Source organism: Pongo abelii, chromosome 15 (assembly GCF_028885655.2).
Source record: "Pongo abelii isolate AG06213 chromosome 15, NHGRI_mPonAbe1-v2.0_pri, whole genome shotgun sequence".
Classification (NCBI taxonomy): Eukaryota; Metazoa; Chordata; class Mammalia; order Primates; family Hominidae; genus Pongo; species Pongo abelii.
Window position 1 is genome coordinate 48,455,859 of NC_072000.2, and position 72,089 is coordinate 48,527,947.

At 37.5% G+C, this 72,089-nt stretch overlaps 1 protein-coding gene, 1 long non-coding RNA gene and 1 other non-coding gene across 4 annotated transcripts; 1 reads left to right on the forward strand and 2 right to left on the reverse strand.

Annotated features, from left to right (window-relative positions):
- Window positions 1-910: 910 nt before the first annotated feature.
- FSCB (fibrous sheath CABYR binding protein) lies at window positions 911-3,846 on the reverse strand. 2 transcript variants are annotated; one of them, XM_054530064.2, is made up of 2 exons: window positions 3,687-3,840; window positions 911-3,586 (listed from the first exon to the last, which is right to left on the reverse strand). In XM_054530064.2, exon 2 carries the CDS (start codon window positions 3,540-3,542, stop codon window positions 1,080-1,082), a length of 2,463 nt encoding a protein of 820 aa, XP_054386039.2. In that variant the 5' UTR covers window positions 3,543-3,586; window positions 3,687-3,840; the 3' UTR covers window positions 911-1,079. The 2 variants fall into 2 exon arrangements, with proteins under 2 accessions (XP_054386039.2, XP_024087548.3); XM_024231780.3 differs by having other exon boundaries at window positions 911-3,846.
- Window positions 3,847-3,909: 63 nt separating this feature from the next.
- LOC129049760 (uncharacterized) lies at window positions 3,910-30,021 on the forward strand. Its single transcript, XR_008513068.1, has 4 exons — window positions 3,910-4,029; window positions 5,212-5,289; window positions 21,596-21,675; window positions 29,798-30,021. It is a non-coding gene; the product is annotated as an uncharacterized LOC129049760 (long non-coding RNA).
- A 22,929-nt stretch (window positions 30,022-52,950) lies between these two features.
- Window positions 52,951-53,057, reverse strand: LOC112128955 (small nucleolar RNA U13). The gene has a single exon (XR_002911395.2). It is a non-coding gene; the product is annotated as a small nucleolar RNA U13 (small nucleolar RNA).
- Window positions 53,058-72,089: the final 19,032 nt, after the last annotated feature.

The following is a 72,089-nucleotide window of genomic DNA, read 5'->3' on the forward strand; positions in this document are numbered from 1 at the left end:
ACATCAAAGCTTAATGAGGTTTGAAATCATCAACCTAGAGTTCTCACTAAATAGAGAAATACACTGACAAAATTTTAAAATTTTTGAGAAAATTATCTCAACATTTCAGCACATTGTAATTAATTTGTAGCTAGAGAAAATATTTTCCCAAAGTTGTTATAACCATGGAAAACTAGATACCCTTTAATAACAGACATCTTAGAATACATATTGTTAAGGCTTGATGTCCTTTAAAAACTTCAATAGCTTTTACTACAGTAATTTGATTTTATTCTAAGTCGCTCTTCATTACCAGTTCATAGAGCAAAAAGCATAAGCCAAATTTTCCAAGGATTCATCACATTCTCAGTTGAAATCAAATTAAAAACTAAACACAGGGATGTGCCCTCAAGGCCATCTAGGTATATTTTTCTTTATTTGCACACCTTTTTTAGTACTTTATCTATGACCATCTTCATTTCATTGAACTGAAGATTTTTACAAAAGAAACAAGGTTTTCTATCCAGACATTGAAATGTAAAACGTGCAAGAAGATAAAGAGGAACACTTAGGCTAAAACCAGGAAAGTAATGCTTGTCTCAGAAGGAATTGAATGAAAAGAGAATAAGAGATACAATGAATTATAATAAGGAGAAAGAGAACATCACATAACTTTAGATGTGTGACTAAGACTCAAGGAATTTAAAGTAGATGACAGATATGCAGAAAAGACACTGGCTTTTCCACTAGAAACTATATTTACTTATAAAGGGAAGGCAAAGACAAGAAAAGATGGCTGCAGATTAAACTTTACTTGTGTCAATAAGTTTACTGTAGGAAGGATATTTTAAGTAATATTTTTCAATTATAAACTTACTTTCAAAATAGGTATTTTTCATGCCATAAATTTGAATGAAAGTAACACAAGTAATTTTATGCTGCTACAGTTTTTATTGTTCATTTTCCAACCTGTATTCCAAGTCTTGGGGTCCCCTTTAATTTGCCTTATTGACAAAGCTACTTCCCGCTGCCCACCCTTTTCTAAAGTATGTTCTTCCAAAACCATGTAGTTTCTGATTGCTAGCTTAGGTACAACCTGACTACAGTTCAGGAGGATGTTGTTTTAATTCTATATGAAAAACACCTTCTATTTCAAGAGTGGGAGCCTGTCCATCATTGGTATTAGACAAATCTTTAAGGACAGAATTCATTTTTGAAACGTCTTCAAATTTTGCTTCACCTTCCAAAACAACCGATCCTAATTTTACTGCTGGAATTCCTGCCACCTGTGGTGACTGAAATTCAGTAGACACATTCTCTACTAGAGCCTCATCTTCAGGGGTTTGTTCAGATGGTGGAGGTGAAACTTCAGCAGAGGCCTCTTGTATAGCAAACTCCTCAGTCAGAAGCAAATCAGCTGGTGGGGAATGTTTGTCAACGGGGGCCTCTTCTGCAGGGACATCATCAGCTGGGGGAGAGTGTACTGCAGCAAGGGTCTCTTCTATAGAAGTCTCCTCAGCTGGTAGAGACTGAACTTCAGCAGGGGCCTCCTCAGCTGGTAGAGACTGAACTTCAGCAGGGGCCTCCTCAGCTGGTGGAGGCTGAACTTCAGCGAGGGCCTCCTCAGCTGGTGGAGGCTGAACTTCAGCGGGTGCCTCCTCAGCTGGTGGAGGCTGAACTTCAGCGGGGGCCTCCTCAGCTGGTGGAGGCTGAACTTCAGCGGGGACCTCCTCAGCTGGTGGAGGCTGAACTTCAGCGGGGGCCTCCTCAGCTGGTGGAGGCTGAACTTCAGTGGGGGCCTCTTCTGCAGAAGCCTCTGTAGCTGCTAGAAGCTGAATTGCAGCAGAGGCCTCTTCTGCAGTGGTCTCTTCACCTGATGGAGGCTGAAGCTCAAGAGGGGCCTCTTCTATAGAAACTCCCTTAGCTGATGGAGACTGAACTTCAGCAGGAGCCTGTTCTGCAGAAGTCTCCTCAGATAGTGGAGACTGAGCTTCAGCAGGAGTTTCATCTGCAGGAGCCTCTGTAGCTGCTAGAAGCTGAATTCCAGCAGAGGCCTCTTCTGCAGTGGTCTCTTCAGCTAATGGAGACTGAACTTCAGCATGAGCCCCTTCTGCAGAAGTTTCCTCAGATAGTGGAGACCGAGCTTTGGCAGGAGTTTCATCTGCAGGAGCCTCTGTAGCTGCTAGAAGCTGAATTTCAGCACAGGCCTCTTCTGCAGTGGTCTCTTTAGCTAATGGAGACTGAAATTCAGTAGGAGCCTCTTCTGCAGGGGTCTCCATAGCTGTTGAAAGCTGAAGTTCTCGAGCCTCTTCTGTAGAAGCCTCTTCAGGTAATAGAGGCTGAACTTCAGCAAGGGTCTCTTCAACAGTGGGAGGCTCTACTTCAGCTAAGGCCTCTTCAAGGGCACCCTCAGCTGCTAAAGGCTGTACTTCAATGGGAGCCTTTTCTGCTGAGGGAGACCGAATTTCACCAGGAAGCTCTACTGAAGGAGACTTTTCAGCTGGTGGAGGCAGAATTTCAGCAGGAGGCTCTTCTGAAGGGGACTCTTCAGCTGATGGAGGCAGAATTTCAGCAAGAAGCTCTACAGAAGGAGACTCTTCAGCAGGTGGAGGCTGAACTTTAACAGAATTCTCTGCAACTGTAGTGGCTGCCTCAGCAGCAGGAGTCTCTTCAGTTGATGGCTGTACTTGAACATGGGTCTGTTCAGCAGGTCTGGGCTCCGCCTTAGCAGTGGCCTCTTCAACTAATGGAGGCTGTATTTCAGCTGGGAATTTTTCTGTTGGTGGAGTCTCTATTTCAGCAGAAGCCACTTTTTTAACAGCAGAACCTTCTTGTACAACAGATATAGTTACTTCTTCCCTAAGCTCATCTTCTAAAAGTACTGGGGGACCATTTTTAGTCTCCTGAATAAACGACGTTCTGTTGATACTTTTCTGCCCAATTTCTTCATTGCTGCTTGTTGCTGGTTGAAATTCAGGGTGTTCACTAGCAAAAATCTTTCCCGACGATTTATGTTTCAGGGCACCTTCCTTTGACTTTGTAGAAGAACTATCTGGCCTGGAAATAACCACTATTTCTGATTCACTAAAGTATGTCTGTTGTTCCTTGTCCACCTTTTCTACAGGGGGGATGTTCATCATGGTCCAATATCCTGTACGGCTGGTCTGCTGAGATCTGTCCATTTTTAGTTGAACTGAAGGTATGTTTGGTGGAATTTCTACATCCTGAACACTCTCTGGCAATTCAATAGCAGCTTCTCTAACATCAGCTGACTTTTCTTCAGGTACCACGGTTTTCTCAACTAACTTGACTTCTTTTTTCTCTTCTACAATGATGTCTGTCTGGAGAGACTTACTAGTCATTTCCTGTCCACGCTTTCTCTTTGTCCAAGTTTGCTGAAGTTCAGAAGATATTCTAATAGACTCATAGGCTTTGGCAGAGTAGCTGCCTTTGCTTCCAGAAGTATTACCAATACGATGGGTAGCTTTGGGGCTAGATGAATTTGGTATGGCCGTGTGTTTCTTTTTCTCTATTACATGAGTTTGCTGGGATTTGTCTACCATTGGTTGGCTGGGTCGTCTTCTCTTTCGAATTTCTTGCCTACAAGCTGAGATAGGCTGATTAGAGTCATCACTTTCTTCCATTTCTAAGACTAGTGATTTCAAATTTATTAATTTTCAAGTAATGACCAAAAATCACAAACGTACCAAGTGTTGAAGACTTTGCCTTTCTTAGGTGTCATTCTGTTGAGCTCCCTCAGAAAAAAAGTAATTCATAAGTTATTGCATTCCATACTACACTCTTGTTGGATCCCACCTTATTCAGTAAGCGTCTTTCTTGTTTAGTCTCTGTTATAACTAAATATCACTTTTAGAAGTTTCCTTCAAGGGTCTATGACATCATAGCCAATTCTGCCTTCAGGATTCCATCAGTGGTATTCCTAGGACTTTTAAACTTAGTATACATTCATAGGTAATGGCTGCAAGTGAGAATCTACTTTTTGAAACAAGTCAAGTTAAAAAAAAGCATTTGTCTACAAAAGAACATCAGGTAAATTCCAGTAATGCCACTTTCTAATTGCTGAAATTGATGCTTTTTTGAACTTTCAATTCTGTTCTTTTCATCCTATTATCAAAGACAGTAATGCAGAACTCAGAATGCTGCAGCCTATTTTCAGTTATACAAAACAACCCATAACATGTGTGAGGATGTTCTATCAATGTATTTTATATGACTTGAAAGGAAGTTACTACTGTTTGAAAAACTTGAATTCTGAAGTTCATCTTCATATAAGCTTCTTTTCTACATCCTTAGCCTTCAGTAACACAACAGCCTATTATCAAAATATAGAAGGCAGGTTTATCTTCTAAAACATCCTGAGATATTTTAATTTTTATTTAACTATTTTAGAGTGTAGTTGCACTGAAAATTTGCCAACTAAAAGAATGAGTCTAAATACATGCCAAGTGAGATAAAATGCACCTTTTGAAGTAGTCACATTCGACTCTGCTGAGTACCTACATAGGAATGAATGCCCCAATGTAGATAAAAACTTTATTTTTATCTTTGTCTTGTTTTTTGAGATAGGATCTCACTCTGTCACCCAGGCTGGAGTGCAGTGGTGCAATCACAGCTCACTGCAGCCTCAATCTTCTGGGCTTAAGCAACACTCCTACCCCTGTGTCCCCAGTAGCTGAGATTACAGGCATGAGCCACTGCACCAGCTGAAGATAAAAACATTCAATTGAAGCTATGAAAAGGAGGAATTCCAGTCAAGCAGATTGTAGATGACATTGTATTAGATTTGGAATACAGATAAAATTTTAACTCATATCACTCAAGAATTTTACTAGAAAAGATGAATATTGATCAAACAGTATGCAAAAACGTTGTGCATTAGTCTGAGGAAAATTAAGAAGAGAAAATAGACTTTTAAAATACAGTTATAGGAGACAATGTAATAACCATGGCCAAATAATAATTATGACGGCATTAATCTGGGAATATTTTTAAATTTCTTTATGCCATATTGCCCCTAGAAAACATAGTGAATTGAATAATTCCCCTTTTTTTCACAAGCGTTGGTGTTATGAGCTGAATGTTTGTGGCCCTGTCTCCTTACCCACAAATTCATATGTTGGAACCCCCAAAGTTACAGTATTTAAAGATGGGATCTTTGGGAGTTACAGGCATACCTCATTTTATTACACTTCGCTTTTTTGTGTTTTACAGATACTGCACTTTTTACAAATTGAAAGTTTGTGGCAAGCCTGCATCAAGAAAGTCCATTGATGTCATTTTTTTCAAACAGTATGTGCTCATTTCATTTCTTTGTGTCACATTTTGGTAATTCTTGCAATATTTCAAACTTTTTCGTTATTATACTATCTGCTGTGGTGATCTATGATCAGTGATCTTTAATGTTACTACTGTAAATATTTTGCAGCATCATACCCTATATATAACAAATTTAATAGATAAATGTTGTATGTGTTCTGACTAATCCACCAGCCAGCTGTTCCCCCATCTGTCTCTCTCTCTCCTCACGCCTTTCTATTGCTTGAGACACAACAATATTGAAATTAGGCAAATTGATAGTCCTACAATGGCCTCTAAGTGTTCACGTGAAAAGAAGAGCCACAGACCTCTAATTTGAAATTCATGTTGTTTTCATGCCTGCTAACACAACATCCATTCTGCAGTTCATGGATCAAGGGGTAATTCTGATTTATAATTTTATTTTTTAAATATATTTCATAATGCTATGGCTGCCATAGACAGTGATTCCATTAATGGATCTGAAATTGAACGTAAATTTAAACCCTCTGGAAAGGATTTACCACTTTAGATGCCATTAAGAATATTTATGAATAATGGTAATGGGTCTAAATATCAACATTAGCAGGAGTCTGGAAGAAGCTGATTCCAACCCTCACAGATGACTTTGAGGGCTTCAAGATTTCAGTGGAGAGAGTAACTGCAGATGTGGTAGAAATAGCAAGAAAATTTAAATTATATGTAGAGCCTGAAGACATGACTGAATTGCTGCAATCTAATGGTAAAACTTCAATGGATGAAGGGCTGCTGCTTATGGATAAGCAAAGAAAGTAGTTTCTTGAGATGGAATCTACTCCTAGTGAGGTGCTGTGAACATTGTTGCAATAACAACAAAGGATTTAGACTATTCCACAAACTTCACTGATAAAGCAATGGTACGGTTTGAGAGGATTGACTCCGATTTTGAAAAAAAGTTATGACGCTATAAAATAGTACTGCATGCTACAGAGAAACATTTCATAAAAGGGTCAATTGGTGGGGCAATCTCCATTGGCTTGTTTATCAACATCTTTGTGGTCGCAAAGAGAGAGCCTGGTGTTTCTCTCAATTATATCTGACAAATATTGCAGGTGTGTTTTGTAATCAAGTTTCTGAAATTTCATGTAATATCTTCAAAGTCTATTTCGGGTCAATTCACAACAAGAAATAAATGTCAAAGCCAACATTGCACTAATTGGGTTAATATAAGATTATATGTATTGGATTAGTTTTGCTTCTTTAACTTAAATAAGACTTTTCCAAATTTCCTTAAACTGAATTGTCCATTTCAATTAAATTGAATTCTCAATTTCCAGTCCTTAGATCTTTATGTTTTCCTCTTGTCTGTCTTTTTCATACAAGCCATTTTGACAGGGGTGAGATGATATCTCATTGTGATTTTGATTTGCATTTCTCTGATTAGCGATGTTGAGCATTTTCTCATATCACTGTTTACCATTTCTATGCCATCTTTTAAGCAATGTCTATTCAGATATTTTGCCCATTTTTTGTATAAATTTATGTGGTACAAGTATAATTTTATTACATAGATATATTGCATGTGGTGGAGTCAGAGATTTTAGTGTTACAATTACCTGAATAATATAAATTGTACCCATTAGGTAATTTCTTATCATCCCCCACTTCCATCTCCCACACTTCTGAGCCTCCATTGTTATATCATTCAACACTCTGCATCCATGTGGATGCTTTACTTAGCTCCCACTTATAAGTGAGAAGATGCATTGCCTTTCTGTTTCTGAGTTGTTTCTCTTAAAATAATGGCCTCCAGGTCCATTCATGCTGCAGCAAAAGACATGATTTTATTTTTTTAAATTTTTTACCAGGTTAAGCTTTATTATTTTTTAACTTTAATTATACTTTAGGTTCTAGGATACATGTGCACAACGTGCAAGTTTGTTATATAGGCATACATGTGCCATGTTGGTTTGCTGCACCCATTAACTCGTCATTTACATTAGGTATTTCTCCTAATGCTATCCCTCCCCCTTTTCCACACCGCATGACAGGACCTGGGGTGGGATATTCCCCGCACTGTGTCCAAGTGTTCTATTTTGTTCAATGCTCACCTATGAGTGAGAACATGCCGTGTTTGCTTTTCTGTCCTTGTAATAGTTTGCTCAGAATGATGGTTTCCAGCTTCATCCATATCCCTGCAAAGGACATGAACTCATCCTTTTTTATGACTGCATAGTATTCCACGGTGCCTATGTGCCACATTTTCTTAATCCAGTCTATCATTGTTGGATATTTGGGTTGGTTCCAAGTCTTTGCTATTGTGAATAGTGCCACAATAAACATATGTGTGCATGTGTCTTTATAGCAGCATGATTTATGATCCTTTGGGTATTTACCCAGTAATGGGATTGATGGGTCAAATGATATTTCTAGTTCTAGATCATTGAGGAATTGCCACACTGTCTTCCACAATGGTTGAACTAGTTTACACTCCCACCAACAGTGTAAAAGCATTCCTATTTCTCCACATCCTCTCCAGCATCTGTTGTTTCCTGACTTTTTAATGATCGCCATTCTAACTGCCGTGAGATGGTATCTCATTGTGGTTTTGATTTGCATTTCTCTGATGACCAGTGATAATGAGCCTTTCTTCATGTGTCTATTGTCTGCATAAATGTCTTCTTTTGAGAAGTGTCTGTTCAATCCTTTGCCCACTATTTCATGGGGTTGTTTTTTTCTTGTAAATTTGTTTAAGTTCTTTGTAAAAGATCAGATGGTTATAGATGTGTGGTGCTATTTCTGAGGCCTCTGTTCTGTTGCATTGTTCTATACATATGTTTTGGTACCAGTACCTTGCTGTTTTGGTTACTGTAACCTTGTAGTATAGTTTGAAGTCAGGTAGCATGATGCCTCCAGCTTAGTTCTTTTGGCTTAGGATTGACTTGGCAATGTGGGCTCTTTTTTGGTTCCACATGAACTTTAATGTAGTTTTTTCCAATTCTGTGAAGAAAGTCATTGGTAGCTTGATGGGGATGGCATTGAATCTATAAATTACCTTTGGCAGTATGGCCATTTTCACAATATTGATTCTTCCTATCTATAAGCATGGAATGTTCTTCCATTTGTTTGTGTCCTCTTTTATTTCGTTGAGCAGTGGTTTGTAGTTCTCCTTGAAGAGGTCCTTCACATCCCTTGTAAGTTGGATTCCTAGGAATTTTATTGTCTTTGTAGCAATTGTGAATGGGAGTTCACTGATGATTTGGCTCTCAATTTGTCTGTTATTGGTGTACAGGAATGCTTGTGATTTTTGCATATTGGTTTTGTATCCTGAGACTTTGCTGAAGTTGCTTATCAGCTTAAGGAGACTTTGGGCTGAGACAATGGGGTCTTCTAAATACACAATCATGTCATCTGCAAACAGAGACAATTTGACTTCCTCTTTTCCTAATTGAATACCGTTATTTCTTTCTCTTGCCTGATTGCCCTGGCCAGAACTTCCAACACTATGTTGAATAGGAGTGGTGAGAGAGGGCATCCCTGTCTTGTGCCAGTTTTCAAAGGGAATGCTTTCAGTTTTTCCCATTCACAATAATATTGGCTGTGGGTTTGTCATAGATAGCTCTTATTATTTTGAGATACATTCCATCAATACCTAGTTTATTGAGAGATTTTAGTATGAAGGCTGTTGAATTTTGTCGAAGGCCTTTTCTGCTTCTATTGAGATAATCATGTGGTTTTTGTCATTGCTTCTGTTTATGTAATAAATTACGTTTATTGATTTGCATATGTTGAACCAACCTCACATCCCAGGAATGAAGCCAACTTGATTGTGGTGGATAAGCTTTTTGATGTGCTGCTGGATTTGGTTTGCCAGTATTTTATTGAGGATTTTCACATCGATGTTCATCAAGGATATTGGTGTAAAATTCTCTTTTTTTGTTGTGTCTCTGCCAGGCTTTGGTATCAGGATGATGCTGGCCTCATAAAATGAGTTAGGGAGGATTCCCTCTTTTTCTATTGATTGGAATAGTTTCAGAAGGAGTGGTACCAGCTCCTCTTTGTACCTCTGGTAGAATTTGGCTGTGAATCTGTCTGGTCCTGGACTTTTTTGGTTGGTAGGCTCTTAATTATTGCCTCAATTTCAGAGCCTGTTATTGGTCTATTCAGAGATTCGACTTCTTCCTGGTTTAGTCTTGGGAGGGTGTATGTCTCCAGGAATTTATCCATTTCTTCTAGATTTTATAGTTTATTTGCGTAGGGATGTTTGTAGTATTCTCTGATGGTAGTTTGTATTTCTGTGGGATCAGTGGTTATATCCCCTTTATCATTTTTTATTGTGACTATTTGATTCTTCTCTCTTTTCTTCTTTATTAGTCTTGCTAGCGGTCTATCAATTTTGTTATCTTTTCAAAAAACAAGCTCCTGGATTCATTGACATTTTGAAGGTTTTTTTGTGTCTCTATCTCCTTCAGTTCTGCTCTGATCGTAGTTATTTCTTGCCTTCTGCTAGCTTTTGAATTTGTTTACTCTTGCTTCTCTAGTTCTTTTAATTGTGATGTTAGGGTGTCAATTTTAGATCTTTCCTCCTTTCTCCTGTGGCATTTAGTGCTATAAATTTCCCTCTACAAACTGCTTTAAATGTGTCCCAGAGATTCTGGTACGTTGTGTCTTTGTTCTCATTGGTTTCAAAGAACATCTTTATTTCTGCCTTCATTTCTTTATTTACCCGGTAGTCATTCAGGAACAGGTTGTTCAGCTTCCATGTAGTTATGTGGTTTTGAGTGAGTTTCTTAATCCTGAGTTCTAGTTTGATTGCACTGTGGACTGAGAGACAGTTTGTTGTGGTTTCTGTTCTTTTACATTTGCTGAGGAGTGCTTTACTTTCAACTATGTAGTAAATTTTGGAATAAGTGTGATGTGGTGCTGAGAAGAATGTATATTCTGTTGATTTGGGGTGGAGAGTTCTGTAGATGTCTTTTAGGTCTGCTTGGTGCAGAGCTGAGTTCAAGTCCTGGATACTTGTTAATCTTCTGTCTCATTGATCTCATATTGATACTGGGGTGTTTAAGTCTCCCATTATTATTGTGTGGGAGTCTAAGTCTCTTTGTAGGTCTCTAAGGACTTGCTTTATGAATCTGGGTGCTCCTGTATTGGGTGCATATATATTTAGGATAGTTAGATCTTCTTGCTGAATTGATCCTTTTACCATTATGTAACGGCCCTCTTTGTCTCTTTTGATCTTTGTTGGTTTAAAGTCTTTTTTATCAGAGACTAGGATTGCAACCTCTGCTTTTTTTTTTTTTTTTTTTTGCTTTCCATTTGCTTGGTAGATTTTCCTGCATCCTTTTATTTGTGTGTCTCTGCATGTGAGATGGGTCTCCTGAATAAAACACACTGATGGGTCTTGACTCTTCATCCAATTTGCCAGTCTGTGCCTTTTAACTGGGGCATTTAGCCCATTTACATTTAAGGTTAATATTGTTATGTGTAAATTTGGTCCCATCATTATGATGTTAGCTGGTTATTTTGCCCATTAGTTGATGCAGTTTCTTCCTAGTATTGATGGTCTTTACAATTTGGCATGTTTTTGCAGTGGCTGGTACCAGTTGTTCCTTTCCATGTGCTTCCCTCAGGAGCTCTTGTAAGGCAGGCCTCGTGGGACAAAATCTCTCAGCATTTGCTTGTTTATAAAGGATTTTATTTCTCCTTCACTTATGAAGCTTAGTTTGGCTGGGTGTGAAATTCTGGGTTGAAAATTCTTTTCTTTAAGAATGTTGAATATTTGCACCCCACTCTCTTCTGGCTTGTAGAGTTTCTGCTGAGAGATCCACTGTTAGTCTGATGTGCTTCTCTTTGTGGGTAACCTGACCTTTCTCTCTGGCTGCCCTTAACATTTTTTCCTTAATTTCAACCTTGGTGAATCTGACAATTATGTGTCTTGGGATTGCTCTTCTCAAGAAGTATCTTTGTGGTATTCTCTGTATTTCTTGAATTTGAATGTTGGCCAGCCTTCCTAGGTTGGGGAAGTTCTCCTGGATAATATCCTGAGGAGTGTTTTCCAACTTGGTTCCATTCTCCCTGTCACTTTCAGGTACACCAATCAAAAGTAGATTTGGTCTTTTCACATAGTCCCATATTTCTTAGAGGCTTTGTTTGTTTATTTTTACTCTTTTTTCTCTAAACTTCTCTTCTCCCTTTGTTTCATTTATTTCATCTTCAATCACTGATACCCCTTCTTCCACTTGATTGAATCAGCTATTAAAGCTTGTGCATGTGTCACGTAGTTCTTGTACCATGGTTTTCAGCTCCATCAGGTCATTTAAGGTCTTCTCTACACTGTTTATTCTAGTTAGCCATTCATCTAATCTTTTTTCAAGGTTTTTAGCATCCTTGTAATTGGTTCAAACATCTTCCTTTAGCTCAGAGAAGTTTGTTATTATCAACCTTCTGAAGCCTGCTTCTGTCAGCTCATCAAAGTCATTCTCCGTCCAGCTTTGTTCTGTTGCTGGCGAAGAGCTGCAATCCTTTGAAGGAGTAGAGGTGCTCTGGTTTTTAGAATTTTCAGCTTTTCTGCTCTCATTTCTCCCCATCTTTGTGGTTTTATCTACCTTTGGTCTTTGACGTTGGTGACCTACAGATGGGGTTTGGTGTGGATGTCCTTTTAGTTGATGTTGATGCTATTCCTTTTCGTTTGTTGGTTTTCCTTCTAACAGTCAGGTCCCTCAGCTGCAGATCTGTTGGAGTTTGCTAGAGTCTACTACAGACTCTTTTTGCTTGGGTATCACCAGCAGAGGCTGCAGAACAGCAAATATTGCAGAACAGCAAATATTGCTGCCTGATCCTTCCTCTGGAAGCTTCGTCCCAGAGGGTCACCCGCCTGTATGAGATGTCAGTCGGCCCCTACTGGAAGGTCTCTCACAGTTAGGCTACACGGGGGTCAGGGACCCACTTGAGGAGGCAGTCTGTCCATTCTCAGATCTCAAACACCATGCTGGGAGAACCGCTGCTCTCTTCAGAGCTGTCAGACAGGGATGTTTAAGTCTGCAGAAGTTTCTGCTGCCTTTTATTCAGAGGCAGCAGGCCTTGCTGAGCTGCGGTGGGCTCTGCCCAGTTTGAGCTTCCCAGGCTGCTTTGTTTACCTACTCAAGCCTCAGCAATGGCACATACCCCTCCCCTGCCAGGCTGCCGCCTCGCAGGTCAATCTCAGAATGCTGCACTAGCGGTGAGCAAGGCTCCGTGGGCATGGGACCTGCCAAGCCAGGTGTGAGATATAATCTCCTGGTGTGCCATTTGCTAAGACCATTGGAAAAGTGCAGTATTTGGGCAGGAGTGTCCCGTTTTTTTCCAGGTGCAGCCTGTCACGGCTTCCCTTGGCTAGGAAAGGGAAATCCCCCAACCCCATGTGCTTCCTGGGTGAGGCAATGCCCCGCCCTGCTTCAACTGACCCTCCATGGACTGCACCCACTGTCCAACCAGTCCCAGTGAGATGAACCAGGTACCTCAGTTGGAAATGCAGAAATCACCCATCTTCTGCATTGATCACACTGAGAGCTGCAGACTGGAGCTGTTCCTATTCTGCCATTTTGAAACACCTAGCAATTTTATTCTTTTTTATGGCTGAAAAGCATTCCATCATGTATATACACTACATTGGCTTTATCCAGTCATCCATTGACGGACACTTAAGCTGATTCCTTATCTTTTCTACTGTGAATATTGTTGTGGTAAACATACTAGTATAGGTATCTTTTTGGTATAATGATTGCCCATTCTTTAATTTGATTATTTGGGTTTTTTTTTTCTAGTGAGTTGTTTGAGCTCCTTGTATATTCTGGTTATCAATCTCTTGTCAGATGATTAGTTTGCAAATGATTTCTCCAATGCTATGGTTGTCTTTTCACTTTGTTGGCTGTTTCCTTTGCTGTGCAGAAGATTTTTAGCTTGATGTGATCCCATTTGTCTGTTTTTGCTTTGGTTGCCTGTGCTTGCCCAGACCAATGTCCTGGAGTATTTTTTACTAGTTTCATAGTGTTATATCTTAGATTTAAGTCTTTAATCCATTTTAATTTGATTCTTGTGTATGGTGAGAGATAGGAGTCTAGTTTCATTCTTTTGCATATAGTGATCCAGTTTTCCCAACACCATTCATTGAAAAGACTATCTTTTCCCCCATTGTGTGTTCCTGTTGTCTTTCTCAAAAATGATTTGATTGTATGTAAATTCTTGGATTTATATCAAAGTTCTCTATTCTGTTTTATTGATCTAGGTGTCTGTTTTTATGCCAGTACTGTGTTATTTGGTTACCATACTTTGTGATAAATTTTGAAGTCAGGTAGTATGATGCCTCCTGTTTTGTTCTTTTTGCTCAGGACTGCTTTAACTATTCAGGATCTTTTGTGGTTTCATACAAATTTTAGAATTTTTTTCTATTTCTGTAAAGAATATCATTGGTATTTTGTTAGGGATAGCATTGAATCTATAAATTGCTGAGTAGAATTGTAATTTTAATAATGTTAATTATTCCAATCCATGAGCATGGAATATCTTTCCATTTTTTGTACTATATTCTATTTCTTTTATTAAAGTTGTATAGTTTTCCTTGTCTAGATCTTACACTTCATTGTCTACATTGACTCCAGGGTATTTTATATTTTTGCAGCTAATGTAAATGGGATTGCTTTCTTGATTTCTTTTTCAGATTGTCCACTATTGGCATACAAAAATGTGGCTGATTTTTATATATTTATTTTGTTTCTGCAACTTTACTGAATTTATCAGTTTAAACAGTTTTTTGGTGGAGTCTTTAGGTTTTTTTACGTATAAGATCATGTTATCTGTGAACAAGGCTAATTTGACTTCTTCCAAGTCTGTGCCCCTGCTCTCCAGCTTGGGTGATGGAATATGTCCCTTAAAAAGAGAGAGAGAGAGAGAGAAATTTGGACACGGACATAGAAGGAAGATGGGCATGGAAAGACTGAGAGATTAGAGTTATGCAGCCACACAGCAAGGAATATCTGGGACTACAAGAAGCTTCCGAGGGACCACGGTCCTGCTGCCACCTTAATTTGGGATTTCTAGCCTCCAGACTTTGAGGGAATAAATTTGTTATCATAACTCAATTTGTGGTACTTTCTTGTTGCAGCCCTAGGAAACTATTACAACATCATTTTGTAGCCCCATGTTTCTGACTCTTGCCTGACACACTGTACTTCTGACTCTCACTCTCTGGTGTTTGTTTCTTTATTTTTTATTCAGGCTTGTCATTACCATGTTCGACCCGTTTCTATAATCATAAAACCAGAGAGATTTGCTGAAAGGCCTCCTCCTGATGATTTAATTTTATCAAAACAAGTTCGCTGAGTAGCATTTAATTTTACTTATAATTCTAATGACTTTGAAAGCTATGATTTAGTGATGGCAGAGATGCTACGAATTAATATAGGGCAAATATCTAAACTGTGACCTATATTGCCTTGTTTTTAACTGAATAGAACAAGTAAGATGAAGCCTGAAAAAATGCCCATTTGATATAACAATGAAGAGGTTATTGGTAATTTTACTAATAGTAAGAGCAACTTCAGTAGAAGGGTGAGGACAGAAGTCATAAAATTTTAAAATCTCTGTACATTAAAAATAAAATGTAATATGAGAAACTAAGAAAAATAAGTGTGAAATTTCACATATTTAGCCTTAATATCCAAAATCAATATAAAAATAACACAATAGAAAAATTAACAAAAGGCATAAATAGAAAACTTGAAGAAGAAAAATAAGATCAATAAATACATGAAAGAGATCAAATTCACTTCTGAAATAAAAATTAAAATAATTCCAATGTAAAAGTAGCAAAGATTTATTTTAAAGATACCCAAAAAATAAAGTGCTAGTAAATGGATAATCTCCCACATTTCTGGCTAGAGTTTGAATCGATATAATCTTTATTCTGGATAATTTGAAAATACATATCAAGTTTCTAAATTCTGTAGATTTAATGTACAAGGTAACGATAATTAATAATGTATTATATACTTGAAATTGCTAAGGGAGTAGATTTTAAATGCATTTACCACAAAAAAATAGTAACTATATGAGGTGATGAATATGTTAATTGTGATAATCACTTCATAATACATATACCAAAACATTACATTGGGCTGGACACAATGGCTCATGCCTGTAATCCCAGCACTTTGGGCAACTGAGGCAAGTGGATGGCTTGAGCTCAGGAGTTTGAGACCAGCCTGGGCAACATGGTGAAACCCTTCTCTACAAAAAAATTAAAAAATAAGCCAGGCATGGTGGCTATGCCTGTAGTCTCAGCTACACGGGAGGCTGAGATGGGAGGATCGCTTGAGTTCAGGAGGCAGAGATCAAGTGAGTCAAGATTGCGCCACTGCACACCAGCCTGGGTGACAGAGGGAGACCCTGTCTCAAAAACAAAACCTAAAAAACAAAAAACACATCACACTGTGCAACTTACATGTATACAATTTTTATGCGTAGAATATATAAAGTTTCTAAAATATGCACACAACTTACCAACAATTCTACTTCCAAGAAACTTGAATTTTTGAAATAATTATTTCCTGAAGAAATATTTTTGAGCACCTATATATTCTAATGACTGTTGCCAGGTATTAGGGAAACAAAAAAACTAGACATTGCTTCTTGCCTTCATGTACCTTACAGTTTCGTGGGAGAAACTGAATATATAAACAAGTTTAAAATCAAGTTTAAAAATTATATTAAGTAGTGAAGACAGCATATACTTTACCTAGGTTAATAGGAGCTGAAGGGGTTTGTAAGAGAGAGCTTCTAATAGAGAAAGCAAAAAAGAGGCACATTAGGAGGCAAATGCCATGTTCTAGAAACTGTAAGAAAACTGCTGTGGCTGGAGGGAAGGCCAAGTAAGGAAAGCATGCATGAGATATGCTTGAAGAAGCAGACAGGAGCCTGATGATGTAGCGACTTACACATTCTACCAAGAATTGTTATTTTGTTTTAAATGCCACATAAAAACATTGAAGAGTTTTAAGTTTCCTCTGTCCTCTGTGTTTACAATGATTGTAGGAACAAGGAGGAAGTGTATTAATGCCTATGCTGTAAAGCAAATGAACACAAACAGAGCATCTTAAAACAACCCAATTTTATTCTGTTTCTGTGGGTCAAGGATCATGGTACTGGTGAAATGGGTCTTCTGATCTGGATCTCACCAGGCTGGAATCAATGTCAGCCGCACCTTCAACTAAAGCAGAGATGGATGTAGCAGGCCATCGGTATATTGACAATGTCTGAAATCTTTTGTGAGGGTTAGGGAAATGCCCAAAGTAAAAGGATTGAATTGGATGGGATCAATGAAAGATTAGAAAAGGAATCAAATGAGTATAAGAGTTGACCAAGATGGCCTATGTCGCCCTCAGCTTGACTAAATTTCAGATAGGCTTCTTCTCTGGGACCTGTTTTCTTAGAGCATTTATTTAAAAAAATAAACTCGCAATTGTAAATTCTTTCCCTGCTCCTCCAAGATATAAATCTTTCTTTCTAAAAGCAAATCTTTCTAAAAGCGTCCTGCCAGTTTTACAATCCAGGACTGCTTTCTCAAGGACCTGGGAGCCATCCTTCTGAAATGCAATCACCTAAGAAGATAGTGCCCCTATCTTCCAGTCTCTGTGGGAGGATAGAAGACTACATTCAGCTCCAAGCTGTAAAACTACCTTCTGTCATGAAGACCTGAGAAAATTTACTTTTCCTTTCGGTAAGGCCAATTAGCAAGCACAGATGACCTAAGCTTTGCCCCACCCCAGGTCTTTGTCTCTCAAAAATCCTCCCATCTTTTGTTTTAGTGAAGTTGAGTTCAGAGAATGTGTTCATCTCTCTTTTATTACAGTAGCATTGAACAAAGTCTTCCTTGCTGGTTTAGCTTGCTTTGATGCAATTTTTTGCTTTGACAGAACAAAAGAATAGATTTTTTTTCAGGCAAAGTTTAGCATGTGTAGTAGCCAAAGGAACAAAGACATGAAGCATCCTGAGATAGTGTAGTCTCCATGTTCCCAAATATCTCAGACTAAAAAGTGTTTTATTGTAAGTGAAGGCTGCAATGTCTTATTCTGGTAACCCCTGTTTAATCACAGGCTACAGAACTATTTTTGTCCCACTCTTCTTTCTATTATTGTTTATGGCAAAAGATACATATATATACACATATATACGTATATATATATGTGTATATATACGTATATATGTATATATGTGTGTATATATATGTATATATGTATATATGTGTGTATATATATATGGCAGAGTTTTTTTTAGATATTGTTTTGGTCTTTTTTTTTTTTACTAAAAGAAACATCTAGAGAACGCAAATAAGTCTGGGATAGAAGGATATTGGTTTTTTTGTGTGTGGATGATTTTACAATTCTTCACTTAACCTCTATAACAAGATGCCAAGGGTGTCTGTATGTGTGTGTGTTTATTAATTCAATAAAGTTAGTTCCAGAATACATCAGTAAGTTAGTACATACTCAGAATAATTTCAAAAAAGTATACAATTCAAATCAATAATCATATGATTATTCACAAACATTCAGAAATATTTGAGTGCCTCTGAATCTTCAAGTTTTAAATTAAATATTATTCTGTCTTCTATTTATTATTATAGATCTTTTCTTCACTCTTTTCCCTACATTTTACCCCAGGAGTATGGGCCAAATGGACCTCAACAATGAGTGGCATTGATCTCTGACTTTGATTGGATTCAGCAAATGAGGTGCGCTTAGCAGAGATCTGATGGAGGCAGAATAGTGAAGTTCTCCCAGCTCCTTTACTGAAGAGTTGCTTCAAGCTGGCTGAGTCTCTCAGACAAACATCACAGCTTTTATAAGATCCCTCTCACTTAGCTTTCTCCACACAGCACTCCCACTTTTTCTTGCCTCCAAACCAATATTCTCCTTCCCCTTTCAGCCTAGGGATAATGATGTTACTAGCCTCAAGGTAACCTTTGTGATTTCCCTATACTCTGCTCAGACATCTATAAGTAGCTCTCTTATTAAACTCTTCTTAAATTACACAAATAGAGCATTTTCCTGCAAAGCCAGTGAATGATGCACTTATCATATTTAGGGATCTGAGGATGTTATTATGTCATAAACTTTGAAGTCATTGGTATATGATTTAAATTATAACTCCCAGATAAGAACGTACAGTTACCAATACACTTTGTCTAAGTGTTTTAGATTAATAGTATTTCTTTCAGATTAAATCAGAATTTAGCTAGAGAAATAAAGGAGGTGAAAAGGAAGTTTATGTCAGTTCTTTTTAATGCACCATATGGGAAAATCAAATTGAGTATTAGTTCTATTACATCAATGTAATAGATGTAGCCTTTTATTAGGCTACATTACAGGAGTCAGACGGCGGGAGCTTAGTGACAACAGTCAATCATCTCCCTTTCCTAACCTAATCCTGCTTCAACAATCCAGGAAGTCTCTTTTAGGATGGATATTGCTTAGCAATGGAGACAAATGTAGTACATTCATTTGGGCCATGCCATAGTTGCCACTGGGCCCTCAGGTTAGTCTTTTTTACAAAGAATATGAGTTATGTGAACAAAGAAGGATACACACCAAGTAGTCCTGGATTGTGACCAGAATTCAACTGCTTACAGAGTAATTTTTTTTTTTTTTTGAAACAGAGTTTTGCTGTGTTGCCCAGGCTGGATTGCAGTGGGATGATCTCAGCTCACTGCAACTTCTGCTTCCCAGGTTCAAGAGATTCTCCTGCCTCAGCTCCCAAGTAACTGGGATTACAGGTGCAAGCCACCACTCCCAGCTAATTTTTAGTAGGGACAGGGTTTCACTATGTTGGCCAGGCTGGTCACGAACTCCTAACCACAAGTAATCCACCCACCTCAGCCTCCCAAACTGCTGGAATTACAGGCGTGAGCCACCACGCCTGGCCACAGAGTAGTTTTTTTACCTAGGTAGGTTCTGCTCCTCCTCAGTTCAAACCACCAAGTTATGACATTAGAATCAGAACCTACTTCTAATCCAAAAAAAAAAGACCAACACAAAGGACTAAAACATTCTTGTATGCAGCAACTAATAATCAATATAAGGTCTTAACATTTCTATTTTTATCTAAAGACTTACAATCCCTATACAGATTTAACATTTTTTCTCTTTTCCATTTCTCCTGAGAAAATTAAAGAGAATTTAACAAAATCCCATATGTAGATTTAAAGCTCAACATATATAAAACCACTCAAGTGGTTTTGTCAACAAAACGGACATATAATAAAACATTAAATTACTCCTCCAGATTATCTCTAAATCTAAAACATTATCTCTCCTGGTTGAGAGACTATCAGACTTAATCAAACCTATTAACGAAAATTTTCATACCTGTTTGGGTAACTTATTGAACTCCTCCTAACTTCAGTTTCTCCTTAGACAAATGATATATGGACAGGCTCAAATATTTCATGTATAGCAATTTGAAAGAACCCTTTGGATGAAAATTTCTGTTTAGTCCAACACTACTTTTTAAAACTTTTTATTTAACATTATATAGTTTTAAATAGAACATCGTTTTGACAGAAATTTGAAAAGTATAAGCTCTACTTTGAATTTTTCTAATTATATAGAAGCAGAAATGCTCAAGCAGAAAACTATTGAAAATGCAAATTCAGCAATTTGAAAGGATATTAAAAATTCTTTATTAAAAAAGAAGACCAAAGTTTTTAAACATGCTCAGAAAAAAAAAATGCTTAGAAAAAATCCCCCAGGGACAAATTATGAACTTGCTGAGAAAGAACTTTAAAAGTATATAGTTATCCCTTCTATTAATTCTGCTTTAGATTGTGGATGACTACAGATCATTTTCATAAATATATCTACCAGAAGTTTCTATAAAAACAATATTAGAGTTAGATTAGACTTATGAAAAATCCACTGCCCCATCCAGAATAAACCCACCTTCTGACTCCTCTGCCCTGCATAAGTCTTCACTAAAGAGAAGGCTAAAGGAGCCAGTCTTGGACTAGAATTTTTGCAATAGGATGGTAAAATCTGAGGTACAGCTGTGTTTTATGCAAATTACATGTGACCCCAAAACTTGAGTACCCTTTGACTATTTGCCCACAGAAACAGCACCCCTCAATTAACTTCCAGCATTTGCTTGCTTTAAATAGCCCCAACGTGTTAAGTAGGTTAAAAAATATCCACATCAACTCTTAGTGAAAATACACAGCCTCACATACACATAACAAAGGTAGCATTAGAGCAATTGGGAAAAAAATATACTCCTACCAAATGAAGGCATTTGAAATAATCCTTTGTTTAAGGGATTGAATGTACAATGGATTAAAGTTCTAGCTCAGCTGAACAACATAAGTCCTTATGTTGGGCATGCTCAGCTCTTGCTGAAAGGTCAAAGCTCTCCATGGACAATAGAGGCTACTGCACACACAAATGGAGCATAGCACATGACTCTGGAGATTCATTCTAAAAGTATGACTTGTCAGCTCTAGCATTACAAAGCATTAAAACCCAAACACTGTTCTCTGATGATAACATTGTTCCTAACTACTTGGCACCAGGAGTCACAATGAAAACCACTGACAGCAATAAAAGGCAGACTAAGGAAATAGGATCCCCACTTCTCTGAATTTCAACATGACATTACACTATATTGCATTCAGTGCACGGCTAGATCTTTTTAAGTGTGAAGCCCACAGGACTTGAGAGAAAATTTTGATGATGCATTTGGAAAAACTGGAAAGCATCCTCACCTCAACTCTACATATAAGCTTTCTGCTTCAATCATACAAATAAGCAACTATACCACCACCCTTCTGGTTTGTGTTCTGTTGTTTTAAAAGAGTTATGTAAAACAAATTTTTCCAATGCCAGCCTCAGAATGAATGCCAAATCAATTAACAGAGATCAAATCACAACAAGCTCAACTCGCAGAGATTTCAAGTAGGCATTACTTGAAATCAAGTATTTTGATGCAGACTGAATATTAATGTTGCATCAAATAAGATAGAAAAGAAATTTCTAAGTTTCCAAAAATGGGATTGAATCCAGATTGTGAAAATCAGAGAGTGTACACAGATCTGTATGGTGGATTAGTTCTACACATATATTTATGTGACTCTAAACATAAAAGCCTTCTCCTAATTCTGATGCTGAAAGTTTCTTTAATAAGAAGCAAAGGCATTACATAAGAGATGCAGTCTAACATGCAAATATCCTTCAGAGAAGAAAAACATTTGTAATAAGCTTATAAATGACATTTCTGTGGATTTTCCTTTTTTCAGAGCAGACTTTGATACTGAAAAGAAGGAAGAAAACATGCAGGCCCTAAAGATCCTTAAAAGAGGGAAAGAGGTGACACAAGGTAAAAAGGGGTAGAAGATCCTGCAAATAAACATAGCCTCATAGCTTACTGCACAATTTTTTCAAGGTTTTATTATACCATAGAAAATTACCCCAAAACATACTAACATACTGAGACCTCTAATATTTTATATATGTATATATATATTTTAAAATATTAAACCAACATACAAGTTTCCAGTATGTAACAATAAGAAACATAGATAATAAGGAAAACATAATTTTGCCAGACCAACTTAAGTTTTTTTTTAGAGAGCAATTTCTCAGTTTAAGCAGATCAGATATCTGCAAGAATATTAAGAGGCAGGATTAGCAATAACAAATAAATGCTTAACATATATATTCAACCAGACAAATATCAAATGATGTATACGTCATTTGATGTATACAAATACCAAAATGATGTATACCTGGTGGAACTTTAAAAAATGACAACATACTTACTGATTTTGTTAAAAAGTAGGCTTCTTTTTGTTAAAAAGAAGGCTCAAAGGATAGGGGCTCTCCCATGTGAGATAATTCAGATAAAGCTTGGAAAAGGAGAGAGTCCAAGATGAGCCTCAGGGACAATCCGTAGGTGACCAATGCTCTCCTCATCCGGTAATAAATGGATTCATCCATACACTAGTCATCATCTGCATAAATCTCCCAGATTGCTCATGTTCTTTTTTCCAATTATCTAAAGAAATATTTTAGAACTTTGGACAGTACTAAAAAAATAAATATCTATTAATGACCTACTATGTGTCAGGAACAGTACTAAGCACATCATATAAATTATTTAACAAATATTTGAGTGTGGTGGACAGAATAATGACCCTCCCAAAGAAGTCCATGTCCTAATACTCAGAATCTGTGAATATGTTAGTGTATATGGCAAAGGAGTATTAGGGCTGCTAATCAGATAACCTTGATATGAGGGAATTATCCTCAATTATCCGGCTGGGCCAAATGTCCTTATAAGTAGGAAAGGGAGGCACAAGAGTGAGAGATTTGAAGATGCTATGGTGTTGGCTATTCTGTTGGCCTTGAAGGTGGATGAAGGAGCCATAAGCCAAGGAAAATACAGGTGGCCTCTAGAATCTAGAAAAGTAAATGAATTCTCCCATAGAACCTCCAGAAGCAATGCAGCCCTGCTGATACCTTGATTTTAGCCAAGATCCATTTCAGACCTCTGACCTTCAGAACTGTCACCTTCAGAACACAGCTGTGCTGTTTTAAGCCATGAAATTTGTGGTAATTTGGTAAAGCAGCAATAGGAAACCACACATGGACTCTTCCATTATTTCATTTAATCCTTATGAAATTCTATAAATGTATTATTATTGCTATTTTACAGATGAAGAAGCTGAGTTAGAGAGTTTAGTTAACTTGCCCAAATTTACCCAGCTAGTGGGTACCTAAGCCAGGTTTCGAAACTATTCTAATTCCAAGGTCTACCCATTTAATTACTATAATTCTTCTCTCATGGGTTGATATTACCATATACTTAACATTACAACTCCCCACCATGTATTTATTCCAAGAAACATCACTGGGGCCTTATTCTGTACCTGCACATGAAGCAGCTGGTGCAGACTGTGGCTCTTCCAACTCAGAATGAATGAGAATGTGGTATAAAACAGTAAAACGGTGATTTATCGGAGGAGCAAAACTAGGAGTTTTACACATATAGATATGAGCAATGAAGCAGGGAGGCATTTTGACGCTGCTGATGACAAGCAGATAGGCTGCTATATAGCACATCAGATGCCATGAATCACAAGAGAGCTTTCAGTAATGGTTCCCGCCAGTACAGCCCACCGACACCATTTTTCAGTGTTGACAGACTCAAATAAACATTCCCATTTCCAGTGACTCATTGGGCAGAGACAATTTGACATATGGACTGACAACTCCTGGATAGAGATCCCTCTACTAAAGAACATTAATGTATATTGCAGTTTTACTATTAACCATTTAAAGTACTATTGTTTTTCCTTCTGATTTATATTAGTTTTCATGGAAATAGCCATTGACTAAATCTCATGCTAAGTATGAATCCAAGATGTCCCTACTCCAAGTCTCAAGGTTTCACTATTTTCCAATCAATTCTCTATCACATAAGAGATTTGGCAAGATTCCAACTTATGTTGTAATTCTGCAACCTGCACAATTAAATTTTGTGCCTGATTTTCAGTAAGCTATAAGAAACAAGAAATTTTTTAAGCAGCTCTCTGGTTCTCTGATAATGACTTTGGCTGGGAGCTTAAAGACCTGGGTTTGAATTTCTTCTGAGTGCTCCAGTGCGTTCAAAGAAAAGCATTCCATACCACAGTGCTTGTAGTCATCATCACTTCCATAATGGTCAGCACTACCAATGCACTTGATTATTAGGCACTTCCACACAATTAACAGCAGATGAAAATTTTATTAATCCTGATGACACTATATACCATATATTACTAATATCTCACTACACATTTGCACAAAACTCAGTACTGTATTCACGCTCAAGCATACAACCAATGCAATCCCCAAATCTCATCTTTGAAGGTCTGTTTCCTGAGACTACTCCTAATACCAGCTTTGTATTGGTTGGGAGACAGGAGAGAAAACCCATACCAGTTATTAACACAGAGAATATAACATAAAAAATTATTAAGGGTGTATTGGAAAACTGAAAAGACAAAAAGGAATATTAAGAAATCATTGAGATAGTCATACAAAGAGCAGCCATCACCTCCAGTAGCTGGGAATAAAAAGGGGGAAAGGTTGTAATGATAAAACTTAGATGCTTAGAGAAGGGACCCATGGAACTGAACTCAGATCTCTGAGGAAGGGGCAGTGTTCAGCTAGCTCTGGTGTCCCTGAGCAGTCATAATAAGGCTGATTACATGAGTGTTAGAAAAACTGCAGTCTGATATCCACAGCAGCTATGGAAGGAACTGACACTGCTTCTGAGATAAAGAAGCTTTGCTGGGGAAATGCTGGAGGGAGCAGGCATGAGTACCCCTACCTCCTCTATCTTTGCAAACTTCTAGTTGCCCCTATTGGCAAACCCTAACAGAGAACCAGCCTGCCTGCAAAGCAGAAAGGTGGGTTTGCAGTGTCTCAGCTCAAGCAAAGAAACACATGGTATACTGTTTAGCTCATTCATTCACTCACCAAACATTTTTAAATGCCTACTATATTCTGGGCACTGGTGACCACTGAACAAAATAACAAAGTCTCTGTTTTTGTGGTTGACAGTTTGGTAGGGTGAGGCCAATAATACATAAATAGACAAATATTTAATATTTGAGGTGGTAAAAAAATGCTTTGAAGGAAAACAAATCAGTGATGGGGTGGAGAGAAATGGGTGCAGAAGCAGTAGAGATGGAGGCTGTGTAGATAAAGCATGAGCAGTGGAGCCACACTGCCAGCACCTGAATCCTATCTCTGCTTCTTACTAAACCTATGATCTCAGGCAAGTTACTTAGCCTCTCTGTACCTCAGTTACTTTATGTGTCAGATGGAGATAATGGTGACAAAAATATCAACTTCATGGAATTGCTGTAAAGATTAAATAAACATATCTATAAAGTGCTTAGAATAATATGTGGTGTATAATAAGTTCCATATTGTTAGAGTGATATCATATAATGACAAAGACTACAATGAGCCTAGATTGGGAGGAGGGAGAGTGTGGTTATGGTAAAAGAAGACATAAAAGTTATGGAAACGGTAATGAGGAACAAAGAAGACCTGAACTCCAGGCAAGTGATATGAGGGATATAAAAGAGAAACCAGCTAACCGTGAGAAGTCTGAGAGGGAGGCAAAGTCTTCAAAGGAGAGTCAGGTTTAAGCCACATTCAGAAAAGAGGCTGAGAATACTGCACTGTAGATGATAATGGATGCAATTTAGAGAAAGACATAGAAGTGTGAAAGAAGTATTTGCCACTTATTACCTTACTTTTACTAAAAGTAAAAATGCTATGATTAGAATGATAAGGCCGGGCACAGTGGCTCACACCTGTAATGCCACCACTTTGGGGGGCCGAGGCGGGCAGATCACCTGAGGTCGGGAGTTCGAGATCAGCCTGACCAACATGGAGAAACCCCGTCTCTACTGAAAATACAAAATTAGCTAGGCATGATGGCACATGCCTGTAATCCCAGCTACTCAGGAGGCTGAGGCAGGAGAATTGCTTGAACCTGGAAGGTGGAGGTTGCTGTGAGCCGAGATCACGCCACTGCACTCTAGCCTGGGCAACAAGAGCGAAACTCCATCTCAAAAAACAAACAAACAAACAAAAAAGAATGATAATAGTTTTCTGACGGTAAAAACACCAAAACATTTATTATGAGCAATAATATAATTTCTATAACACTGCCTAGTTTACAAAACGTTTTCACATCTACTGTGTTATTGCTCATAATAAAATTGTGAAACCGAGACAATATACATTCACAATGAGAGTGAAGACATGGGCAAACCTAGTATTAGTCCAATAATTCTCAAACATTTGACAGTTGCTAGGAGGGTGAACATATCTACTGAAAACTAAAATAAGGCTTTAGGGAAAATATGTTGTAGACACTAAGATGTTTTCACATTGTATATGTAAAACAGTAGATGGATTCTGAGCTTCTGGTGTTTCCAAATAAAAAAAGGCTTTTTGGTAGAGCAATATACTAGTTAAACCACAAAGTACCTAGATAGTGGATCCCTAATGGCCCAATCACAAGGCCACTTTTCAGAGGTCCTACCATATTGGAAAACAGCCCTTAAAATGTGGCCATTCTGCATACTTGTCAACACACTGAAACCTCAAGGTAACCAACACTAAAAGGTCTGTCTACTGCTCTCTTACTCAGCTGTCATTCCCAGCATAATTTCAAGGGACTTCAGGGACTTCCAACATGTACTTTATATAGATCATGTAGAAGTCCAAAATGCCACAATAGTATCAAAAAATATATTTTTAGGATAACAGAATCAAAATTAGTTTCCTAGTATGACACAAGATCTTAAAGAACCCTCATCTAATCTCTCACGTTATTGAACAATGAAGTAGAGTGAAAGAAAGTGACTTACTCAAGGGCACACAGATTCACAGCTACATAGTGACAGCAGTAGGGCTAAATTTCTGGTTTCCTAGATACTGAGTCCAACATTCTCATTCAGCTCTACATGCTGCCTTAATATTATTGGGAGAATGATACAGGAAAGGGAAGCAACCTGGAATTAAAACCGATATAAGAAAAGAAATATTGGTGGGGAGGACATGTCTTACAGATGCATATGACTAACCTTACAGAAGAGAAAAAAGTGGCTCATCAGTGTATTTAATCACTGTGTAACATGCACACATATTCTGCAGATGTCTCAAGTGACAGGACTTAAAAATTTAATTTCTACAGCTAATTATTTCTACATTTGAACTGATTTGTAAAAGCCTTGAAGACAACTCCATTTTCCAAGTCTTGGTATTCACTCAAGCCCATCACAAACTGGGCCCACAATAGTTACTCAGTAACTGCTTCCTATATATGTAGCTGATTATAATACTTGCCAAAATATTCACCCTTTGGTTATGAAAATTATTTTTAATTTTTTCTTCTTTGTTTAGCAAAGCAACATTTAGAGTTATTCTAAAACTGTCTACTGATATATAGATTTTATTTAGAAAACATTTGTTTTATTCAGTTAGTCATTTTTTAGCAAAATTCACAAATCAAAATTATGATTTAGATTAATATAAAGTAACACATTTGAAGTTATGAAGCTTTGCTTCATGAAAGATTTAAGAAAATAATGATTATTCTACATGAAATGCCACATAAAGCAATTTAGCAGACTTGAAAAACAAGAAAGGGGAGGGAATATGTGCAAAGAACTACATAGGAATGGAGCACTTTTAGTTTCTATAGTAACCAACATAAATGAATACTGTTTTGGAAAATGTACTAGCAAAGTCAGTGAGATGTAAATTTATGAACACAAAAACCAAAGACCCAATTCAATCCTATGGTATAAATCCATACTTTTCCTCTAAATGGAACTGAAAATTTTTCAAAAGCCCTATTGCTAACTGGTCTGTTCAAAGGATTTTTTTCTTAATTTGCTATTCTGCCTTCTGGGTATTTGTCTACTACACAAACATTTATCAATAACTAGAAATGACTTTTTTATTGCCTGCTGGATCATTGATTAAAACTCTAGTGGAGAAGCCAATGAGAACATGATTGTCTAACAATCCCTTCTTCCCAACTGCGTGTGGTAAATTGACTCCAGAGACCAGGACACACAACATGATAACTTTTTCAAAATTAATTGAAATATTAATAATAAAACAAAAAAGAGAAATATGTATATATTATTTACTTTTATCTAAGCAAGTAAATCTCCTTTGTTGTAAAAACTATACTAAATGTATGTTTTCAGTTTTTTAGATAAAGAGAGAGGCCTATGTGAAGTTATTTTCAGAGACAGAGCAAAATCCATTGCCCAGGCGCCCTGTTGTTCTTCTGACTTGTGTATGCTTAGCCTACTCAGTATAATAAAGATGGTCAAAGATTATACAATTTACCCATTTAAACATACATACTTTTCTCCTAAAGTAAATGACTAAAATAAGACATTTATCTGAAGAAGAAACTTCCTGTAATCACATAAGTGTTACAGTGATGAAGAGAGCTGAACAGTTATTTCAACATTTCATGTAAAATTGTCATGAAAAGGAAAAAATTTCACAATGTACAATGCAAAACACTTTCATTTAATACTTGTTTTATTAATATCATTGAGTTGTGTAGAAATCAGTGTCTTTAAGCATATTGAGTTTGATTTTCAACATGCCAATTATCTTACTCCAAGTGTTTATTCCAATGCTTTAAAAAGAAGGAATTACATCTAAATGCCTTGTGTCTGTATATTGACCTAGCTTGATGAACTGGTGATGCTGCTTCCTTCAGCCTCATATTGTAAAGTGTTATTCCTACATCCTTCACAGTTATAACGTAATCAGATTTTCTAAATATCTAATTGTTAATATTCATCTTATTCCATAATGATGCTACTGATAGAGACTATGTGAAGACTAATAAGATCAAAGTCAAAATGACTGATCTTGCCAAAAGATTTTTTTATTTTCTATTATGTATTAAGAAACACTATAGGAGGTGCTGGAAATGTAAGAATGAGTAAGATGCCCTGCTGTCCAGGATATCACAAGCTAGCCAGAAAAAGAAACAAAAAAAAATGGCTATCAAAATATTGTGGTTGCATAAGAATTCAGTAATTCAAAGGAAAAATTCAAATTAAAACAAGTTTCCAAAATTTGTTATAATGCCTACTACTTTGTTTTGAAATATTTCTAGACTTGAAATTCCTAATTTTCCAAAATTGATATTTGTGAGAAAGTAATCACTAATACTCTGAAATTTTAATATGATCTATATTTAGAAAGAAAACCTTCAGACAAATTAAATTTAGCAGAGTTTATTTAAGCAAAGCTCATGAATCAAGCAGCACATTGAACAAGTTGAAGATCATTTAGCTCCACCCATCAGTGTAGGCAGGCAATATTTGTAGACAGAAAAAGGAAGTAATGTACATAAAGAGCTTAGTTGATTATAGCTCCACATTTGGGCCTGGTGTGATGAGGCATTTGCTTTATATGGACATGGTCTGATCAGTTGGCAGTCTGTGATTGGCTGAAGCTCAGCTGCTATGATTGGCTAAGACTCACCTACTTGTTACAAGAATATATCCTTAAGTTAGGTTGCAGTTTGTTCACGTACTAAGATAGGTTGCTTTTTGCTGCTTAGAGAGGCAGCTCTAAGCCAAATTTAATTTAATAGGACAGTTTCAAATACATGTGAGGCAATATATGTGTAATTGCTTTCCATGAAGTATTTTGAATGAGCCTTTTTCAAGTGTCTGAAGAACTTTATACCATGTTAGTATACATTTTATACAACTGAAAATTTTTATATAAAAAATAAATACTAATTATTCATATATGTTAAGATTTAGAAAGCGTATCCTTTTCTTCAATACAACATTAACTTTACTGTAAAGAAAATTTGTTGCCTTACATGATCATCTATAATTTTAGTATTTCAAAGATGACATTATTTATTTTGTTATATTAAGGAAAAGTAAAGATGTTTCTGGAAGGCACCAGGAGTCCTGTCCGCACTGAGGACCATGAAGTTCACCTGCATTGAGTTCTTTCCCCTTGTACAACACTTACTCCCAGACCAAAAAATAACTTCTTCTCTCCAATCTGTGTTCCAGGCAAACCAATAGACTCCAATTGTCTCCCGAAATGCTTAAAGTGCTTTTCCAATATCCACTATGTTTGGGCAACATATTAAAAATATACAACAAAAAATTTTTGCTGTGTTTTCCTTCTTAAGCATGTAGGACACAGGGCTGAAAAGTAATGAATATTTCAATGTTACCAAATTCTTCAACTTCAATTTTCATTATTGTTGATCTTGTCCTTCTGGGTGGGCATGGATAGTATTAAAACACTTTGTAGCTATGAAGATTGGTTTGAGAATTTTGGCTACTTTAGTGCAATGCAATCTGTCAGTTTTCCTAAAGACTTGTTAGGCATGATCTAACATCACACCTAGAGGAAATGGAGTAACAAGAATAAACTAATCCCAAAGCTAGCAGAAGAAAGTAAATAACGAAAATCAGAACAGAACTGAATGAAATTGAGACCCAAAAAATTGATACAAGAATCAACAAAACCAAAAGTGGAAAGGATAAACAAGATGAATAGACCACTTGCTAGATTAACAAAGAAAAAAAGAGAGACTAGATCCAAATAAGCACCATCAGAAATAACAAACGTGACACTGCAACTGATCCCACAAAAATACAAAAGATTTGCAGAAACTATTACGAACACCTCTATGCACACAAACTAAAAAATCTAGAGGAAATGAAAAAATACCTGGAAACACAGTCTCCCAAGATTGAATCAGGAAGAAATTGAAATGCTGAACAGACCAATATCAAGTTCCAAAATTGAATCAGTAATTTAAAAACCTATCAATGAAAACAAGCCCTGGACCAGATGGATTCACAGCTGAATTCTACCAGACATACAAAAAAGAGCTAGTACTGATTCTACTGAAACTATTTAAAAAAAAATTGAGGAGGAGAGACTCCTCCCTAACTCATTCTACAAAGTCAGCATCACCAGGATAACAAAACCTGGAAAAAACACAACAAAAAAGGAAAACTACAGGTCAATATCCTTGATAAACACAGACACAAAAATCCTCAACAAAATAATAGCAAACTGAATTCAATAGCACATCAAAAAGTTAATTCAGCATGACAAAGCAGGCATCATTCCTGAAATGCAAAGTTGGTTCAACATATGCAAATCAATAAATATAATTCACCACATGAATAAAAATAAAAACAAAACCCATATGATTATCTCAATAGACACAGAAAATCCTTTCAAAAAGATCCAACATCGTTAATGATAAAAACCCCTGAGGAACTAGGCATCAAAGAAACGTACCTCAAAATATCCTTAATGATAAAAACCCCTAAGGAACTAGAAATCAAAGAAACGTACCTCAAAATAATAAGAGCCATCTATGACAAACCCACAGGCAACATCATACTGACTGAACCAAAAGTAGAAGCATTCTCCTAGAGAACTAGAAATAAGACAAGGGTGTCCACTCTCACCACTCCTAATCAACATAGTACTGGAAGTGCTAGCAAGACAATCAGTCAAGAGGAAGAAATAAAAGGCATCCAAATAGAAAAAGAAGTCAAACTATCTCTCTTCACTGATGATATAATTCTATACAGAGAAAACCCAAAGGACTCTGACAAAAGGCTATTATAACTGATAAATGATTTTATGAAGAGTTCAGATGCAAAATCAATGTACAAAAAGCTGTAGCATTTCTATACACCAATATAGTTCAAGCTGAGAGCCAAATCAAGAATGCCATTTCATTTAAAATAGACAGAAAAAAATAAAATAAAATACCTAGGAATACATCTAACCTAGGAGGTGAAAGATCTTTATAAAGGGAACTACAGAACACTGCTAAAAGAAATTGTAGAAAACACAAACAAATGGAAAAACATCCCATGTGCATGGATTAAAATAATCAATATCATTAAAATACCCATACTGCCCAAATCAATATACAGATTCAATGTTATTCCTATCGAACTACCAATGTCATTTTTCACAGAACTGCTAAAAACTATGCTAAAATGTATATGGAATCAAAAGAAAAAAGAAGAACCTGAAAAGCCAAAGCAATCCTAATCAAAAAGAACAAACCCAGAGGCATCACACTTGACTTCACACTACTCCATAACCCAAACAGCATGGTACTGGTACAAAAACAGACACATAGACCAATGGAACAGAATGCGGAACCCAGAAATAAAGCCATACACCTACAGTCATCTGATCTTTGACGAAGTTACAAAAATAAGTAATGGGGAAAGAATTCCCTATTCAATAAATGGTGCTGGGATAGCTGGCAAGCCATATATAGAATGAAACTAAAGCCCTACATTTTACCGTATACAAAAATTAACTCAAGATGGATTAAAGACTTAAAATGTAAGATATCAAATCATAAGAATACTAGAAGAAAAACCTAAGAAACACCATTCTGGACATCGGCCTTGGGAAAGAATTTATGACTAAGTCCTCAAAAGCAATTGCAACAGAAACAAAAATTGACAAGTGGGACCTAATTAAACTAAAGAGCTTCTGCACAGAAAAAGAAATTATCAACAGAGTGAACAGACAACTTACAGAATGGGAGAAAATATTCACAAACTATGCATCTGACAAAGATCTAATATCCAGAATGCATAAGAAACTTAAATAATTGAACAAGCACAAAACAAATAACCCCATTAAAAATGGGCAAAAGACACGAACAGACGCTTCTCAAAATAAGAAATACAAGCAGCGAACAAACATAAAAGAAAAAGTTTTCAACATAACTATCAGAGAAATGTGAATCAAAACCATAATGATACACTATCTCGTACCATTCAGAATGGCTATTAATAAAAAGTCGAAAACAATAGATGTTGACGAGGCTGCAGAGAAAAAGGAAGACTTATATACTGTCAGTGGGAAGATAAATTAGTTCAGCCAGTGTTGAAAGAAGTTTGGAGATTTCTCACAGAACTACCATTCAACCCAGCAATCCTATTACTAGGTATACATCCAAAAGAAAACAAATCGTTCGACCAAAAAGACACATGTACTCTCACATCCATTGCAGTACTATTCACAATACCAAAGACATGGAATCAACCTAGGTGCCCATCAGTGGTGGACTGGATAAAAAAATGTGGTACAGATGGATTAAAGACTTTAAATTTTAGACCTAAAACCATAAAAACCCTAGAAGAAAACCTAGACAATACCATTCAGGACATAGGCATGGGCAAGGACTTCATGACTAAAACAACAAAAGCAATGGCAACAAAAGCCAAAATTGACAAATGGGATCTAATTAAACTAAAGAGCTTCTGCGCAGCAAAAGAAACTACCATCAGAGTGAACAGGCAACCTACAGAATGGCAGAAAATTTTTGCAATCTACTCATCTGACAAAGGGCTAATATCCAGAAACTACAAAGAACTTCAACAAATTTACAAGAAAAAAACAAACAACCTTGTCAAAAAGTGGGCAAAGGATACGAACGGACAATTCTCAAAAGAAGACATTTATGCAGCCAACAGACACATGAAAAAATGCTCATCATCACTGGCCATCAGAGAAATGCAAATCAAAACCACAATGAGATTCCATCTCACAACAGTAAGAATGGCCATCATTAAAAAGTCAGGAAACAACAGATGCTGGAGAGGATGTGGAGAAATACGAACACTTTTACACTGTTGGTGGGACTGTAAACTAGTTCAACCATTGTGGAAGACAGTGTGGTGATTTCTCAAGGATCTAGAACTAGAAATACTATTTGACCCAGCAATCCCATTACTGGGTATATAACCAAAGGATTATAAATCATGCTACTATAAAGACACACGCACATGTATGTTTATTGTGGCACTATTCACAATAGCAAAAACTTGGAACCATCCCACATGTCCATCAATGATAGACTGGATTAAGAAAATGTGGCACATATATACCATGGAATACTATGCAGCCATAAAAAAGGATGAGTCCATGTCCTTTGCAGGGACATGGATGAAGCTGGAAACCGTCATTCTGAGCAAACTATCACAAGGACAGAAAACCAAACACCACATGTCCTCACTCAGAGGTGGGAATTGAACAATGAGAACACTTGGACAGAGGGTGGGGAACATCACACACCGGGGCCTGTCATGGGGCGGGGGCAGGGGAGGGATAGCATTAGGAGAAATACCTAATGTAAATGATGAGTTAATAGGTGCCACAAACCAACAGGACACATGTATACCTATGTAACAAACCTGCACGTTATGCACATGTACCCTAGAACTTAAACTATAATTAAAAAAAAAATGTGGTACATATACACCATGGAATAATATGCATCCATAGTATTTGCAGCAACATGGACGCAGCTGGAGACCATTATCCTAAGTGAATTAATGCATGAACAGAAAACCAAATACCACATGTTCTCACTTATAAGTGGTAGCTAAACAGTGGGTACTCATGAACATAAGGATGGCAACAATAAACACTGGGGAGGTCTAGAGGTGAGAGAGAAGGAAGGGGGCAAGGATTGAAAAACTAACTGTTGGGTATTATGCTCAGTACCTGGATGACACAATTATTCCTGACCCAAACTTCGGCATCACACTATATGCCCAGGTAACAAACCTGCACGTGTACCCCCTGAATCTAAAATAAAAGTTGAAAGAAAGGAAAAAACAAAAACAACAAAAAACAGTTTTTAGCATGGTTCCTTCCTTCTTTGTTAATCACTGTATCCCTATGTACTGGGCTTAAGTGAAGAGTTCGGGGATAGCTTTCAACTCTGCTATGCTTGCCCATATATTCACAATTTCTGCTGCTCTTTATTCCTCTCTTTAGATCTATATTTTCATATGATATCATTGTACTTCTTCCTGAAGACTTCCTTCAACATGTCTTATAATGCTCATGTGTTCATGATTAATTTTTTCAGCTTTTGCTATAGCCTGGAAACTCAAGATAATATACTGAGGCATGGAGTTCAGCTTTTCACTTCTCACCATTTGTTTCCCTTTTCTCAGGAGTTTCTGTCCTATGTTGCTTATTGTTAAAGGTCTGGAAACAGTTGTTTGATGTATTTTGTCTGTTTTTGTTTTTGTTATTCAAGGCAGGAGGGTAAATCTGGTCCCTGTTACTCTATCGTGGCTAGAAGCAGAAATCTTACCCTTTCATAAGCAAAAAATGGATCTGACTCTTTTTTTCCAGCTTTATTGAGGTGTAATTTAAAAATAACAATTGTATATATTAAAGATGTACGATGTCATGTTTTAACATACATACGCATTGTATAATGATTACTATAATCAGATTAAGACATCCTCACCACACAGTTACCCTTTTTTGTGTGGCAGGGGGGTGGAGTATGAAGACACTTCAGATCTACTCTCTTCACAAATTTCAAGTAAACAGTACAGTAGTATTAACTACAGTCACCATGTTTCGACCCTAGCAACTACCATTCTACTCTCTGCTTCAATGAGTTCAACTCTTCTAGATTCCACATATAAGTGAGATCATACAGTATTTGTCTTTCTATGTCTGGTGTATTTCACTTAAAATAATTGCCTCCAGTTACATCAATGTTGTCAAAAATGGCAGGATTTCCTTCTTTTATATGAATAATATTTTATATTATTCTTTTATATGACTATTTCATTATATATGTATATTATATGTACATATATGTATGTGTATATATTATATATGTATATATTATATATTATATGTATATATGTGTGTTTATATACATACACATACAAATATATGTATATACACACACACATACACATATACACACACAAACACACGACTGTCTTTATCCATTCATCTATTGATGGATACACAGGTTATTTTCGTATCTTGGCTATTGTGAACTTGGGGGTACAGATATCCTTTAGAGACACTAATTTCATTTCTTTTGGATATATACCCTGAAATAGGATTGCTGGATCATATGGTAGTTCTATTTTTAATTTTTTGGAGGAACTTCCATACTTTTTTCCAAAACAGTTGTAACAATTTACCTTCCCACCAACAGTATTAAAGGTCATTTCTCCACATTCTTGCCATCACTTGTTATCTCGTCTTTTTTGTAGCAATCATCATAATGGGTGTGAGGTGAGATCTCACTGTGGCTTTGATTTATATTTATATTTCTCTGATTTATATTTATATTTCTCTGATGATCCATGATTTTGAACATTTCTTCCTATACTTTTTGGCCATTTGTAAGACTTTTTAGAAAAAATATATCTATTCAGGTTCTTTGCCCATTTTTAATAGGATTATTTGGTTTTATTGCTACCGAGTTGCATGAGTTCTTTATATATTTGGACATTAACCTTTTACTCAGTACATGGTTTTGCAAATATTTCCCCCTATTCTGTTTTCTTTTTATTGATTGTTTCTTTTTCTGTACAGAAACTGTTTAGCTTGTTATAGTCCCACAAACTTTCGATAAAACCTATGTCATAGAATATGTTGTTTTCATCTTTGTGTTAAGTGCCTTTTATGATTTATTAAGAATGTTTTAAAAATAAGTATAACAGGATGCAAAGAAAAGAATTTTTGGCTGTACAAAAGACCACAGGTACATCCCAAAGGGTATGCTAGAACATATGCATGATTTACAAAGAATTTCACAGTTCAAACCTCTCATTCATATTGAAGTTACAAAAGGATTTGAGTTTGAAGGATATGAAAGAAAGCATTTCTCTAAAGAGAACTGAAGCTCTACTGCTCTGGGGAGAAAATGGGCTTTCATCTTAGGCAGAAGGATTTCAGTGAGGTACCTCAGAGTACTTAACGTGTCATTTGCAATTGGAGGACCTAGTAGGTCTGTCGTCTATTCATACCTGTGCAATCTACATCATGATTTACTCTTGCTAGCTGTTCTAATGGCAAAGCAAGGAAGAATTTCCTGAGTTGCACATGGCTTGTACCCTCAGAGAATGCATGAATTTCCCTTCAAAAACCAGGAGGAAAAAGCTGGCTTTATTGATCTTAGGCCCTGTCCAAAAAACTAACTAGAGGTACAAAATAGATCTCAGCAAAAACAATCTGAAGGTACTGCTGGGTTACACGGTGCTAAAAAAAGAAGTAAATGACTTTGTATAAATTAGATATGCTGTCCTCTATAAGGAAATTTGTCTTAGGTGAAACATCACCAGCATTTACAAGAAATAGACTTGTTTTTAAACACCTATTGAACCCAGAAGACAGCACAGGTGCCATACAAGGATGACAATGCCAATTGAAAGAGAACTCTTTTCCTGCCTCCTCTCTACCTGAAGGGCCACAAAAAGGGTTTATGAGATGAGAAAGAAAAGGATTTAGAAACGCTAATTAGAAGCCTCGATTTTAAAGCAAGTTTGGATATTTGATAATTACAAAGAACAGATCATATCAATTGCTATATTGAGATGCTATTTGTGATCTCTAGTGACTATTGAAACTTTTATGTTACCTAAAAGAGACCAGAGATGTTATGGGGTCTGCCCAAGTTTTCATTCAGGGGCAGGGGAGGAACTAACTCCATAGTTTAGATTTAGAGGACAGTCAATATGAGAGGAGTCAAAAATAGGGTGGCCTGGTGTTACATCCCATAGATTGTTCTTGTTCAGTATAAAGGTTTTGTATATTTTTGTATACAAAATACACAACTTCTACTTCTTCACTGAAGTTAATATTAGATATGGAAAGCTAAATCATAATTCTGCTGTATAAGAAATATACCATAATGATTAAGGAAATAATAATGTTTATTTACAATCTTATATAAATATGTAGAATAGCTTTTTAGTTATGTAAATTTACCCAAGAAGGTAGTTGAAATGAAAGTAAGAGAAAAGCCTATTATGAGCTCTTTTTTTAAACCTCTTCATGGTGTCCTTTTAAGTTGTTTAATTTTAACCACTCTATTCCCTTCGGTGTAAATATTTTGATTTCAGCAACATTTCATAATTTATCCAACATGTGAAATCACATTAATGCAATGCTTGACTGAATTTGATTTTTTTTTAAAAAGTGTTCATTTTAGACAAGAAAATGCACTTCAAAGAAATCAGAAATTATTATCACATTATGTATTACAGCCATTTATTTGTGGAAATGGAGCATGAAATAAACTATTTAGTTCATTAGCTCGAGTAGGAGAGCACTGTTCAAGCATGTCGTCCATTAATCATTGATAACCAGTGAGTGTTTAGTGTGCAGACATGCAAGACTGCTAATCTGGCTAAATAATGTAGAATCCTCTTTATAAACATCATAGTATATGCAACTTTTATGTGTGATTTATCACAGTCCCCTTGGCAGAGCCCATGGAAAAAAAGCTTTATATTGAGATTAATTAAATAGTAAAGCTTTATGTGTTTTCAGAAAACAGATTTTGAAATTTTCAAATATTTTCTTTGTTCTTTTTTTTCTTACGATATCTCAAATGAAATTTGGCAAGACATCTGTGTGACCAGTTCAATCTCTAACTCCCTTTTGAAATCATGGTCTATCCTGTGCTTATAACAAATTATTGATGTCCTGTCAATAATCATCTCCTGATGAATGCTGCTGAATAATCCTCAGTAATATTGAATGGGAGGAAATCCAAATGAAATCTTGTACACACTGTATTCAAATAATCATTTTCCTCAGCATCAAAATACTAGAGGTAGATTGATTATACTTTAGAGATAGAGCAGTGGATATTTTCTTTCCAAGGTTATCAATAAAATCACTTATAAAATTAACTCTGCCACTTCCCAAATATACTGCCCACCCTTAATAGCAAAAACTTTAAATTCTCTTTAAAACAAAATAGCAGCACTATTCAAAATTGTGATACTATGGAAATGTCAAAGTTCCTATGACAGCTTAATAATAAGCTGGTATAGTCACATAATGGAGCACATAGAGCAATGAGAATAAACACCCTGCAACTCAACAATATAGATGAATCTCACAAACACGTTAAGCAAAAGAAGCAAGACCTCAAAGCTATATACTGTATGATTACACTAGTATAAAGTACAAAAAAGCAACAAAATTGAATTGTGCTATTAGAAGTCAGGGTGTGGTTACTTTTGATGGAGGCATCAGTGGTGAGGAATGGTTAGTGACTAGCAAGTAATGTGTGAGAGTTTTCTGGGCTTCTGGTGATATCTGGTTTGTGAGCAGGGTGCTTCCTGAACACACATGTTGACGTAAAAAACCAGTGAGCTGTATACTTATGGTATGGGCTCTTTTTTTTTTTTTTTTTTTTTTTTTTTGAGACGGAGTCTGCTCTGTTGCCCAGGTTGGAGTGCAGTGGAGCAATCTCAGCTCACTGCAAGCTCTGCCTCCTGGGTTCACACCATTCTCCTGCCTCAGTCTCCCGAGTAGCTGGAACTACAGGCACCTGCCACAGTGCCCAGCTAATTTTTTGTATTTTTTAATAGAGACGGGATTTCACCGTGTTAGCCAGCATGGTCTCGATCTCCTGACCTCGTGATCCACATGCCTCGGCCTCCCAAAGTGCTAGGATTACAGGCATGAGCCACCGTGCGATATGGGCTGTTTTCTATAGGTAGGTTATACCTCAGTAGAATGTTAAAAAATGATTCTACATGGATGTAGAACAAAATATATGTCTCTTTCTTTTCATAGACAGAGGATCTGGGTGAAGAGGGACTGAGACAAAGGTGTCCTAAAGCAGAGGACAACAGTACAGAAAGAGGACATGCAAGTTGAGGGCAACAGAGGACCTGTGCCATCTGAAGGCACGCCTCACAGCAGAGAAACATCAACTCACCTGAAAGGGAAGCAATGGACAGTTCCATTAATGAAACTGGATCATGCTTTCTGCTTGTTATTAAATTTTACTTTCTGATAGTTAAGGAATGCTTGTAACTGAGGAAGTACTGACTTTTCTGGAAGGCATATTTCCCAGATTTATTGTAAGAAGAGTTAGAACCACAAAAAACATGACAGCAAAAAAGGTAACTCACTATGTCTTTTGGGCTTCGGGTACCCCAGCCTGAAAATTTGGTTCTATTTCAGCAATCAGGTAATTTAGTAGTATTTATCTTTTTATACTGCCATTTAAATAAATCTAGACTGTACTACATCTGCTCTTTCTGAATACATATAAACCACATCCTAAGATCTGCTGGCTGTGGAATTTAAATATTTGCCCAAATTGGCCACTTCACTTTCTCTGGTCTGGTAGTCCTGTAACCCCAAGTCAATCCCATATATAAGCTCCTTTTATTTCCTCTTACATGACCAGGCTTGGACATGTTTTTGGCTTGCCTTCAACACTCTCCTTCAAGACTTAATTTTTAGCATCTTCCATTGGCAGATAAGGGTCCCTTTCACATCCAGGTTTTCAGATACAGCTTCCAAACACCAAGTGGCCACAGATTCCATCTTCTACCACACCATCCTATCAGGGGAACCAGACTAGACAAAGAAAAACTTAAAGGAAGTGCTAGTCCTGTCAAACTCAGAGGATGCTTTAATAGCATTAGCTCTGAATTTTGAATTGAATTAATTCAATTTGAAATTTGAATTGAATTAATTCCCCAATTTGTACAGACTCACAAGATGGAGAGAGAAGTAATCATTGTTAATTGTAAGAATAGTAATATTGACTAACATTTAATCTGCCTTTATGATGTGCTAAGGACTGACTTACTGTGGTTATATGAATATCTTCTTTAAGCCTCACTACTGACAAACATTTTCTCCTTGATCAAATTTTGGTCAGGTTACCATGAGCCCTCTTCTGAACTGGGACCTTGGCCCAGCCTATCTTAGCCTAGCCCAGTTAAGCAAGAATCTTGTTAACTCCATTAAGCAAGAATCTTGTTAACTCCATTTAGCAAGAATCTCCCAACCCTTAATACATGATCGCCCTTAATGTCTGATCAAATTCTTTATCCCCCACCTTTGATGTGTAAATCCCTGGCCTACCTTTAACAAAAATTCTTTTAGAACAGTTAAGCAAGAATGCCCCTACCCTTGCTATCTCCTCTTAGTAATTTTCCATTCACTGTCCCCTACACTCTGTTCTTTGGCTATAAAATCCCAGCTGCTTTTGTTGTAGTCAGAGGGAGCTCAGTTGCTCCCCACTATTGTGACAGTCATGACCCCTATTGCAATAGTCTTGAATAAAGTCTTCCTTACAGTTTTAACAAGCATGAGAATAATTTTTCGTTAACACAACCACTCTATGAGGCATGTAATGCCTGCATCTCCTTTCTACCAAGATAAAACAAAGACAGAAATTTCAAATAAAACATTTAAGTACACACAATAATAGCCAGGATTGGAAGCCAGGCACTGTGACTTCAGACGCTAAGCTCTTAGCTATTCTGCTTCAAATTGTGTTTTAGCCTCATACACACACACACAAAAGTTCAATTGTGGTGATGCTACAGTAGGCTTTTATGGCTTATGAAGATGTAGGTTAGCAGGAGAGAAAAACAGACTAAGTTAATTTTTCTCAGACAATCTCTTTCAAAGAAAATGATGCTACATGAACTTCAATGGAAATAGAATTTAGTGCAATGAAAACTTAGCAAGTGAGAATAAAGTGGAGAAAATGCTGTTTTGACAATACCCAGAGATAGTAAAACCTTCAAGTTCACTGTTTTGTTGTTGTTGTTGTTGTTATTGACAAAATGTAGACTCTGCTGCTGAGAAGTTTAATAAAAGAAAATATATTAGCTAGCTTTTAGGTATAGGTCAGTGAAATCCATATTAGGGAACACTTTTGTTACATATCAGAAATCTTTTTATTAGGTACAATGCAGTTCTTTCACTCTCTGTGCCAGACAATCTGGCTGGTTAGAACAATTTCATGTTTTGGAAGGTTATGCTTGAGGTGGAAGTAACAGGTTTAAGAGCTCAACTACCCACAAGAAGAATAGGAAAAATTTTACTCCTACTCAAGCAGCCAATCACTGTCAAAACTGAAAGAAGCATCAGTAAAATAAGAATACACTTACGGTAGTATCGGCTGTGAAAAAATTGGGCCACCTAATGGGGAAGTCTGAGGCAGAGAGAGGAAAAGAAGAGGAAGTAGCAGGAGGATAGAGAAAATCAGTGTTTTGGGCCCACACTGTCATGGCAAACAAGCTAAGTCTATGGGTCTGAGGACTCCCAGGAACCTACATGTACTCAGGGCATCTCATATCCTGTGAGAACTGCTCTGAACCTACAAAAGGTGTCCTACCTCCACGTTCTAGGGCATAGAAGGATATATGAATGCATATCCACATATGTGAGCAGGGATAGGTAAAGACCATTCTTTCTCCCCTTCTCCCCATTGGTAATAGAGTCCCCATGTTTTAGGTGGCATCATGACCTGCCAGCTTGAAGCTACATTTCCTAGGCTCCCTTGCAGATAGTTGGATTAGAAAGATCTTGCCAAGGGAATGTGAGCTAAAGAGATATGCACAACATCTGGGACTTGTCCTAAAGTCTCACTCTTTTTAACTAGGAGATTGACATCAAGAAGCTTAAAGTAAAATTAAAAATAGGATGGCAGTAATAGGATTCATAATGGAAGCAAGGAAATAAATGTTTTTGTATTCGTCCGTTTTCATGCTGCTGATAAGGACATACCCAAGACTGGGCAATTTACAAAAGAAAGAGGTTTAATGGACACAGTTCCACGTAGCTCACGAGGCTTTACAATCATGGTGGAAGGTGAAAGACATGTCTCAAATGGTGGCAGACAAGAGAGCTTGTGCAGGGAAACTCCCCTTCATAAAACCATCAGATCTTGTGAGACTTATTCACTATCATGAGAACAGCACGGGAAAGATGTGCCCCCATGATTCAATTACCTACCACCAGGTTTCTCCTACAACACATGGGAATTGTGGGAGCTACAATTCAAGATGAGATTTGGATGGGGACATGGCCAAATCATATCAGTTATCATGTTACATAAATGGTATAAATAAATGCCACCATGTTACCAATAAATAAATGCTACCCTGTTAACTTAGATGGAAAAACAAGACATGCCTGAAACTAAACATGTCAATGGCAGTGGGGGAAAGAGGTCAGATTTAAGAAATAATTATAATTAAGGCCAGGTGTGGTGGCTCACGCCTGTGATCCCAGCACTTTGGGAGTCTGAGGCGGGTGAATCACCTGACATCAGGAGTTTAAAACCAGCCTGGCCAACATGGTAAAACCCCACCTCTACTAAAAATGTACAAAAATTAGCCAGACGAGATGGTGCACGCCTGTAATCCCAGCTACTCAGGAGGCTGAGGCAGGAGGGTCGCTTGAACCCGGGAGGCCAAGGTTGCAGTGAGCTGAGATCACGCTACTGCATTCCCACCCGGGTGGCAGAGCGAGACTCCATCTCCACTAAATAAATAAATAAATAAATAAATAAATAAATAAATAAATAAATAGAAAGCAAACTCTTAAGATTTAGTGAATATGGCTTAAGGGATAAGTGATAGCCAAGATGTCTCAGCACATATATCTAGCTGACTGGGTGGTGGTGCCATTCATTGAGATAGAGAATACATAGAAAAAAGCAATTTTAAGGGATTGAATAGAAATCTTGGTTAGTTACCACAACAAAGCTGATGCATCTGACACAGGAATAGAGCCAAATTTTCCTTTCTTTGCAGAGTACCAGTGCCCTGAAAATACAGAAAAAAGACCTCATGCACCCCTTCTTCCACAGGTTGGAGGATCTCATGCTTAAAATGAAAGGGCTATTCATTAATGGCAAAAACAGAGACACCAGCCTCCAGGAAGCATATTAATTGTACAGTCACTGTCATAATATGAGAGACTTTGCCTTCTGCATCTGAAAATGCCTCTCCATGTGGGGACTCAAAATCCAGTATGACAGGTGGAGTAGAACCCAGAAGCCCACACAACGGAATTGAGACATAAAAGGGAGGCATAAAAATTTTATGCCACGGAAGCTCCAGTAAAGAAAGAGTAATAGAAATCAAAGATCACTATATAAGATGATTAAACAGCCACTCATTATTTTCTCCCATTTGTATTAGAAAAGGGTACTGATCTTCATGCTATTCACTGTCATCAATAAACCTCTCTCTTTTTCTTGTTTTCTATAACGAACTTGTGCTGCAAGTGTAATCACTGCCATTTGAATTAAAAATATGGCCACACCCTCAATAGGAATTACCTGTGGGTGGTGGTCACTGTGTGGAGTTGAATGGGAAAATGAGTTTGATAAACAGCTGGGCCTGATGGACCAGTGCCTGGTCTGTGACACTGCCATAGCCCAGCAGTATTTGTTTTTTTAATCTGTTCAGAGGAATCTATTAGTCCAAGTCCCACTTGGAAGTAGAAAACATCCTTCCTGTGGTTGAAGTAGATATAAGGGAAAATATTATGTAGAGTACGGCACCTGACAAGACAGACACCTTCAGAAAAGTTGCCTGCAACTTTCACAAGCACAAAACAAAATACAAGCACAGTTCCCAGCTTGGTGGGTGCAGAAAACTTGCATCACATCATCTCCTGGGTGTCAGAGTTTGCCAGAGCCCTAAGATTATCCAACAAGAAGCACCGAAATATATTAATTAAAAACACTAACTCTGGAGCCAGACAACCTGGTTCAAATTCCAATACTGCTACTCAACTTAGGCAAATTCCATATGTTCTTTGTGCCTCAGTTTCCTAATCTTTAAAAATGGAGATATAATAATCCACAAGACTCACAGGCTTCTAGGTTAAATGATTTAAGGTGTGGCTGGGCGCGGTGGCTCATGCCTGTAATCCCAGCACTTTCGAAGGCCGAGGCGGGCGGATCACGAGATCAGGAGATCGAGACCATCCTGGCTAACACGGTGAAACCCCGTCTCTACTAAAAATACAAAAAATTAGCCGGGCACGGTGGCGGACGCCTGTAGTCCCAGCTACTCGGGAGGCTAAGGCAGGAGAATGGAGTGAACCCGGGAGGTGGAGCTTGCAGTGAGACGAGATAGCGCCACTGCACCCCGGCTTGGGCGAAAGAGCGAGACTCCGTCTCAAAAAAATAAATAAATAAAAAATAAAATGTAAAATGTAAAACAGAACACTCCCAGGTACTCAGTGAGAGTTGTTTACGCATTCCTGCTACTCGAAAAGGAGGTGGGGACCCGAAAGGCCCTGTTTAAAAATCAGCAGCAACACTGCCATCTAGAGTCCATCCTGAAGGGTTGTCATATCAACACACCATAGCCTAGGATCAGCCTCCTTCACCTGAAATCAACAATAGCAGTATAGAAGTCCGAGGCATGTTGCACAGTCTCCTACTAAGTTGAATAAACATTTTCCTTACCAAAAAGTTACCCAGTTGGGGGATTTTTTTTCGCTATATTCTGGCCAAGAGCAGTCACTCTTATAACTTCCATAACTGCCAGAAGGCTGCATCTCTTTTGGCCTGTTTAAAATTTTGAATTCTGGAACCTAAAACTTTTGGATACCTCAAGTTGTGGGGAACATAAAGCATCACATTAAAATGTGTGGGGTATGGGACTAAACCTAAACTCAGACATGGAAACATAAAGGGTTTCTCTACTGCCTGCTGAATTTGCGGCCACTGTAGGTTTCTAACATAATAAATGGTATCTGGGAATTCCTTGCAATACAGGGCTACAATTTGATCTCCCTGGTCATTCGCAAAGTCTAAAAAAATGACTCACAACTTGGACCTCTCTGAAAACTTGTGCTGTCCATGAGTTTGCTCTGAGCATCTGCTGTCTCCTCAAGCTTCATACCCAGCTGAATTTGTGGCATGAGAGCTACTTTGTTTTCTACTTTGGAAAGGTTTTTTTTCTTTTCTTCCCGGTAAAAGTGCATTTATTACTATAATTTTTCAAGGGCAAACACATCCATGCCACCATGGAAGCTACCTGTGGTCCTATGTCACATACTCCTCCTCCCCACTAAGTTTACCACATTTGATTTAATGTAACGCCTCCTTCACCCAAATTAAGGTTTCTAACCAAGGTGTTTAGAGTTTTTCCTCTCCTCCATCTTCCTCAGCAACAAATACTTTGGGGAAACTTCAAGAAACACATCTTTAATAGGACAAAAGACCACAAGACATGGTCTAAAAAACAAGAGCTTTTGAGGAATTCTCAATATAAAGAAGGGAAATCTGATTATTAAACAAATATCTCCATTCCATTCAGTCCTCCAAAAGAATAATTCCTAGTCAGACATACCATTTGACCCAGCCATCCCATTACTGGGTATATACCCAAAGGACTTTAAATCATGCTGCTATAAAGACACATGCACATGTATGTTTATTGTGGCACTATTCACAATAGCAAAGACTTGGAACCAACCCAAATGTCCCACAATGATAGACTGGATTAAGAAAATGTGGCACATATATACCATGGAATACTATGCAGCCATAAAAAATGATGAGTTCATGTCCTTTGTAGGGACATGGATGAAATTGGAAATCATCATTCTCAGTAAACTATCACAAGAACAAAAAACCAAACACCGCATATTCTCACTCATAGGTGGGAATTGAACAATGAGAACACATGGACACAGGAAGGGGAACATCACACTCTGGGGACTGTTGTGGGGTGGGGGGAGGGGGGAGGGATAGCATTAGGAGATATACCTAATGCTAAATGACGAGTTAATGGGTGCTGCACACCAGCATGGCACATGTATACATATGTAACTAACCTGCACATTGTGCACATGTACCCTAAAACTTAAAGTATAATAATAATTAAAAAAAGAATAATTCCTAGTCCTCAATATGCTTATCCATAAAATCTGGTGACCTGTAAAATGCAAAGCCTGCCACATGCCCCAAATCTTTTCATTGATTTTCCCTTCCAGACTTGACAGTCACAAACTATTATATGCTCCCCTTCTTGACTAGTGAACAATAGAGTGTGAAAATTATACCATCCTGTATGTCCTGCATCACTAGAAATGGCTCCAGTACCTCACTGATGGGAAGGTAATTGGGTCCAAAGTACATCCTTAAGTTAGTGAAGGCATTCTCCGAAACTTAGATTAGCACCACACCCTGTACATAAACTGGGGCAAGGACCATGGGCACATGTCAGAACTCACAAAAAACTCCTTTGGTCATCATAGCTGGAACAGCATCTGCCAGTCTCCAAAGTCAGCTTGGTCCACACCCAAAATTTTGACTACAGTTTATTAATGTATCTCACTCTACTGATTCCCCATCTATTGTTTCAAACACACACACACAACCCACAGAGGGAAAAACCTCTCCACTCCATTTAGGCAAGTAGAGATAATTTTTCTTTTTTTTGGTCATGCCATCACTACAAGTTGGTCCTATACACAACACTCTCACCATAACCATTCTCTTTATTAATACCTCTCAGGTCTCCCTTTTCCTACTTTATTCACTTTAGTTCTTGCATTAACAGAACCTACGCTTCATTTTTTTTAAGGAAGTCATAATGAATAATTCAGGAAATTTTCCAGGAACACATCTATCATAAAAATCAAGAATTATCTTTGAAGTTCTCCTCCAGAAAGAGTAGTAGCTAGAAAAGCAGTGTAGTATCACGGTGAACTGCAAGGACTGTGGGTCCACATTCATGGGTTCAAATTTCAGCTCTGGCACTCATTAGCTGTTTGACTTCGGGAAAATTACCTAACTTCCTTATGGCTGCTTCTTCATCCATCACATGGGGATATTAATGAGACGGCATCATAGATTTTTTTATGAGAATTATGAGTCTCGTTATATCTAAAGTGCCTAAAACAATGCCTGACACATAGAGAACATGATATAAGTGCTAGCTCATATTGTTGTTGCTGACAACCACTGTGTTATGCTATCTCCTAAGGTAGAGAAGATAGGCTCTAGAGAAACAGACTTGGGTTTGAATCCTGATTCTGCCTCTCCCTAGCTGAAGAGCCTCAGACAGCTTACTTATGAATATGATGACACCCACCTTATAAGATTTTAATAGGATTAAACAGAAAAAAAAAAAGTATACACTCCTCAAAAACCACTAGCAATTATTAGTATTAAAAAGTTTTCCCAAGATATAAGAGAAAGAAGGGCTAAATTAAAGCAAAAAAAAAATTAAAAAACTGAAACTGAAACCCACACAATTTCTAACTTTGCAATTGCTTAAACCAGGGAGTTAACACTTAGAAAGAAAGCTAGGGATGGAGGAGAATGGGATAAGTAGTTATTAATGAAGTATAATGACAGCATTTCTAAAATCTCAGCCTCTTCCCCCATTGCTTCTAAGTAAATCCAAGCTATTCTCCTGTTCCAATATTCAAAATTGTCTGCTTATCACTATGCACCAAGAAAAACGCAATTGTGAATCCCAAATGGCAATTCTAATACAAAGGTCCTGATTCTCAAAATGAGCTTTTTAAAGTTATTCAGTCATTTAAAAAGTTTTATGTTGATAGCATAGTGTAAAACTAAGGTTATCTAAATCACCTCTTTAATTTTACAAATAATGTCATTGAGAGCAATAGAGGTTGAAAAACTTACCTAAAGTTGTATGACTAATAAATAGTGGAACTAAAGTTAAATTAACACAGATTTCTAATTCCTAATTCACTGTGTATATAGGGTGCTTGCTTCTTTCTGTCTCTTTTTTAATCATGTACCGGAAAGATGTTTCTCCTCTTTTATTGATTCATCTCTTTGGAATGTACGTGTCTCTGTATCCCTGGGAAGGTGAAACTAGCACATACAGAAAGTAGAATTAAATGCAGGAACACAGAAAGTGGCCATGCTTCATTAAGAGCAAATGGAGTAAACCTATGTGTAGCAGAGCAGTGATTTTGCCATAGCTATCTGATTTTCCATCTTACAGAATCTGTGTATTCCTTGCTCATGTCTCATTAAAAGTTGCTGCTGGTTTGCTGGGGTAATTTTAAAAGTTTGGAAGACGAACTAAAGTTATTGCCCTACACATGAGGACTTAATTGCACTTGAGGTTCATTGACCTATTTACTTTCCTCAAACATTTTGTGCCTATGATAATGAGAACTTGAAATAGACCCATAGTCAGTAGGAAAGAGAGCATCATCTGTTTTTCAATTAAATTATCCAGCTCAACAATTTCTTATTTACACCAATGCTACAACCAGATGGAGGGGAGGACCTCTCACATCTATAGTTGACACTTTATTTTCTTTTCCAGATTCTAAGCTCTCACAATTTTCCTCAATTCAATCTGCTGGGGGAAAATGTTCATTTTCTTATTTAAGAGACATAATTTTCTGGTAGGGGTAAAATATAAAACCTTACTAAAGTAGACATCATTCTAAATGCTGTTTTTGAAACAAGCAACCTTAAAGATTTCATTATGACTGCTTTTCAGAGCAACTGAAATGCCTAATATACAAACTGCATTTTATCCATGCTATAAGCAAGGAAATAAAATGTAAATGTAATGTTTTGTTTTCAAAACACACAGTTTAGAATCATGCAATTTTTTTACTAACAGAGATAATGCATTTTTTCATTGTTAAATTAGTATAGGCCATAGTGAGAACCAAATTCTCATAACAGTCTTATCTTTGTAATGTTAATATTGTGATACCTGCTAACCACCAGATGTGAGTGCCATAGCACCATCTTACTTACATTAAGGGGTCCTCAACTGGCTTTCATGTCATGGCTCAAAGATGAAGGTACACACTAATCAAAGGACTCTAAATTCCAGCCAAATAAAAAACCTATATCCTCTTATTTACTAAAAACTTGAAAAAAATGGAAATCAAAGAAAAAGAAGAATTTAGATAAAGGACGACCCAAGAAAACACCTTTAGTGAGACTCACTTGAGAAGGCTTAATCTCGACTCAGATACTTTCTAGAACTTATTCTAGATTCCTCCCAGGATGCTAAGAGACTCTCTGGGATATCAGGAAGTATGACTTCAATGAAAGCTCAAAGAAACTGTCTTTCCTATCCTCAGATAGAATGTTTAGGCCCATTCAAACAGACATGAAGGAAGAGGCAGAACAATATAGAACTGCCGGTATAACTTAGTTTCAGATCCTTAACTTCATAAAGTATCTCAGTGGGTCTGAAGGCTCCCTAGATTTCTCAGGCCAATTCCATGACCAGAACAATCTTACAGCTATTTCAAATCCCATGTGCCTCCAATATAGCATCGTCTTTGGTGCTACAAGCTGCCCTATTTTAACAATAAATGATATAAACCCCATATCTTTGGGACATCAAGATGGCCTGCTTTTTCATTATTGACTATTCTTTGAATGTCCAAGTCATTGGGGCTCATTAGGAGGAACTCCAATTAATGTGTGCAATTAAAAGAAACCAGCTAGACAAGAGCAAACAAATTCTATGAAACCTCCATCTGATCAAAAGATAGCCGTCACAATGGTTCCTCAATAGTCTATCCAGTAGCAGTCACCAAGGAGACATAACCCTCTTCATCCTATATAATAATAGGAATAGGTTTAAAGGGCATCAGGCAAAAGTCTCCTAGCCCTAAATGGTGTCAAAATTTTGATGTCTTCCAGGGACTTCATCGCCTAATCTGAGACTGACTGACTGACTGACTATACATACACACACTGACTACATATCTGACTACATATACTGACTGTATATACATACCATACTGACAATATACACACTATACTGACTATACATACACACACTGACTATAATTGACTATATATGCACACACAAATACACACGCATATATATATTCATTATAATTTAGATATATAGAAAGATTTACGAAGTTGTATTAGATATTTAACATATTTTCCTGCTCTACATAAAATCCCTCTTATTCACATAATAGCAGGTGGCGATATCTTGTCTTTCCTCATTCTCAGTTCATATAAATGGATCTACCCCTGGCTCTGAGCTTCCATATGCCTCAGGCCTTGTCCATTAGAGCATAACACCTGATGACCAGAGGGATTTAATTTAGTAATGAGCATAACCCAAGCTACAGGGCCAAAGAAACTCAATCCCAGGGAAATTTAGTTATAATTTTAGAAAAGATAAATTTTTGCCTTTAAAAGTAGGGAAAGTGGTAGTGGAGGAAAGTGGCTGGTTGATCTGCCTGAAATGAAGCTGATGCAGAAGGAAGGCGAAAAAAAAGCTGAGAGGTAAAGATAAACTAAACTTTGAGGACTTCGTTTTAGTTTTAAAATACAGCTCTGCCAGAAGACTGACCTATGCCTAGAATTTTCTGAGTCAGCAAACTCTTTTTTTCCCTTTAAGTCAGATCATATTACATGCAATGAAGAGTCCTCACTATGAGATTTTATTAAACCTCTTTAGCTTCATTCAAGCCTTACTTTTCAGATGAATCATAGTGCAAGCTTTTCGAAGAAAGCTAACTTTATTAATGAGTATCTTGTAAATAGGTACACACAGACATACACCGTAAGTGTGGGTAATCTATCTTTCTTCCCAAGAAAGAAATGGAGTAATAATATGAATATCAGTTAGAGAATTGGATTTTTTAATATCTTAAATTCAACCAAAAAGGATACTTTGAAACAAATCAGAAAATTTTCAAAATATCATTAAAATTTTTGATACCAAGCCACAGAATATCTTTCTGATGATAATAAGGCACATCTGAATTTTGGTAGAAAAACATAAAAAATCAGAAGACTATACATTAAACAATAACAGCTTTATTCAAAACATGTAAGACTTCCACAAGGGCTGTTTTGCTTTATAGTATGACAAGTGCTACCTTGTTGGCATTCTAAAGTGCACGGTGATGTGGAGAAAAGCAGTCCTTTCCATTCTAAAAAGGAAAATATTTGCATCTACTCTAAAAATTTTCTGTCAAGTTAAGAAAAAGGACTGTTCTCATTCTTTGTGTTCTCCCCAAAGCAGACACAGAATATGTAGGAAATGAAAAAAAAAAACGTTTAGAAGAGCTCGTTTTCATGCACTATGGATTCTAACCTTGTCTCCAAGAGCCAAGGTTGATGCATCCTATGCCAAATTAAATCTCAGATGTGTGCAGTAATGAAAAGGGTAGCATTCCATGAAAAATTCCACTTTTCAGTTAAAGTACCTAGCGTTTATTAAATATGCAAAAATTACAATGTCAATAAAACCGCATAAATTAGGGTTTTCTTTTTAAATGTTTAAGCACTGCAAAGACTGAAACAGCTGAAGACTTTCACAGCTTGTTACCTGTATCTTTTTCTCAAAAAACCTGCACTAATAAATAGGCCATACACTTCCCAAAGATAAGGGATTGTTGTTCATATCCCAGTGAGCAGTTTACTGAATATATTTGAACAAATTATCTTTGTTCAATGACCCTGACTAATTCTCCTGCTAGTTGGATCAGTGTTACAAACCTTGGTACCCTGTGATTCATAAGCATTCATATTTTTGAGCTGGTATATCCTCTCCATGTAGCTGATCATTGAGCACAAAGATGTTTTATATTAGAATAACATGTACCTTATTTTTTAAAACTGAGATCTGCAAAGGCTTAAGGAAGCTGAGGCAACAATATAAAAGATCTGAAATAAACATGTATTTGAATACTGTACCAATAACTGATTTTTTTCTTCTTAAATAACTTTACTTTTTCTGATAACAGTCAATAAGTTTCAGTAGGAAAAAGCAGAAAACACAGAAAAATATACAGAATAAAAATCACCTGTAATTCCTACAGGTGATTTTGAGAATTAATTTTAGAATTAATTCCAAAAATATTAAAGTTCTAAAAACTTCAAATTCTTCCAAAAATTTTTAAATCTAGGGGTGAAGAAATCTTTCCAGGCCTTTTTTTATTGTTCCTTTTTTTCTTCCAAATTTTATTTTAACTTCAGGAGTACATGGGCAGGATGTGCAGTTTGGTACTTAGGTTAATATGTGCCATGGTGGCTTGCTGCACAGATCATCCCGTCACCTAGGTACCAAACCCAGCATCCATTAGCTCTTTTTCCTGATGCTCTCTCTCCTTCCAGCCCTGACCCTCCAACAGGCAAAATATGGAAATAAATAAAGGCCCTTTTTTTTTGAAAATTGAGATTATATGCTAAATACTATTTTGTACTCTTTGAGGTTGTTTTTTTTTTTTTAATTCATGTCAGACAGGTAATGTGCAGACATGGTAACAGAGTTTGACGGAGGCACATCTCACACATGAAAATCCAATCATCATGCTTAACATTCTTTTTTATAGTACATGTATCATGAACATTTCTTTACATCATCAATTATAAAATATGATCACTAACAACCTATAAGAATTTACTGACCTTTTCATTTAAAAATACTTTTATTGGTTTACTAGAGGGAAGATATCAGGAGACAAGGCTGATGTGTAGCTTCCACTTGGACAGAAAGAACAGCGTGTGGAGACTCACACCACGGACTTTTACTCCAGAAACCGCAGCAGGAGCATATCAGGAAGACTGAAAGAAATAACAGATCCTTTGGAAAAAAGCAGCAGGCCACTGCAAATGCTGCAAGATAGGCAAAAAACAGAGTTCACAATGTGTGAAAGGGGAATACCTGCCTCTAAACACATCCCCACTGGGGAACCTGAAAATCCAGATTACGGGAGAAGGATTTAACCTTACCTGGAGATGCAATGGATTTAGCGTGAAATATGAAAGTAGAAGCAGCAGTGGAAAGAGCATGGTAGGCACTCCCATTCTCTAGCTCGAGCCCAGGGAAGCCATCCCTGACTATATCTCACAGGAGCCCTCGGGAAAGGCAGCCAACAGAATGTGGGAGGGGTCACAGGGTAAAAGAAGCTTCCAACTGAACTTTGTAATAATTTTGGCTGGGCACAAACTCTTTTGAGCAAAATCTGGAGGTGAGGGGAACTGCTGCAGAAAGAAGAGCAGGAGTCTAGCAGACAAGGTGGGCAGATAGGCAGGGGCATGGCCTGAAAGCCTTGCTGCTTCCTCAGTGGGGAAACTTACAGCCTGAGGCTAGCTCTGAGTCCCACTCTGCAGGCTGCCTGGAGATAAGCTTGTGTCTGTTAAGAGGTGGGAGCAAGACTGGCCATGCCAACTGTGCGAGAGCTGGGTGAGGCCTAGTGCTATCAGCTTTCCCCCACTTCCCTGGTGACAGAGGCAGCCATAATCCCCCTTCATAATAACCCCGTTGGCCTGAGAATCACTCCCCATTCCTTGTAGTGGTCATGGCAAGCCCTACCCAAGGAGAATCTGCCTAACCCCACCCCCAGCGGATGATATTTCTCTACTTGCCCTGATAGATCACAGAAGACATAAACTCCTGAGAGCTTTATGACCTTGCCTGTCACCTGAGAAATCCAAATTCTTATCCTCGCCAACTTAGGGCGAGCTTATATTCCCCTTCTACTATCAAGCTAGTGCTTTCTCAAAAGCTCCACCTCCTGGCAGGAGGCCAACCAACTCAGGAACTCAGGACATTACTGCAACTCATGACAAAACACCCCTGCTCCAAGGAAGGAGAAAACAACAGCTAATTTCACCGCCTGCAACATCCTGGATAACCAGTCGTCCTAGTTTGTCCACAAGACAACTTCATTGATAGCATAACCAGCATTCAAGAAAACCAGCACACTATCTACACACATATCCACAACCAAGGACTCTCACAGAGTCTACTTCGTTCCCTTGCCACCTCCACCACAGCAGGTGCTGGTATCCATGCCTGGAAGACCTGAAGACAGATCACATCACAGGACTCTTTGCAGACATTCTCCAGCACCAGCCCAGAGCCTCGTAGCCCCACTGGATGACTATACCCAGAAGAACAACAACAATCACTGCATCTGGCTTGCAGGAAGTCCCATCCTCAGGGGGAGTGTACCATATCAAGGGATCACTCCACAGGACAAAAGAATCTGAACAGCAGCCTTTGAGTTACAGGTTTTTCCACTGAAATAGTCTACCCAAATAAGAGGGAATCAGAAAAGTAATTCTGATATGACAAAACAAGTTTATATAACACCCCCAAAAGACCACACTAGTTCCCCAGCAATGGATTCCCACCAAGAAGAAATCTCTAAACTGCCAGATAAAGAATTCAGAAAGTTATTAAGCTTCTCAAGAAGATACCAGAGAAAGGTGAAAAATAAAAAAATTTAAAAAAATACAAGATATGGATTAAAAATGTTTCAGAGAAATAGATATTATAAAGAAAAAACAATCACAACTTCTGCAAATAAAACAAACACTTAGAGAAGTACAAAATGCACTGGAAAGTTTCAACCATAGAATCGAACAAGCAGAAGAAAGAACTTCAGAGCTTGAAGATAAGGCTTTTGAATTAACCCTGCAGAGAAAGACAAAGAAAAAATTATTTAAAAAAATGAAAAGCCTCCAAGAAATTTGGGATATGTTAAATGGCCAATTCTAAGAATAATTGGTGTTCCTGAGGAAGAAGACAAATCTAAAAGTTTGGAAAACATAGTTGAGGGAATAATCAAGTTAAACTTCCCTGGCCTTGCTAGACATCTAGGCATCCAAATATAAAAGCTCAAAGAACATCTGGCAAATTCATTGCAAAAAGTTCATCACCCAAGCACATAGTTATCAGGTTATCTAAAGTCAAGACAAAGGAAAGAATCTAAAGAGCTATGAGGCAAAAACATCAGATAACCTATAAGGGAAGACATAGCAGACTAACAGCAGATTTCTTAGCAGAAACCCTACAAGCCAGAAGGGACTGAAGTCCTATCTTTAGCCTCCTCAAACAAAATAATTGCCAGACAAGAATTTTGTATCCAGCAAAACTAAGCTTCATAAATGAAGAAGAGGTAGTCTTTTTCAGACAAATAAATGCAGAGACAATTTGTCACTACCAAAACAGCACTACTAGCAATGCTAAAAGGAGTTCTAAACCTTGAAACAGAACCTCAAAATACACCAAAATAGAACCTCCTTAAAGCATAAATCTCATTAGGCCTATAAAACAATAACACAATGAAAAAACCAAGGTATCCAGGCAACAACTAGCATGATGAATAAAACAGTACCTCACATCTCAATTCTAACGTTGAATGTAAACAGCCTAAATGCTCCACTTCAAAGACACAGAATAATAGAATGGATAAAAATCCACCAACCAATATCTGCTGTTTTCAAGAGACTCACCTAACACATAAGGACTCACATAAACTTAAGTTAACGATTAGCAAAAGATATTCCTTGAAAATAAAAGCCAAAAATGAGCAGGAGTAGCTATTTCTTATACGAGACAAAACAGACTTTAAAGCAGTAACAGTTAGAAAAGACGAAGAGGGACATTATGTAATGATAAAAGGATAAGTCATACAGGAAATATCACAATCCTAAATATATATGCACTTAACATGGGAGCTTCCAAATTTGTAAAACAATTATTACTAGACATAAGAAATGAGAAGGATGACAACACAATAATAGGGGGTACTTCAATACTCCACTGACAGCACTAGACAGGTCAATACAGAAAGTCAACAAAGAAAGAACGGACTTAAACTATACCCTAGAACAAATGAACTTCACAGGTATTTACAGAATATTCTACCCAAAAACTACAGAATAGACATTCTTTTCATCAGTACATGGCACATTCTCCAAAATAGACCACTTGATAGGCCACAAAACAAGTCTCAATAAATTTAAGTGAATCAAAATTATATCAAGTACTCTCTCAGACCACAGTGAAATAAAATTAAAAATTAACTCCAAAAGGAACCTCAAGACTATACAAATACATGGAAATTAAATAATCTGCTCCTGAATGATCTTTGGGTCAATAATAAAATTAAGATAGAAATTTAAAAATTATTTGAACTGAACCATAATAGTGACATAACTTACCAAAACCCCTGAGACACAGAAAAAGCAGTGCTAAGAGAAAAGTTCATAGCATTAAATGTTTACATGAAAAAGTCTGAAATAATACAAATAGAAAATCTAAGGTCACACCTCAAGGAACTAGAGAAATAGGAACAAACCAAACCCAAATCCAGCAGAAGAAAAGAAATAACAAAGCTCAGAGCAGAACTAAATGAAATTGAAACAAACAAAAAATACAAAAGACAAATGAAACAAAAAGTTGGTCCTTTGAAAAGATAAACAAAATTGTTAGACCATTAGCAAGATTAACCAAGAAAAGAAGAGAGAAGATCCAAATAAGCTCAATTAGAAACAAAGCAGGATATATTATAACTGATACCACAGAAATACAAAAGATCATTCAAGGCTACTATGAACACCTTTACGTACACAAACTAGAAAATCTAGAGGAGATAGATAAATTCCTGGAAATACACAACCCTCCTAGATTAAATCAGGAAGAAATAGAAACTCTGAACAGACCAATAACAAGTAGCAAGATTCAAATGGTAATTTAAAAAATTGCTAACAAAAAACATCCAAGGCCAGATGGATTCACAGCTGAATTCTATTAGGCATTCAAAGAATTGGTATCAATCTTACTGAAACTATTCCAAAAGATAAAGAAAGAGGGAATCCTTCCTAAATCATTCTATGAAGCCAATATCACCCCAATATCAAAACCAGGAAAGAACATAACAAAAAAAGAAAAAGAAAGAAAACTACAGACCAATATCCCAGTTGAACATAGATGCAAAAATCCTCAACAAAATACTAGTTGACTAAATCCAGCAGCATATCAAAAAGATAATACACCATGATCAAGTGGGTTCACACCAGGGATAGAAAGATGACTTAACATCCAGAAGTCAATAAATGTGACACATCACATATACAGAATTAAAAACAAAAATCATATGATCATCTCAATAGATGCAGAAAAAGCATTTGACAAAATCTAGCATCGCTTTATGATTAAAACCCCCAGCACATTCGGCATAGAAGAGACATACCTCAAGGAAATAAAAGGCTTCTATGACAAACCCACAGGCAACATTATACTGAATGGAGAAAATTTCCATTCCTCCTGAGAAATGGAACAAGATAAGGATGCCCGCTTTCACCACTTCTATTCAACATAGTACTGGAAGTCCTACCCAGAGCAATCAGACAAGAGAAAGAAATAAAGGGCATCCAAATTGGTAAAGAGAAGGTAAAATTGTTACTGTTCACCAATTATATGATTATATACCTAGAAAACCCTAAAGACTCATCCAAAAAGCTCCTGGATCTGATAAATGAATTTAGTAAAGTTTCAGGATACAAAATCAATGTACACAAATCAGTAGCATTGCTATACACCAACAGTGACAAAGCTAAGAATCAAATCAAGAACTCAGCCCCTCTTACAACAGCTGCAAAAAATAAAATAAGATACTTAGGAATATACCTAACCAAGGAGGTGAAAGATCTCTACAAGGAAAACTACAAAACACTGCTGAAAAAAATCACAGATGACACAAACAAATGGAAACACAGCCCATACTCATGGATGGGTACAATCAATATTTTGAAAATGATCATACTGCCAAAAGCAATCTATAAATTCAATGCAATTCCCACCAAAATACCACCATCATTCTTCACAGAGCCAGAAAAAAAATCCTAAAATTCATATGGAACCAAAAAAAAGCTCACATAGAAAAAGCAAGACTAAGCAAAAATAACAAATCTGAAGGCATCACATTACCTGACTTCAAACTATACTACAAGGCTATAGTTACCAAAACAACATGGAAATGGTATAAAAGATAGGCACATAGACCAATGGAACAGCATAGAGAACCCAGAAATAAAGCCCAATATGTACAGCCAACTGATCTGTGACAAAGCAAACAAAAACATAAACTGGGGAAAAGACACACTACTCAGCAAATGATGCTGAGAAAATTGGCAAGCAAGCCACATGTGGAAGAATGAAGCTGGATCCTCAACTCTCATCAACTCAAAATGGATCAAAGACTTAAATCTAAGACCTGAAATCATAAAAATTCTAGAGGATGGCTGGATGGAGCAGCTCACGCCTGTAATCCCAGCACTTTGGGAGGCTGAGGTGGGTGGATCACAACGTCAGGAGATCAAGACCATCCTGGCTAACACCCCCATCTCTACTAAAACACAAAAAATTAGCCAGGCATGGTGGCAGGCTGCCTGTAGTCCCAGCTACTCAGGAGGCTGAGGCAGGAGAATGGCATGAACCTGGGAGGCAGAGCTTGCAGTGAGCCAAGATCATGCCACTGCACTCCAGCCTGGGCAACAGAGCAAGACGCTATCTCAAAAAAAAAAAAAATTCTAGAGGATAACATCAGAAAAACTCTTATAGATACTGGCTTATGCAAATACTTTATGACCAAGAACCCAAAAGCAAATGCAACAAAAACAAAGATAAATAGATGGGACCTAACTAAACTAAAAAGTTTCTGCACAGCAAAAGAAATAATCAGCAAAGTAAACAGACAACGACAACCCACAGAGTTGGAGAAAATATTTGCAAACTATGCATTCGACAAAACACTAATATCCAGAATCTACAAGGAACTCAAAGAAACCAGCAAGAAGAAAAACAAATAATCCCATCAAAAAGGGGGCAAAGGACATCAATAGACAATTCTCAAAAGAAGATATACAAATGGGCAACAAACATATGAGGAACTACTAAACATCACTAATTATCAGGGAAATGAAAATCCAAACCACAATGAAATACCACCTAACTCCTGCAAGAATGACCATAATTAAAAAGCAGAAAAATAACAGATGGTAGTATGGATGTGATGAAAATGGAACACTTTTACACTGCTGGTGGGAATGTAAACTAGTACAACCACTATGGAAAACAGTATGGACCTTCCTTAAAGAACTAAAAGTAGAACTACCATTTGATGCAGCAATCCCACTACTGGGTATCTACCCAGAGGAAAAGAAGTCATTATATGAAAAAGACACTTGTATATATGTTTATAGCAGCACAACTCACAATTCACAATTGCAAAAATATGGAACCAGCCTAAATGCCCATCAACCAATGAGTGGATAAAGGAAATGTGATATAGCTATATATATCTGTATCTATATCTATAGATAGATAGATAGATAGATAGATAGATAGATAGATAGATAGATATACACACACACCATGGAATACTACTCAGCCATAAAAAGGAATGGAATAATGGCATTAGCAGCAAGCTGGATGGAGTTGGAAACCATTATTCTAAGTGATGTAACTCAGGAATGAAAAACCAAACATTGTACGTTCTCACTTATAAGTGGGAGCTAAGCTATGAAGATGCAAAGGCATAAGAACGATATAGTGGACTTTGGGGACTCAGCGGGAAGGCTGGGAGGAGGGTGATGGATAAAAGACTACACACTGGGTACAGTGTACACTGCTCAAGTGGTGGGTGCACCAAAATCTGAGAAATCACCATTAAAGCACTTATCCATGTAACGAAACACTACCTGTTCCTCCAAAACTAATGAAATAAAATTTAAAATTATATATATTTTTATTGAGAGCCGATGTCTACTAAGCACTATGCTAAACTCTCAGTGAGGAGACCTGAATGGATGGACCCTTATGGAGATACAAACATTAAACCATTAATTACATACTTGTGTACTCTGATCACTATTTTTTAAAGACACAGACAAGGTACTATAAGAGTAAATAATATAGGCGCTCAGCCTAATCTGAAAAAATCGGAAAGGCTTCCCTGCAAAAGCACAATTAAAGATGATGCCTATGGAGGAGTAGGAGTTAAGTCAAATGAAGAGAAGAGGGGAAAGTAAGAAAACCAAACAAGATATATGAAGTCCCTGGACTGAGAAAAAGTTTCAGAGTGTGTGAGAACAGAAAAGTCAGAGTGGCAGGAGTGTATAACACTGGCACAGGGGGTGGGAGTTCAGCAGGATATTAGGCCAACAGAGTAGTCAGGTGCAGAGCCCTCAAGTTCTTTTAGGACATATTTTAAAATGTAACTTTTATAAACTAAAAGCAATGAGAAACCAAATAAAGGGATTTATGCCACGGAGTGATATAATCAGATTTGCATTTTAAAAAGACCTCTTTGGCTGCTAGGCAGATGATGAATTATAGGAGAGCAAAGTGGAAGGTAAGAGACAATAAGAGAGCAATTGTAATAATTTAGGCTAGGTTATTGGTTAGGACTGAAACAAAGTAGTGGAAAGAGAGTGAAATATAATCAAAATGTATTTTGGGAGTAAAATCAATGGGACTTGGCTGTACATTCAATGTGAGAGATAAGAGGCTGATGTCAGGATAATTCATAAGTTTCTAACATGAAAAACTGAGCAATTAAGACCCCATTTACTAAATTGGGAGAGACTGGTGGAGGAAAAAATGTGAAAGGGACAATCAAGAGTTCAACTGAAAAGACAACAAATTTGAGCTGACTATGAGACACCAGAGTGAAGAAAGTCAAATTAAAAGTTGGATATTGGCTGTGCATGGTGGCTCATGTGTGTAATCCCAGCACTTTGGGAGGCCAAGGCAGGTGGATCACCTGAGGTCAGGAGTTCGAGACCAGCCTGGCCAACATGACAAAACCCTGTCTTTACTAAAAATACAAAAAAAAAAAAAATTAGCCGGGCATGGTGGTGTCTGCCTGTAATCCTAGCTATTCAGGAGGCTGAGGCAGGAGAACTGCTTGAACTCGGGAGGCAGAGGTTGCAGTGAGCCGAGATCGCGCCACTGCACTCCAGCCTGCATGACAAGAGCAAGACTCCGTCTGAAAAAACAACAACAACAACAACAACAGTTGGATATGCAGAGAAATTTGGTCCTCAGAAAAGGACCTAGGTAGGAGATTAGATTTTGAAGTCATTAACAAATTTATGGTATCTAACGTCTTTCCTAATTAGCAATATATTTTAGGAAGGGTATGTAGAATAAGCAAAGAGGTACAGTGGGAACTCAAACAGATATCAAAAAGACACAAAGTCTAGGGAAAAATATTATTCAAAAGGAATGGTCATATTGGTAAGAGCAAAACCAGAATAGTGTAGTGTCAAGGAAATCCAAAAAAGGACAATGTTTCAAAGACAGAAAATTATCCATGTGAATGAGAGTTAATAATAATGACTGAAAATGATCCCCTGGAATTAACAATGTACAGTCCACAATGATCTCAGTGACAGAAGTTTAGGTAAGAGGTGGCAGTGGGGGAGAAGCAAAAGTTAAATGAGAATAGTATAAGAGTGGCAAGAGATAAAGCGCTGAAGACAGTATATGTACACCTTTTTGAGAATCTTGGCTGTAAAGAGCATTACAGAAAAAAATAGGTGAGTTCAAGGAAAGGTGTGTTCATTTAATTGCTTATTTGTTTTTTGTTTTAGAGAAGAAGAGATTCAAAAGCATGTCTGAATGCTGAACATGATCCAGTACCTAGCAGAGGTTAAAGGGAGAAGACACAAAATAACTACTTGAATAAGGTCTTAGGGAAGTTAAGACAGGATGGGATCCAGAGCACCCATGAAGGATTTCATCTTTCATAGGAGATGGGGTCCCTCACCTACTACTACAGAAAGAAAATAGGAAAGGCAGCTGTGCAAATATAAACAGTAGATTTGGAGTGACTATGCAGCAGCTTCCACTTTTTTCTATACAGTATGTGGCAGCGTCATCATCTGAAATCCCAGGAGGGAGAAAGCAGTGTGAGAAATAGAGAATGGAGATTTGAAAAGACTGGAGAAAAGGTGTGCAAGTATGAAATAACTTTTGTTTAGCACAAGAGAATGGACTTGTCAGTGCTGAGGGCTCAGATGAAGTGAAAGCTAACTTAAAAGATGTATGACTTTCTCCAATAATTCTTAGTTGCAATAATACAAGCATGGGAAAAGCTAGTAGTTGAGTTTTTCCAGAGCTGGAATTTTGCCTGGAAGTGAAGCAAGAAGAGAACCAAACCTGCAGAAGAGTTTGCAGGAAAGTGATTATAATGAAAAATGAACTGTAAGCTGAATACAGTGAGACCAGGAAGAGAAGGTAGAGCCAGTCTCATAATTTAATAAACCTATTGGTTGCACATTTAACTTACTCAAAATTTTTCATTATTATTATTATGTAAAGTTATGAACATCTTTGAAAATAATTATCTAATAAAAACATTATTTTATTTAGAGTGGTTTCTAAATGGAGTTTCTGGGTCAAAGTTGATAAACATTTTAGAAGTCTTAATACACAGATCCAAATTGCTTTCTATTAGAGTATACATATTTTTAAAAGTGTATGAGGATTCTCATCACATTCACTAGCACTGAATATCATTACTTTTAATTTTTCCCTGTTTGATAGCAAAATAATAGAACTAATTATTAGAAAGGAGATATTGAGATACGAAATCAAAATATATTTTTCAGAGAGTAATCTACAATCTTTATTTTGCCTTTATCAACTCAATTTTTTAAAAGTAAATATTTTATTAATAGTAATACTTTTTGAATGCACATAAATAATAGAACATAATGTTAAAATGTATCAACATTCCTAAACTATATTTTGTCTTCTAATAACCCCTCTATAGCCACATTTTCCCATGTTTTTTGTTTTAATTTCATATTTTATTTAATGGGAGTTGGAATGGATGTTTGGCGAACCATGTCTGCCATTAAAGGCTTACATAATTCATGGGAAAATTAATGGTAACTTGGCTGTAAACATTTATTTCTACTGTATCAGGATTTCACTAGAGGCCTAAGAATACCAAAGGGGAAAAAATAAAAGGAGTTTGCCCTCATGTCATTTACAATCCCGTGTGAAAGACAATTGTATTAATGAAAATTTCTTAAGAGCAACAGATAAAGCAATATTTTTGTGAACATAAATTATTGAAGTTCAGCCAGAATGATCCCCAAATATATGTGAAGAAAAACGAGAGAAGTGTAGGTGGGTCAGCTGACTGGATCAACTTGTTAAATACCAAACTCCTCTTCCCTTACCCCAAACCTTGTCCCTCTATGTACTCTGTGTCTAATTTATACATCCAGTTGCCTAAATCAGAAACCTCAACAGTCTCTCTGATATACACACATTCAACCATCTATCAAGTTCTGTCCACTCAAGTTCTATCCACAAGATCTAAAACTTCTTGTATTTGTAACTTCCTCTCTAACTCCACTGCTGTCTTAATTTGGGCAGGAGGATTGTTTCTTGCCAGGAGGATTGGATTACCATTCTTGCCAGCACTCTTATGCCAGCACAACCACTATGAAAGAATTGTGAATTGAATGGAATTTTATTTCATCAAACCATATTAAATGGGAAAGGGCCATGAACTTCAGCCACTCAAACCTCACTCATATATGATACCAATTGTTCAAGTAGACATCCAAATTTTACTAGTATAGCTCAAAAAACAATTGAAAGTTTGATGTAGCTATGTGATTGATACAGTTCTGTCACTAATTTTCCTTTCATTACTTTACAGATATTTGCTGAATCTCTATTTAGTACCTATGTATGTGGTATTTTTCCTTTAAACATCATCATTTTGATACATTCTCATACAGGTCTACATATAAATTCCTCTGTAAGTAATTTTGGTTTCATTAAAAGAAAAATAAGGGATTGGAGGTGGAGCAAGATAGTGGAATAGAAGACTCCACTGATCATCCCCCTGCAAGGACACCAATTTAACAACTATCTGCAAAGAAAAAAAAAACACCTCCATAAGAACCAAAAATCAGGCAAGCACTCATAGTACTTGGTTTCAACTTCATATTGCTGAAAGAGGCACTGAAGAGATAGAAAAAAACAGTCTTGAATTGCTGACACCGCCCCTCCTCCCTGACTCCCACAGTGGTTGCATGGTGCAGAGAGCATCTCTGGGTGCTGGGGGAGGAAGAACACAGAAATTGTGAGGCATTGAACTCGGTGCTGTCCTGTTAGAGCAGAAAGGAAAACAACCAAACTCAGCTGACACCCACTCATGGAGACAGCATTTAAACCAGGCCTCAACATAGGAAAACTGCAGATCCCAGTGGGTCTGAACTTGAGTTCCCACAAACCTCATCACTGAAGGCTCCAGTGCTCTGTGTCTCCAAGTAAATTTGAAAGGCAGTCTAGGCCATAAGGACTGCAACTCTTAGGCAAATCCTAGTGCTAAACTAGGCTGAGACAGTGGACTGGAGGGGCATGCCACATACTGAGAGACCAACTGGGGCAGCCAAGGGAGTGCTGGTATCACCTCTTCCCTAGCCCCAGGCTGCACAGCTCTCAGCTCCAAAAGAGACCTCTTCCTTCTGCTTGAGGGAACGAGAGGGAAGAGTTGGGAGGACTTTATCATCCATCTTGGATACCAGCACAAACACAGCAGGATAAGTCACTGATCAGAGCCATGAGGCTCCTGTTCCAGGTCCCAGCTTCCAGATAACATTTCTAAACACACCTTAAAACAGAAGAGAACCCCCTGCCCTGAAGGAAAGATCCTGGTCCGGGCAGTATCCATCACCTGCTAACTGAAGGCCCTGAATAACCAGCAGTGATATCCAGGTATGATATTGAGAGCTTTGGATGAACATCTAAAACTTGCTTGCTTCAGGTGAGACTCACGACATTACCAGATGTGGTGGCTACTGGGAAAAACAATTTCTGCTTCAGAAAAGCAGAGAGAAAAGTAAAGGGGACTTTGTTTTGCACCTTAGGTACCAGCAAAGCCAAAGAGTGGGCAGAGTACCAAACAGACTCTTGGGGTCCCTGATTCCAGGACTTGAGTCCTGAATGGCATTTCTGGACCTGCCCTGGGGCAGAGTGGAGCTCACTGTCCTGAAGGATGGGTCCTAGGCCATGCAGCCTTCATTGCAAATTGACTTAAGAGCCCTTGACCCTTAGGGGAACATCTGTGGTAGTCTGGCAGTACTCCTTGTGGACTGGGGTAGTGATGGCTTCAAGGTGAGGCTCCTCTGCCTTTGGAAAGGAGAGGGAAGAGTGGGAAGGACTGGATCTTGTGGACTGAGTGCCAGCTCAGCCACAGTACAACAGGATACCAAGTTGACTTCTGGGTCTTTGACTCTAGTCCCTGACTCCTGGATCGTACCTCTGGACCCACATGAGGCCTAGAGGACCTCACTGCCCTGAAAGAAAGGACAAAGGCCTGGCTGACTTTGCCACCTGCTGATTGTAGAGCACCAGAGCCTTGAGTAAACACAGGCAGTAGCCACAGAGGGGTTACAGCAGGCCTTGAGTGAAACTCAGTGCTGTGCTGGCTTCAGGTCTGACCCAGCACACTCAAAGTGGTAGTGGCCATAGGAGTGCTTGTGTCACTCCACCCCTAGCTTTACGTGGCTCAGAACAGAATGAAAAACTGTCTCTTTGGGAAAAAAGTAAAGGAAGAGAACCAGAGTCTCTGCCTGGTAATTCAGAGAATTCTTCTAGATTTTGTCCAAGACCGTGAAGGCAATACTTCCATGAGTCTGCAAGCACATGGTGTTACTGAACTTGGGGTGCCCCCCTAAAGCAGATACAGCTTAGATCACAACACCAAAGTCCTTTCTAATATCTGGAAAGCCTTTCCAAGAAGGACAGCTATAAATAAGCCCAGAGAGTTGAGACTACAATAATACTCCTTAAGGAGAGCAAGCCCAAGATACATAATCATCAGATTTGCCAAGATTGAAATGAAGACAAAAATGTTAAAGGCAGCCAGAGAGAAAGATCAGGTTTCCCACAAAGGGAAGCGCATCAGACTAACAGCAGATCTCTCAGCAGAAACCCTAGAGAGAGAAGCCAGAAGAAAGTGGGGGCCAATATTCAACATTCTTAAAGAAAAGAATTTTCAACCCAGAATTTTATATCCAGCAAACTAGAAGCAAAGGAGAAATAAAATCCTTTACAGACAAGCAAATGTTGAGGGATTTTGTCACCATCAGGTCTGCCTTATAGAGCTCCTGAAGGAAGCACTAAATATGGAAAGGAAAAACTGGTACCAGCCACTGCAAAAACATACCCAATTGTAAGGACCATTGACACTATGAAGAAACTGCATCAACTAACGGGCAAAATAACTAGCTAGCATAATAATGACAGGATCAAATTCACAGATAACAATATTAACCTTAAATGTAAATGGGCTAAATGCCCCAATTAAAAGGCACAGACTGGGCCTGGCGCGGTGGCTCATGCCTGTAATCCCAGCACTTTGGGAGGCCTGGGTGGGTGGACCACAAGGTCAGGAGTTCAAGACCAGCCTGACCAACATGGTGAAACCCCATCTCTACTAAAAATACAAAAATTCACTGGGCGTGGTGACACATGCCTATAATCCCAGCTACTCAGGAGGCTGAGACAGGAGAATCTCTTGAACCTGGGAGGCGGAGATTACAGTGAGCTGAGATAACACCATTGCACTCCAGCCTGGGTGACAGAGTGAGACTGTGTCTCAAAAAAAAAAAAAAAAAAAGCACAGACTGGCAAATTGGATAAAGAGTCAAGACCCATCGGTGTGCTGTATTCAGCAGACCCATCTCATGTGCAAAGACACACATAGGCTCAAAATAAAGGGATGGAGGAATACTTACCAAGCAAATGGAAAGCAAAAAAATCAATCATGGGTTGCAAGCCTTGTCTCTGACAAAAAGACTTTAAAACAACAAAGATCAAAAAAGACAAAGAAGGGCAATTCATAATCATAAAGAGATCAATTCAACGAGAGGAGCTATTTGAAATATATATGCACCCAATACAGGAGCACCCAGAATCATAAAGCAAGTCCTTAGAGACCTACAAAGAGACTTAGACTCTCACACAATAATAGTGGGAGACTTTAACACCCTACTGTCAATATCAGACAGATCAACAAGACAGAAAATTAACAAGGATATTCAGAACTTGAACTCAGCTCTGGACCAAGTGGATCTTATGGACATCTACAGAACTCTCTACCCCAAATCAACAGAAGAGAGAGCCAAATCATGAGTGAACTTCCATTCACAATTGCTGCAAAGATAATAAAATACCTATGAATACAACTTAGAAGGGATGTGAAGGATCTCTTCAAGGAGAACTACAAACCACTGCTCAACGAAATTAAAGTGGACACAAACAAATGGAAAACATTCTATGCTCATGGATAGGAAGAATCAATGTGAAAATGGCCATACTTCCTGAAATAATTTACAGATTTAACGCTATATCAATCAAGCTACTATTGACTTTCTTCACAGAATTAGAAAAAAAACTACTTTAAATTTCATATGGAACCAAAAAAGAGCCCATATAGCCAAGACAATCCTAAGCAAAAAAAACAAAGCTGAAGGTATCACACTACCTGATGTCAAGCTATACTATAAGACTACAGTAACCAAAACAGCATGGTATTGGTACCAAAACAGACATATAAACCAATGGAACAGAACAGAGGCCTCAGAAATAACACCACACATCTACAACCATCTGATTTTTGAAAAACCTGACCAAAAAAAAAGCAATGGGGAAAGGATTCCCTATTTAATAAATGGTGTTGTGAAAACTGGCTAGCCATATGCGGAAAACTGAAACTGGACCCCTTCTTTACACCTTATACAAAAATTAACTCAAGATGCATTAAAGACTTAAATGTAAGACCTAAATCCATAAAAACACTAGAAGAAAACCTAGGAAATGCAATTCAGAACACAGCATGGGCAATGACTTCAGGACTAAAACACCAAAAGCAATTGCCACAAAATCCAAAACTGACAAATGTGATATAATTAAACTAAAGAGCTTCTGCACAGCAAAAGCAACTATCATCAGCGTGAACAGGGAACATACAGAATGAGAGAAAAGTTTTGCAATCTATCCATCTGACAAAGGGCTAATATCCAGAATCTACAAGGAACTTAAAGAAATTTGCAAGAAGAAAACAAACAACCCCATCAAAAAGTGGGCAAAGGATATGAACAGACACTTCCCAAAATAAGACATTTATGTGGCCAACAAACACATGAAAAAATGCTCATCATCACTAGCCATTAGAGAAATGCAAATCAAAACCACAACGAGATATCATCTCACACCATTTAGAATGGCAATCATTAAAAAGTCAGGAAACAACAGATGCTGGAGAGGATGTGGAAAAATAGGAATGCTTTTACACTGCTGGTGAGAACATAAATTAGCTCAACCATTGTGGAAGACAGTGTGGTGATTCCTCAAGGATCTAGAACCAGAAATACCATTTGACCCAGCAATCCCATTACTGGGTTTATACCCAAAGGACTATAAATCATGCTGCTATAAAGACACATGCACACCTATGTTTCTTTCAGCACTATTTACAATAGCAAACTGGGAACCAACCCAAATGCCCATCAATAACAGACTGGATAAGGGAAATGTGGCACATATACACCATGGAATACTATGCAGCCATAAAAAAGAATGAGTTCATGTCCTTTGCAGGGACATGAATGAAGCTTGAAACCACCATTCTCCACAAACTAACACAGGAACAGAAAGCCAACCACATGTTCTTACTCATAAGTGGGAGTTGAATAATGAGAACACATGGACACAGGGAGGGGAACATCACATATTGGGTCCTCTCAGTGGGTAGGGGATAAGGGGAGGGATAGTATTAGGAGAAATACATAGTGTAGATGACTGGTTGATGGGTGCAGCAAACCACCATGGGACATGTATACCTATGTAACAAACCTGCATGTTCTGCACATGTATCCTGAACTTAAAGTATAATAATAATAAAAAAAGAAAACATGTTATATATACACAATGGAGTACTATTCAGCCTTCAGCCATAAAAAAGAATGAGATCCAGTCATTTGCAACAACACGGATGCAACTGGACATCATTATGTTAAGTAAAACAAGCCAGGCACAGAAAGACAAACATCACATGTTCTCATTTATCTGTGGGATCCAAAAATCAAACAATTGAACTTATGCACATAGAGGATAGAAGAATGGTTACCACAGGCTGGGAAGGGTCACGGGGGGCTAGAAGAGAGGTGGGGATGGTTAATAGGTACCAAAAAAAATGGAAAGTAGGAATAAGACCTCCTATTTGATAGCACAACAGGGTGACAATAGTCAATAATAACTTAATTGTACATTTTAAAATAAAGAGTGTAACTGAATTGTCTGTAACTCAAAGGATAAATGTTTGAGGGGATGGATACCTAATTCCCCATGATGAGTTTATTTCACATTGCACGCATGTAACAAAACATTTTGGGTACCTCTTAATACATACACCTACTATGGACCCACATAAATTTTCTAAATTTAGAAAAATCATGAATACTGTTTTCAACATCATTTGATTTCAACTTTCTTGGTGTGTTTTCTGAATTTTTAACTGTATACCCTCTTCCTCTTCATGCAGATATCAAAAACCAGTGGAACAAAAAGAAAATGAGAGAAGGTTAAACAATATATTTAGTTCCTCCACTCTTGGTGCAACAACTTTTGCTTTTTTACCCATAACTTCCTCTCTTCCCAATTAGTTATACAGAAATCATTCTCTCTATCTAAGTAGAAAAAGAAAATGAATAAAGATTAATTAACTATACCATATGTTTATGTTTGATATAAAACATGACCCAAAATCGTATTTTTAAATTATATAGGATCTTAATTATCTCTTACACAAAAACTGTATTTCATAACTAATTGAAAGCTAAATTCTAATATTTGGCACTGGAGTGTATAAATGTTGGCAACACATAGATATAGAGCCTTCTGTTTTGGCTAATTTGAGCCATTATTCTGACTCACATAAAGCTTAATATTTCAGTTAGCCTCACTAGGCTCCCTATTCCATTTGGAAAGAGCAGGACAAACAATTCACTTTCAGACAAGATCTTTGCTTCTCTTGATATACAGAAATGGTCTTCTTTCCCTTCCAGAGGGGAAAAAAAGATGATAAGAAAAACCACTATGTTTTTACCTCAAGGGCAAAATCCAGAATATCCTAACCTAAATTATCTCTCCTCTTCTGGTATCATATATGCATGCTTGTATTAGTATTCAACATTTAATTTGATTAAATACTCTATTTACATATCTAATAGTTGTGCTGCATGATTATACTCCTTTTGTAGAATGGGAATATTTTTTAAATCCCCTTCATAGAGTCTGATTAATGCATTTAGTAAAATTTATCATTAACTTGCTACTAATTACTGAAATAATAAGGGAGAGGTGTTTGTTTGTTTGAGACAGAGTCGCTCTGTCACCCAGGCTGGAGTGCAGTGGTGCCATCTTGGCTCACTGCAACTTCCACCACCTGGGTTTAAGTGATTCTCCTGCCTCAGCCTCCTGAGTAGCATGGATTACAAGCACCCAACACCACGCCTGGCTAATTTTTGTATTTTTCATAGGGATGGGGTTTCACCATGTTGGCCAGGCTGGTCTTGAACTACTGACCTCAAGTGATCTGCCCAGCTCGGCCTCCCAAAGTGCTGGGATTACAGGCATGAGCCACCACGCCCAGCCAGGGAGAGGTTTTTATTTCAGGGAACAGTGATCAGATTATTAAGAGAGGAAGATGGGAAGGAGAAATAGACAAGAAACAAATGAAAAAAAAAATGTGGTTTTAAAATATTTTGGAAACACTACAATATCTGTTCACATAGAAACTAGAAAGCGTGACCATCAAAAGGAATAAATAAGCCATTTGGGTTCTTTTTTTTCAAGAGTGGTTGCTTATCTAGATACATAGCTGAAGCCATGCTTGCTGGCTACAATTATTGGCTGCATACACCTGGCTCAGGTATTATTCTTTAATAATGCCTAAGATGATTGTCTGATTGTCTGTTTGTTTACCTTGGTACTTTAACTGGTCAACAAAACTATTAACTGGGAAAAACCAAAGGCATAGAATGGAAAGAACTGCCTTTGTTTAAACAGTAGGTAGTCCCTATAAATAACACACCAAATTACAAATTGCATACAGATGTGGTTCATTTAACCTTCATTCAACTGTTATTGAATTTCCAGTCTGTGTCAGGTGTTACAAAGTTCCTGTCTCCATCCTGGTGTTGATCCAACTCTCCATTTTTCACTGTTCTCTGTCTCCAAGCCTTGTTCTCTTCTGAATTGCACACCAGTAGCAATCTAATAAACTAAATGCAAAGAGAAATCCTTTAAAGTTCTCTCCTTGAAATAGACAGGCACCATGGCCTACTGGAAAGAACACAGACTTTAGGCAAAAACAGATTGATTTTTAAATCTTAAATTTGACTCTTAATAATGTTGTGTCTTCAACTTCTTTAGCTATGAGAATAAGAATTGTGCCTCCTCATAGAATTCTTTTAAGGATTAAACGTGATAATATATGTGAAATACATAGAACATAGTACGCATGTGATAAACAAGGCTATTT

What these genes read in the sequence shown, in the direction of transcription:
- FSCB (XM_024231780.3), bottom strand. Translation starts at nt 3,623, where the DNA reads ATGGAAGAAAGTGATGACTCTAATCAGCCTATCTCAGCTTGTAGGCAA.